At 36.7% G+C, this 52,401-nt stretch overlaps 1 protein-coding gene across 1 annotated transcript; it reads left to right on the top strand.

Annotated features, from left to right (window-relative positions):
* The first annotated feature begins 9,214 nt into the window (after window positions 1-9,214).
* LOC110291397 (60S ribosomal protein L31) lies at window positions 9,215-9,723 on the top strand. Its single transcript, XM_021158528.2, has one exon. It carries the CDS (start codon window positions 9,293-9,295, stop codon window positions 9,668-9,670), a length of 378 nt encoding a protein of 125 aa, XP_021014187.1. The 5' UTR covers window positions 9,215-9,292; the 3' UTR covers window positions 9,671-9,723.
* The last annotated feature ends 42,678 nt before the right edge of the window (window positions 9,724-52,401 follow it).

Below are 52,401 nucleotides of genomic sequence, written 5' to 3'. Positions count from 1 at the left end.
GCTGTCTGCCTCTGTGGTCCTCACTCTAACCTGTACAGACTAAGTTCGGCGGAGTCCCGGATCCCAGAAGCTGTCTGCCTCTGTGGTCCTCACTCTAACCTGTACAGACTAAGTTCGGCGGAGTCCCGGAGCCAAGATGGTGCTCCCTGCAGGGCAGTTCACTGTCCTCCGGCTGGGGAAGTCCACAAATTTTATGTCACTATTGTAGCAGCATATCCTGTAGGCAACTCAAACTTGTGGGTCAAAGGATTTGCTTGTTTGCATTTCTCCTCTGGTAGAATGAAGGATAGCTTCCACTATCATGAGCACAAGGAAGTAGGGGGTGCAGGCTCTAGGTAGGTACCAGCTCAACCTCTTCAGATTCAATGATATATCTGTGTATTATATTACTTTCAGCAATAGGGCCTTGCTCTCATTTTGTGGAAGGCATCCAATGACTTTGACAATAGACTGAGTTGCTTGGCGTTTTACATTAGGTCTCTGTGGCCAATAACTCAATTGGTATCTCATTCCTGGCACCGGAGGTTTTGTTTGTGGCAAAAGATGTCTAATTGGGGCCTTGTCTGTCCATTATTTGTTGATTTCATTCATAGATAGATAGATAGATAGATAGATAGATAGATAGATAGATAATTATCATGATGTTTCAACTTAGGTTATTCTATGTCCTCTCAGATGGCCCTTATATTTAGCTGTTCCTTTCAGTGTTCACTGAGTGTTCATCTTTTCCCCTCTCCATTTAATCCTCCCTTTCATCTAATCTATTTCTACTTCCTAATGAAAACCTTCTCTCCCCACTAGTCCCTTACTCTATTCATAACCGCAGTTGTCAGACAGATAGCAGCATATGTATAGAGGGTTTAAAGCTAATTTACTTGAGCATACCTTACTTGATTGGTTAGAGATACCCCAGAATTTTTGAGGATATTCTGAGTAGTATTGTTTCCCTGATTTCTTTCTCAGACCATTTGTTATTTTTACATAGGAAGGTAACTGATTTTTGTGTGTTTATTTTGTATCCTGCTATCTTAGTAATGGTGTTTTTCAGCTGTAAAAGTTGCAAGGCAAAGTTTTTACAGTCTTTGATGTATAAGATCATATCTTTTACAAATAATGATAATTTGAGTTCGTTTTTCTATTTCTATCACGTTGATCTCCTTCAGTTGTAATATTGATCTAGCTAACACTTCAACTTCTATATTGAATAGAAATGGAGAGAGTGGACAACCTTGCCTTGTTCCTAATTTTAGTCGAAATATTTTGGGTTTCTCTCCACTTAGGTTTATATTGGCTATGTGTTTACTGTAAGTCATAAAGTGTTAACTTTATTATGCTAAGGTATGTCCCTTGTATCTCCAGGGACTTTTATTATGAAGAAGTATTGGGTTTTCTCACAGGATCTTCCTGGAACTAATGAGATGAACATGTGCATTTTATCTTTAATCTGTGTGGCGGGTTACATTTATTGGTTTATATATATGAACCATCCCTGCTTCTCTGAGATGAAGCCTACTTTATCATGGTGGATGATCTCTTTGATGTGTTCTTAGTTTCAGTTTACAAGTATTTTATTGATATTTTTTAAACCTATATTCATAAAGGAAATTGGTCTGTAATCCTCCAAGATTGTTGGGTCTTTATGTAGTTTGGGTATCAGGGTAATAATGGCCTCATAAATAAATTGGGCAATGTTTCTTATATTTCTACTTTGTGAAACATTTTGAAGAGTATTGGTGTTAACCCTTCTTTGAAAGATTGGTAGAATTTTGTGCTAAAGCCATTTTTCTTGTTGTGAGAATCTTAATTCCTGCCTCTATTTCATTAGGGGTTATAGGTTTGTTTAAATTTCTTTACTGATCTTGATTTAATTTTAACTGTGTGTGTGTGTGTGTGTGTGTGAGAGAGAGAGAGAGAGAGAGAGAGAGAGAGAGAGAGAGAGAGAGAGAAGAGAGAAGTGGTTTTCCCATCATGAAATTTAGCAAAGCCATTACAGCCCAATACTAGTCCTAAGTGCTCTGCTGAATCAACTTTCTTAACTTTAAGAAATACGTTCTTTCTTAACTCTCTTGCAAACACAGTTTTACTGAGCCAGTGACCCACATATCAAAATCCTACCTCTCAGATATGCAATTCTCTAAGTATCCGCAAGACTTCCTTTGTTGTCTTCTTGGCTCTAACATCTATGGGGGTGTCAACTTATGGTTACTAAATGTCATTCATGGCTCTCATATGTTCAACAGGGACTGGTTTCCTCATGTCTTCTTAGATGATGGAGACTTCACTGCAGAGTTACATTTGCTTCTTTCCTTTACTGACAAGCAAATTGATCTCATTTGCCCCTTTGCCCAACATCCCCATGAGCCAGGATTTGAGGGGTTCTTGTACTCTGTGTTTTAAAATCTCTAATTCAAGCTGTTTGAAAGACAATATTCCTTAATTACCATAGTTTTCCTTACTGTGCAGTGCTTAAGGCCTTGTCTGTCTGCAATGCTGAGCCACAGGACTTTCCTTTCTGTGTATTAAAGGTCAGAAATAAGAAGTATGTTTTATCATTTCTACATTGTTTATGCCTTCCTCCCTGTTTGATATTTCCCACTGGTTCCAAGAGTTTGTTCTTTAACACAAATCTAACTTGTATTCTCTGTTTCCTCTGTGTTGTTCCAACTGTAAGAAAAAACAAACCAACAGCTCAGGCTCCTCTTTTCTTCCCCTTTCCTGTCTAGTCAGAGTCACATGCAGAAGACATCGTCTGTATGTCTTTTTCTTATTGTAATTTGTCCTTTCTATGAGGAGTTCTTTTCAGGAAAATAGCTGAGCTTCAGATATAAGTCTCATTACCCATAGCATAGCTGTAGCAAGGACTATACATCTGCCATAACAGACTGCTTACTGTCAGGTATTTAATATATTTTCTATTCCACAGTTGTTGGAATTGGTTCCAATGTTCTGAATTAATCTGACTTCCAAAATTAAGAATCTGCATGTCCAAGCTGAAGGTTCTTGTCCTCAACTGGGTTTTGATCAATCAATAAAGAACCAAAAGCCATTGGCTGGTCAGATAGACTTGGGCAGGACCTTTAGATTTGCACAGGCTAGGAACTAGGAGAAAGGAATATGGATAATCACTGTGACTAGGGGGAGAAGGATGAGATGTAAGAGCTGCAAGAGAAAAGGCCAAGAAACTATGTAAGAATTTGGGTAAGTAGTCACTGTCCACTTCCTTGATTGGGCCTTGGATAATGGGAAGGATTAGGAGCATACAGTCTTTGAGCTAGTCACAGCATGTCTGAAATTATCTTGTGTGTGTGTGTGTGTGTGTGTGTGTGTGTGTGTGTTTCATTTGCAAATCTAGATTGCTCCTGGATGGGTGCTCATCTGTGACCTGCTAGGAGCCAAAGTGGTGTAGCCAACTACAGTGAGGAGACAACTCTATACACATGTAGTGGACTCCTCTCACCAAAGAAAGATGACACCATATATACATAAAGGAAAATATCAACCTGGGGTTTCCCATTAGAACACACTATGCCTTTAAATGCTCATCCATGGTAGAGTGTATTATCACCGATTGCAAGGAAATTTAGCTGTCACTATAGCATTGAAACAAAACACCTTGCACTGTGTGGACAATGATAAATATACTTTGGGTTTTGATTGAAGAAATATATTAAGTATATGTGAAGCAAGAGTAAAAGAATAAATACAAAGTACTAATAGAAAGAAGCATCAGAAAGATAACAAAATATTAAATCTGATTTTCATAACAGCTTCCTGGGCCCTCAAACTGTAACCAAAAATAAACTATCCCTACCTTTATTTGCCTCCTGCCAGTTATTCATGCACAGTATAAAAGTAACTAACCAAGGAAGACAGTGGAAAATTGTGCCTTTAATGGGATGGGTGGTATATGTCTTTAATTCCAGCACTCATTGTACAAAGAAGTGGACTGTGACTTCAAGCTTAACTGGAACCTGGCATTGCAAGCTCCTCGCTCCAAAGTAAGACTAAGGATAGCTCAGAAATACAATGCTTGCTTACCAAGCCAAAAAACACACAACAACAAAAACCAAACAAGCAAACCAAACTACCCTGAAAATAAAAAGAAAGAGAGCAACAATAAAGAAAACTCAAACTATAACTACAATTTTGTATTAATTGAAGACTTGTAGAATTTATACCAGATTTTCACAATCATCTTGTCTCAATAAGTACTTTTATTTAAAACATGTCTCACATCCTACCATTTAAGTTCTGACTATGCATTAATCCATTGCATATTACAATTTTATTTTTAAATGTGTGTTTAAATGACAAAGAGAGTTATCTGTTTTTATTATGTGATGAAGCCATGCCTCCACAGAAAAACTGGGTCAGTTAAAACAACAATAGCATGGCTCATGGTCACAGTGGCTTGATTTCCTAAGAGCAAAATCTTGTGGGAAATTTGGAATGTTCCTACGAAATGGCCAAATTTTTTCCAACAAATCAATATACACTTCAGTTTTATTTTACACAAATATGCAACATGCTTTGAGGATTTATAGAGCCCAGCTCATGAGGCCTCATCCAAGAAAAGAAGTACAAAATATATTTTTAAATTATTTACTAATAAGTCTGTCTTAATTCTTCTGTCTGACTTTTATCTGGAGACTGCAGAAAGAAAGGTGGGGAAATTTAAACATAGATCATTATCAGAATAATGGAATAGTTTTAAAAGGTATCCATGAATCTCTTCACATTTAGAGTGATGTGAATAATAATGGACCAAGCAGATTTATATATTTGAATGTTTCTTCTCCAGTTGGTGGACCTGTTTAGGAAGGGTTTGAAAGTATGACGTTATTGTAAGGGTATATCTTTGGGATTGGGCTTTAAGGTTTTAAAAAGTCTATGCCAGTCCAAATTCTCTCTCTCTCCTTCTCTCTCTCTCTCTCTCTCTCTCTCTCTCTCTCTCTCTCTCTCTCTCTCTCTCTCTCACTCTCACTCTCACTCTCGTTCTCTGCCTCCTTCGGGTAGATCAGATGTAAACTCTCAGCTACTCTTTCAACAACATGCCTGTCTTCCTGCCATATTCCATGATGGCCATGAACTCTAACCTTTTGAAACTGTAAACCATTATTAAATACATTCTTCTATAAGTTGCCCTGGCCATGGTACTTTGTCTTGGGAATTAAAAAGTAAGGCAACATGGAAGCTAATTTAGCTTGAATATTCCATAATAACTAAGCTCTTGTGAGTGAAAATATAATATTGTCTTTTTTCCCTTGATGTATTTTTGTAGGCCACTGTGAATTATAATATTTAATGAGTAATTTGGTGGCCATATTGAGTGTATTATTAGTTATACCACTTCTACTCCACCTATACAGCAACAGCAACACCCACAAACAAGGATCCCAATGGAAGGTGAATGTAAGGGAGAGATTGGGATACATATGATCAAAATGGTTTGAAACTCTTAAAGAATAATACAAATTATACTTTAAAAGATCTATGTAAAATAGAAACAAAAAGGAAAACTTTGGAAAAAAGGATAGGTACAATGGTCTTCAAATGCAAAAGAGGCAATGTGGCCTAATAATTTAATAACTTTTTTTTAGCTTACATATAAAGTAGAAAAGGAAATATCAACTCTGCTTGAGGCTATAGTTTATTATGAGACTCCTTGGTCATCTAAAAAGGCTTGAAATTGTCAAAGAATTAAATAAATAAGTAAATTAATATACAAAATTCATGAAAACATCATTTGAAAACCTATGAAAATGCAAAACATTGAATTCAAAAGAATTCATTACTTAAAGATATGATGAAAGAAAACAACATGAGTAAAGATTTTAAGAGAAGCTTTGTTTTATGAAATTTTTAAATGAAATAGACATGTTTACTTTTTGATAATTGAAATTATTTGATTCTATTTTGTGATTAAAACACATGTTTCTCATGATTCCTATTGAAAAAACAGTTTTTTGTTTTGTGGACAGCAAGGAAATGTAAATAAGAAGTAAATGCCCAATATATCCCCTGCCTTTTTCTGACATAAAACATGCTCACTTATAATTTTGAAAATAGACTTCTAAGTCCCAGAAAGTTTTTACAATTATCAGCCAGGAAACAGTCTACATGTTGAAGGACATCAGGGAACAGACAGTAGTAGTAGGATACTTCCTGGTGGATATTCCATGGCAATGGGGAAAGATAAATAAACTAGATTAGTATAAGTCTGATAGAAATGGCACTGGCTATGAAGAAAATCCAAGAAGAGTTTCAGGCTAAGTTGCAATTTAAATAAAACAAATCAAACACAAGCCCTAATGCATTATAAAAGTACTTTCATATTAAAGATTTGAGACAAGCATTAATGCGGACATGGGCACCTCTGTGTTTGACACACAGCTGATGGAGAGCACAGCAGAGGCCTCAAATGATATCCTTGTCAGTGGACTGGAAATGGGAAAAGAGGAAGAAGAGGAAGGAGATGGGTGCAGGAACTATGCAGAGCCTTAGAGAAGGTTCAAGGGTCCATATATTTTTATGAATTAGATGTGAACCCTTCTGAGAATTTTTTTGATATGATCTGACAGTTGTAAAAGATGTACTCTGGCTTTCATGAAGTTCCAGTAAAGAAAGAAAGAGTTCAGACATATAAATGGAAAGCTCTTGTAGTGATCTAGCAGATGATGGTGCCCTACAGTCCTGGCAAATTAGCATTTGGAAGTACTTTCTGTTAATGTGTTAATAGTCCTGGGAACTGTGGAAAGTTAAAGCCCGCCCTATATTTGTTTTTGAAGCAACATGAGGCAAATGAAATAAAAGGGGCACCCTAACAGAGACACACATGATTCTGGCATGTGCAAATTTTAATGTTATTGCTGTAGGTATATGAGTTTGCATATTAATGGTTTGGCCACAAAAGGGCTGAATGACAAACAAGCAGCAACCTTCTTCCTTAATTAAATGTTTATAGAGGTTTGGAAAGTTTTTCCATGAGCCATGAAGAAAAACATGTACAAAAAAAAAAAGAACAAAATAAGGTTTTGAAATTTAGTTTAAGAACTAAATGAGGTTTTCTAACAATACTCTTTTTGGTCTTTTCCTCTTTATTTTTTTAATCTCTCTCTCTTTCTTTCTTTCTTTCTTTCTTTCTTTCTTTCTTTCTTTCTTTCTTTCTTTCTTTCTTTCCTTCTTTCTTTTTTTAATGTACTCATCTGTATCTAACAAGATATCCAGCACTATTTGTGTGCTTTTATGAGGTTGGCTACTTGGAAAAAGTTATAGGGCCTCTATAAAATGGAGAAAATGATCCCTTGTTGGCTAAAAGTGCATTCTACTGACCAAATAGTCTCACAACTTCTGAAAAGGCCTAAGGAAAATTTTGTAAGTGTTTGGGAGTTGCTACTTTTGAGCCAGAGATCAATTCTCTGTCTGCTTCCCTCCCGCCCTCTTGATTCCCCAATGCATCCATAAAAAACAAAACAAAACAAAAACAAAAACAACAAACAAACAAAAACCCAGCAGTGTCTTCAAGACAAGGCAGCTTCTATAAAATGTCATCATCTGTGAAACCCATATCAACTCCCTGCTGGATGACTTAGAACAAAACACAGTCATCTTTTAAATTTTTTCACTGAATGCACTAAACATATGGTATAATACGCATTGTGAATAATACTATCATCTGGTTTGGCTTATACCACTAACCCCTTAATTACAAAACAATTTCTAAATGAGCAATTTACTAAACAATGATTAAGGTTTATTTTGTGTTTTTTTAGAAGCTTAAAAATGTTGTTCCAATTATTGCAGAATATCTCAGAGTTGGCATTTTAAGAGGAATTCAGACGGCTAAGATTTGAATAAGCGACTATCATATCCAGATGATGGGCAATTGTTCCTGTCAGCTGCCCGAGGAGCTGCTAATCATGACTCCCACAGTGGGCTTGTGATTCCCATCAGCCTGCTACCCACATGCTGCCCAAGGCCAACAAATGAGATGTCTGCCCTGGATTAGGTTTCTAATCACAGTTTTAATAGACATAACGAGCTAAAATTCATGTATCTAAGTAATATATTGTGTCTAGTCTCATATAAACAGTATTCTACTACTAAAATGAAAATTTACCTGTCTGAGATAAATACCAGTAAATGATCAATAAATACATTTTATGAGGAATTTTAGTTCGTTAATATATAACCTCGGGAAATAATTTGCTCCTTTAAAAATGAAACTTGGGGCTGGAGAGATGGCTCAGAGGTTAAGAGCACTGACTGCTCTTCCAGAAGTCCTGAGTTCAATTCCCAGCAGCCACATGGTGGCTCACAACCATCTGTAATGGGATCCGATGCCTTCCTCTGGTATGTTGGAAGACAGCTACAGTGTACTCCCATACATAAAATAAATGAATAATTTTTAAAAATAATAAAAAAATAAAAATGAAACTTTTGAACATGTTAGTGATTGTTTTACAATATTATTGAAATGGAATAAGACTATAGTTTGAGTCATTCACACTTAAATTTTCAACAGATTTAGTTAAGGTTATTTTATTTTATGTCATATTTAAATGTTACCTCCTATTTCCTTTCTTTTTATATTATAGATTTTATTAACTTCAATTTTAAATTTTAGTTATATTAGCCTGAATTAGTGATATTAATTTGGTTCTATGGTACTGTGGGATAGCTAGGTTCAAACAGTGCACTTCAAACCGTTCCTATTTACATTTGGAACATATCTTTTCTTTCTTGCATTTAACAGCACCAATATGCATGGCAGTTATTACTTTAATGATCATTGGCTATCAAGCAACTGATTCCATACACTATTGTCTTAAATATTAATCCCACCTGAAGAGAGTAAGCCACTACCACAATTTTTGAGGAAAATTAGAAGCAAGCATTATTAAATATTAACCAGGATGCTGGACTGTGGCCAAGGCTACACCCAGGATTTCCAGACTGGTCTACAGAGTGAGTTCCAAGACAGCCATGGCTACACAGAGAAACCCTGTCTCTAATCCTCTTCAACCACCACCCCCCAAAAAGGCAAAATGAAAAGGCTCTGTACTTCCCACCTTTGTCAAATCAGGTACAAAAATACATGCTGAAGTACTTTCTGCTTATACACCTACATGTGATCAAGCACATATAGGTGTATAAGTGCAGTTGCGGCCACCAAGCTTCTTTTTTACAGAAACAAAAACATGGCCTCCCCGTGACCCGGAAGTTGTACGGCTACGCGACTTTCCTTCCCACAAACCCTCGCGCCCTTCCTTTCCTACTTGGGCCCTGCAGAATGGCTCCCGCAAAGAAGGGTGGCGAGAAGAAGAAGGGCCGTTCTGCCATCAACGAGGTGGTGACCCGAGAATACACCATCAACATTCACAAGCGCATCCATGGAGTGGGCTTCAAGAAGCGTGCTCCTCGGGCACTCAAAGAAATTCGGAAGTTTGCCATGAAGGAAATGGGGACACCAGATGTGCGCATTGACACCAGGCTCAATAAGGCCGTCTGGGCCAAGGGAATAAGGAACGTTCCATATCGCATCCGAGTGCGCTTGTCCAGAAAACGTAATGAGGATGAAGATTCCCCAAACAAGCTCTATACGCTGGTGACTTACGTGCCTGTTACCACATTCAAAAATCTACAGACGGTCAATGTGGATGAGAACTAACCTGCTCATGTCAAATAAAGTTGCACAACTGCAAAAAAAAAAAAAAAAAAAAAGAAACAAAAACATGTGGCTTGTTACCTTAGATGAACAGCTCCCAGTATTCCAGGAAGTTCTCTCTCCTTGGGCAAATATGTCTTTACAGTTTAGAGGAATATTTGATTTTAGTTTGTTTGTTTGTTTGTTTGGTTGGTTGGTTGGTTGGTTTTTACATATATTTATTCACATTACCTCCCAACTGATGTCCTTTTTCTTGGTTCCAACAACCACAATCCCTCTCCCCATTCCCCTAGCCCCTTCTCCTCTGAGAGGATAAAGAACTTCCCACTAAAGATCCCTCTACCCTAGCATATCAAGTCTCTGCAGGGCGAGACATATCCTCTCCCATTGAGGCCAATCAAGGCAGCCCAGTTAGGAGAAGGTATTCCACAGCTTTAGCTCTAGTTGTGGGGGCACCCACATGAAGACCAAGGTGGATATTTGCTTCATATTTCCAAGGGAGCCTAGGTCCAGCCTATATATGCACTTTGTTTGGTGGTTCAGTCTCTGAGATCCGCAAGGGTCCAGGTTAGTTAACTCTGATAGGCTTCCTGTGGAGTTCCTATTCCCTTTGGGGGCCCTCAATTCCTCTTCCAACTCTTTTATAAGAGTCCCTAAGCTCCATCCAATGTTTGGCTATGGGTCTCTGCATCTGTCTAAGTCAGCTGCTGTGTAGAGCCTCTCAGAGGACAGTCACGCTAGACTCCTGTCTGCAAACATAACAGAGTATCATTAATACTGTTAAGGACTGGCGCTTGCCCATGGGATAGGTTTCTAGTTGGGAAAGTTATTGCTTGGTAACTCCCTCAGTCTCTGCTCCATCCTTTGTTCCTTCATTTCTTGTAGACAATTTAAATTTGGTGTTGAAAGTTTTGTGGGCATATTGATGTTCCTATCACTACATTGGAGCTCCTACCTGGCTACAGAAGGTGGCTTCTTTAGGTTCCATAGCCCCAGTGTTGTGAATCTTAGCTAAGATCATCTCATTAATTCTTGGGAGCCTCTTCTATACAGGGACACTGGAATGTCCTCCTCCTCCTCCTCTTTCTCCTCCTCTCCCTCCTTTTCCTCTTTCTTCTTTTTTTCTAACCTGGAATTTCTATGCTAAAGATTTTACATTCAGTTCTACCTTACTCTTTTCCAGGAACAAATGTATATCAGTTGAAATGAAGCTCTATTTAACCACGAATTAATAATTAGACTTATTTTTAGTACACTTGGGACATAAAAACAAAATTCATTTTGCTACAAGATTATCTAACTTAATCGTCTCTAGAAATCATTGCTATTATTTCCTGACATATTTCTGGCTCTTAACTCACATCCACTAACAATTTTACAGGTGACTATGGTACACTTGACAAAACACCCTCAATGTGTAGGGTCTAATCAACAGAAATGATAGAAATAACTGTCACAAGCTTTCCTGTGGGGCAGTGAGCTATGCACATACAGCCTGGTCCCCAGTGGAGCACAGGCCTTGAACTCCAGTGATCCTAAGGGACAGCAGGTATTCAGCCACACCTCCTGGGCCCCTGGCTCCTTTTGCAGCTACAGCCAACCCCCCACAGCCCCTCGCAATGAGGTGTGTGACCATCAGTCATATAGGCAGTGCCCCAAACTCCAGGTATTCTGTCTGGACTTCACCCCCACAGGTACCTGGCAACAGTCAGGTATGCTCTGCCCCACAGTTACCTGGCAACAGCCAGGTAGCCCCAGCCCACTATAAAAGGGGCTGTTTGCCCCCTCCTCCCTCTCTTACCCTCTTGCTCTTACTGTCTTGCCCTCTTGCTTCTGTTCTCCCTGTCTTCTGTTCCCCCCTCTCTCCACGTGGTCATGGCCGGCCCCTACTTCTCTACTCTTCTCCCTCTCTCTGCCTTTCTACAATAAACACCTTAAAACAATAGGCTGCCTCTTCTCATTAGGATCCACCATGCTGGAGCAATGGAGCAGGACTTCCTCTAAAGAGCCACGTGTCTCCAGAGGCCCCTTTGCGCTCCAGACAAGGCCACCAGACAACCCAAGCTGCTGAGCAAGCCAAAGACTCTCCTCCCTGGCCTTGTCTCTTCAGCCCCAGGCCAGAATCACACTCCTTGCAGGCCTAGTGACTCTAAGCCAATTCCAGCAAGTTCCACGGGAACCTCAGACTGCGACTTCTCAACACCCAGAGCAGGATCCCGCGGCTTCTCACAGTCCAATGCCTACCCGGTGGCGTGGGGGTTCTCTCCCGCACCCCAGCAGCCCAATCCCTGGACTGGACATGAGATTCCATTTTTCACCCACACTTTCCAATACCCATTTGCTTATCAGCCAATGCTTATCTCAATCTTTTACTGTCACTAATAATGTTGTTGAAAGTTACAGGATTCAAATAATATTCCCAACCATGCAGCTTAAGAGACAGATGTCACTACCTGTGCTTGTTTCTCCTGTAATGTGACCTTTATATTCAGTTTGTTTGCCTATCTAAGTTACCTTCATGTTTACAAACCTTTGCCTTCTAAAGACACAAGTTCTGCAATCTTTAACAGTTCATACCTTCCCACATCCTTTTTCTATGTCTTTTATTTTCTTTAAACCTTTTAGTAAATTAAATTTTATAGACAAAATCCTCTCCAATTTCTTTGAAACATTTTTTCCAACCATTGATTTCATTCTAATTTATCACATCCAGTTTTGTTTTTGTTTTTAATACAGATAGTGGAATTGATTACTTCAAACTTTAATCCTCTTCTATGTCCTCATAAAATTATCTAATTCCTTTCTACATTCCACCTGAGTATATGAAGATACTATCAAATAAATAAAAACCCAAAGCAGTAAAATAAATAAATAAATAAATAAATAAAGTAGAATAAAATAAAACATTGAATATTATGCTATGCACAGCATTTAAGTTTTTCAACTTGAGCTAGAACTAAAGCAATATACTCACATCCAACTTCATTGTAATCCAGGACAAATATTTTTATTTCCAAACTCACTGTAGAAGGAACTCTCTTACCCCTTTGCTGCATCCAGAATTCTCATTTTGTTAAAAGAAAGAAGGAAGGAAATGAAATGATAAAAAGAAAAAGAAATGAAATGAAAAATTAAAACAAAACAAAACAAATAACAAAGAAAAGTTCACACTTTTCTATAGTCCTTTGCCAGTTTTAATTGCATAAGTTTGAGAATTTCATACATGAATACCATATATATATAATTTCCACGCCTCCCTCTTCAACTCTTCCGGTGCCCTCCTATGCTTAGTTAAGAGTTTGACATCTTCTATGATTATTATTGATACACATATATACACATACAACTCACATAGCCAATTTTTGTTTTGTAGTTCTGTTTTGAAACAGAGTATCATTATGTAGCCATTATTTGTCTGTGAGTCCCTGAGGAGACCTTGGTGACTTACCTTAAACTTCCAGTGCTGAAAATAAAATAATGCACCTGCCTGTCGTCTATGAACCTGCTAGAGCTGCCCTCATTCACCTGTCAGTGCTGCCCTCATGCACATATGCTTAGGGATAACCAGTGGGATTAGATGCTCTATCAAGATGCTTGTCTCTGAAGACGACTGAGCAATGTACACTAGTCTAAACTCATGCTCAAAGTGTGCCTCAATGTTCCTGTGGGAAGTTGAACTTCTTCCCTCTGGTCTTGAGCAGGACATACTGTGTTATTAAGTCTTTCTCTTACATTATTCCTTCCTTACAATGCATAGATGTGTTTCTTTTCTCCCATCTTAACAAGTGCAGCAAAACACTGCTTTTTATTTGTTTCTCTTTACTGCACACTTTCTCAGCATTCTCAACAAAACCTCATTGCATCCACACAGATTGTACTCTCTATAGTAAAAAAAAAAAAAAAATCCCACCTGGGATATTCAAAAGGCAATTAGATCTATTTATGATGTTTGACATTTGGACCATCTCACCTCATTCTTACTCTCTCAGTCTTTCCTTCCCTTCCTACATAATAGCATGTACATGTAAGTAGTGAAGTGTTTATATGATATGTTTATTACATCTCAAAATATATATTCTTTGTCCTGTCCCTAAACTAAGAGTCCTGTAAATTTTAATCCTGTATTTCATGTAGGGTTTGTAATGTTTGTCTTCCATCTAACTGTTTGCATATCCTAGTCCTAAATACTCTCTAAATGGCCTCTCAAATCTTTTATAGGTTATAGAATGAATTAATCTCTTTAATGTTTAATATTTCCTTTGAGGATATGGATTTCTACAGAAGCTTGCAATGAGGGAAAATGTCTTAAGGAGAATAACAGTAATTTGTCTTCTGTCACTCCTATTGCACTTTGAAATTGTAAAGAAGTATTCAAAATCATATAATATTCCTTAATTTCTATGTGCACAACCTCAGTTAAAAAATTGAAATCTTAGCCCAGGGCCATGTGACCTACATGCAGTCCTAGCGTCTGAAGACAAGGCTAGGAGAAGATAGAGTTCAGAGTTAGCAAGATCTTGTCTTCAAAACTCAAAATATTCAAACAACAAAACTTGGAAATCTTATATCCATTTAATCACCTTTCTCTAAACTTCTACTTTGTGAATAGAAATTGCTATAGAAAAATCACACTTATTTGATATCTGTGCCTCTTCAGTACACAATGACATACCCGAGCTACAGATGAGTCAATTTAATTACTCCAATGTTGTTTTTACAGTTCCAGTACATCTTTGAAATTATAGATGAAATTGGTCATTTTCTTGGAAAATAAAAAATAGCTAAATCACTTACAATAAAAATAGAGTATTAAATGACTTGTTTTTATAAATGGAAATTTTCCTTTATCTTTCCAAAACACAAGCTTATGTCAATATTTAATTTTAAAGACTACTTAATACAATTTATTTTTGTTTCTAGAGACTTCTATTCCATAGGAATGAAATGTAAAATTGAGTTCAGTACTTAATTGAAATTCCAAGAACAATACAGACAAACTAAATTTATGAATGTCGATGAGTATTTGATAATAAAATGACAACCATTATAAGATTATATGACCCAGTGGGTTTAATTACAGGAATACATGAACAGATAAATAATAATCATGGTGATAACTCAAAGGACAAAAATCCAGTTGGCCACCTCATAGATGTTACTGAGGCATTTGATAGAATCTAACAAGTATTTGTTTTTGCTAATCACATGAAATTGTTCTTAAAGGAATGTTCTATAAATGAAAACTACACATAGCTCTTTAAAATTTAACATTACGCTTTAATGGAAAATACTGGAGGCATCACCAGTAAAAAAGAAAAAAAAATGTATCTCTAAATGTCAGTAGAGCACTATCAGTAAGTGTTGTTATATGTTATTCATGAATATGAATTTCCAATGTAAACAGATGCCTTTACCATACAGGGTGTGTGTGTGTGTGTGTGTGTGTGTGTGTGTGTGTGTGTGTGTGTGTGTTTTAACACTTTGTGGCTTGAACTTTGTTTTTGATATCTACCTTACTATGTCAACTTATGCTTTAAATGTGTATTTTCTGGGTTTATTTTGTTAGTTGAAAAAGCTTTTTTCCTTAACACTCCTTTTTATGTCAACTGTAAAGTGAAGCCTTTATAAGTATTACAGTATCAGGTTTAAAAAAAATACAGAAATGGGCTGAGGATGTAACTCAGTTTCTGGAGTGTGTCTAAAACATGGAGACTGGAGCTCAGTTCCCAGCATAAGATAAACGAGCTGGAGCAGTGAATATGTGTAGTCCTTAGAACTGTAAGGTTGCTGCTGCAGGATCAGAAGCTCAGCACCATCGCCTGCTACTGAGTTCAAGGGCAGCTTGACATAAGACCTTGTCAAAGAAAAAATAAAGTAAGAAAATCTAGGAAAATGAAAACTGGAACAAGGAAACTGCACATCTAATAAACAGTTAGTATATGCTCTTCCTGAAGCACTGACATGGTCACATAAACCTGAACTTCTGAGAAAAACACAAGTAGCAATGCACATATGTCTGTCTATATAGTCTAAACAGAGGTATTCATTGAGATGTCAGAGGCAACCTCATCCTCTCAGATTACTACTATTTGTGAATGACCACAGCCTGAGCCTGGAGGTCAACCCTGAGACAATGTTGAGAGAACAGTTCCATGTTATCAGAGATACTCTGACTCACTACAAGAGGACAAGGACTTAGGTTATTGACCTTCGTCTCTCTGAACACTGGGGCATTTTAATAGAAGTGTCCTTTGTTCCCTTTCTACCCTGCAAGTTTCTTATAGTTAAACTCTAAGAACTATACTAACTATACAGAAGTATGATAGATTGGTCAGAAAATGTGGAATGGTGGAATGATCAAAATGGAGCCAGGGATAAATGATTAAACTGATATGTAATTTCTGAGGAAGTAGCTCACAAATAAAAAATAGCTTTAGTCTGCAGGAGAGAGCTATCTAGAGCAGATCACAGAGCTGTCAGCTTGCATCCATCACTGACTGTGAGTCATTCTTCCACTGCTCTCATTCACCCCTTCCTCCAGGACCCTCTCTCAACCTGATGCTGTCCTTGGTAGCCTTTATGTGAAGACTGGATTTGGCTTAAGAAGTGTGCTTTGGTGTAAAATTGACAAGAGCTGGGACTGAAATGCTTAATATAGATGGTGATTTTGATTGGATTCAGAGGTTCCTGGATTAACAAAGTTAATCTTGTATTATAAGTTAATTATGTTAATCTTGTATTAGAAGGCTTGTACATGGGGTGGTAATTCTAGAGGATTTGGTCATGGGTCTTTAACTTACTGAATGGTTTAATTCTTTAATTAAAGTAGACTGGTAAAAGGATAGAAGAGATCTGCTAGAAGCTGGTGAAAGTATAGAAAGGGGGGCCTTGCACAGGAAGGAGAACATGTGTATTGGAGGCAGATCTCTGTAGGGCGTACCTTGCCCTGGTTCTTTTGCCTTCATCCTATTTCTTGACTGCTATAAGGATAAGGGTTCTGCTTCAACTTATCACTCTGTCATGACTCTCTGACTCTCCACAGGCACAGAAACATGGAACCAACCTGCCATATACTAAAAATTGTGAAAATGTGGGCCAAAATAAAACGCCTTTCATTAAAAATGAATTAAAGCAAAAACCATTTTTTAAAATGCCTTAACTTGTCACTTATTGCAACAAGTGAAGGATATTTTGTATCCCTCAGACTTCTCTGGTAGCTGCAACGGAATATTGTGACTATGCACTATTTTCCCATAATCATTACCCTTTTAAAATTCATGATTACAAAGTAAAATAAGAAAAAATAACATTTCAGCCTCCAAACATGCAAGTGTTTCTAATTAATTTTGTTTTTTACATTATTAATCCATTTCTATAGTATTTCTTTCTATAGTCTAAATATGACATTGTACGGACACCTTTATAAATCTGTCTGGGATTTAAGATTTCATTCCTAAGTTTTATTTATTGACTAGGAAGTTCCTATCCATACAAACAAATGTTCTGAGTAAAAATATAATGAAAGGTGAGAAGTGAATATTTGATCAATTTATATATAGTTATATGAGTAAGATAACATGAAGAAATATACTCAAATGGTTAAATCTTAATGGTATTGTCTTGGTAATTAATATTACAAAACCTCAGCTTACCTTATGAAATAGATACCTATTTCTCTGCAATGCTAAGTAAATGAGCAAAACCTTCATAAATACCATGATACACCTAAAAGCTCAGCCTTCTGAATTGGAAGTCTGAATGGTACATACACTAAGCTGAGTTCTTAGTCAAGACAAGCAGGCTGTAGTTAATGCTGCCCCTATGAATAGTAACACTTGAAGCTCTTGAATATGTGTGTTGACTCTGGCAGCTGCCAGCATTTGCTTAACCACTAAACCTTCAGAGAAATTATGGGCAGGGTCACAGCTAAACATGCGGTACAGCACAGACTCATCCATAGTGCCTAAGAGAGCTTTACATTTGGGATACTTCACTGAAAGTGTTCATCATTTCTCATAAAATAATAACTGCTCAGGTTTTAAGCTATATATAATTCCGTTTTCAGAAGCATTATTTCGTGGTCATGGAAAGTAAGAAACTAAAAGAGAAAACTATGCATAAATTTAACATCCCACAGATGATTGAATGGAAAAGATAATCCTTTAAGTACTCACTTTAAAGCCAAGAGTAATACCCTTTACCCTACCAAATGTCTCAGAAGATGATAGCCTGCTGTTAGATAACATCATAAAGTAGCTGGTACATGTCTCAAGAGTTGACATATCATAGAGCACAAGAATTCTTAGAGTTACATCTTTTCATAAGCTAAAGCCCACAGTGAGATCAGGTCTAACTTAAGTTTTCAACAAAGTGTTTTCTGTGAAGATCTACTAAATAAACAAAAGATGTCCTCACACGGCCCCCAAATGCTAAAAAATGGAAATGGTTGGAGACTGCACTGTGGACTGGCTGGACCAGGCGCCTGATTAACTCCCAGACGAGGTCAGATGAGGTGGTGCTTCCTTGGAGGGGCAGTGTTACTGTGCACCCCACTGCTGCCATTCAAACAATCTGCAGTCACAGACATTCCCTGGAGGATGCTCCTGAAGGTTCAAAAGGGGATGCAAGCTTCGTGTGGTCCCCTCCCACAGATTCACTTGTTTGTGTAAAATAATTGCTCTGCCAACAGCTTTCCTCCAAAGATTCTGATTTCCATTTATAAACATGCCATTCAATTTTTAACTGCAAAATATTCATAATATCAGAAAAATATTTTAAGAAAGCAATACACCATTCAAATAAAAACTAAGCATCTAAATTTATATCCATTACTGCCACTTAATATGACTATGAATTAATGATTATGAACGTCTTATATCTCTTCAGTAAATTATGTAAAAAATAGATTATTGAAAGCACTAAAATGAAAACAAGACACAAAATACATTAACTGAAGAAATTATTCATAAACTAAAGTGTATTCAACTTAGGATTACGTAGAAGTCAGATATTATTCAAATACTCAGGAGGAATACATGCCTAGCAATCTTTTGTTCACATCTTGTGGTGAAGCCAAGTATGAATAAAATAGTTTGAATACCGAGGTCTTGAAGTTCATGCTGTAATAATCTGAATAACTCAATTATAAACAAATAAATGACTGATGGAAATTATCTGTGAATTCTATACGTTTATAGTCTTGGAACAATTAATAATTCACTTTCAAATCCTCAGACTTTATAACATACAATAATGAAACATAAGAAAGTAACAATTTTATTATCCAAATTAAATATACAAGGATCTACAAATATTTAGATTTACAAAGATTGGATCTGATTTCTAAATATTAAGCATCTGTTAAATTAGAAAATTATTCATTTCAGCTTTATACTCAACAGTATTCAACTAGAATAAAAGTACCTTGCTGTGTTTGTGTTTTAAAACACAGAAACCATTTTTCTTGTTCAAAAAGAGATTCCAGGTCTGTTAGAGAAATCAGTAAAATACTAAAGGCCTATGGAGTCATTTAAATTATAAGTACATAATATAATAATATTCAATAATATATAAATATAAATCTAGAATGGACATAAATTACTACTATATGAATCTGAGTCACTGTCTTGAAATGGTTTCTACTGCTTCAAGAACATACCATGACGAAAAAGCAAGCTGGGGAGGAAAGGGCTTATTCAGCTCACACTTTCACATTGCTGTTCATCACCAAATGAAGTGATGATAGGAAGGAACAAGTCAGGAACCTAGAAACAGGAGCTAATGCCTTTCTCCCTTCCTGTGGAAGGAGACATTCTGTCATTTCCCTTCTATCATTTCAACAGCATCTAAGCAGTTTCAATTAAGCTGGATCTCTAAGATCTCTCAAACACTGGACCACCAAACAGGCAGCATACACCATCTGATATGAGGTCCCTAATACATATACAGCAGAGGACTGTTGGGTCTGAGTTTAATCACAGAAGATGCACCTAACCCTAAAGAGACTGGAGGCCTCAAGGAGTTTAGAGGTCAGGTGGGGTGGAGAATGAGGGGTGGGGGCATCCTCATGTAGACACAGAATTGGGGAGGAGGTATGGGGTGTGGACCAGTCGGAGGGTGGACAGGGGCAGGGTAGAATAAAATCTGGAGTGAAAAAAAGAAAGAAAGAAGGGAAGAAAGAAAGAAAGAAAGAAAGAAAGAAAGAAAGATTTTAAAGAGAATCCTCAAACCACAACAACAACAAAAAAAATAAGTCAATGCATATCCTGAACATGCTTGAGTCAAGAAAATCTTCTCTCAAGGAAACACTATTATTTTCCAGAAAATATTCCAGTCATTTGTACTTTGGCTGTAACCACCATTTATAACAATTTTATCTATAACACAGAATACTCAAAACATTTTTTTTCAACTTTTGAGTCATTGAGTGTTAAAATCAACACTAAACAAGAGCCAGTGTTCCCAAGTTAAATGTCATCATCACGGAATGGATTTCTAGGAGAAAAAAATAACTTATACTAACCCAATTTTATTAGAAATTTATTATTACACACAAGATAAAATTTTAAATCTTATGAGATGGGGTGGGAGACAAAAGGATGGACCATCTAGAGACTGCCATATCCAGGGANCCATCCCATACTTAGCCTCCAAACGATGACACCATTGCATACTCTAGCAAGAGTTTGCTGAAAGGACCCTGATATAGCTGTCTCTTGTGAGACTAGACCGGGGCCTAGCAAACACATAAGTGGATGCTCACTGTCAGCTATTGGATGGATCACAGGGCCCCCAATGGAGGAGCTAGAGAAAGGACCCAAGGAGCTAAAGGGATCTGCAACCCTATAGGTGGAACAACAATATGAACTAACCAGTACCCCAGAGCTCTTGACTCTAGCTGCATATGTATCAAACGATGGCCTAATCGGCCATCACTGGAAAGAGATGCCCATTGTACATGCAAACTTTATATGCCCCAGTGCAGGGGAACGCCAGGGCCAAAAAATGGGAATGGGTGGGTAGGGAAGTGGGGGGGAGGGTATGGGGGACTTTTGGGATAGCATTGGAAATGTAATTGAGGAAAATACATAATAAAAAAATTAGAAAAAAAAAGTTTTAAATCTTGATATTGTAGTGACAAATTATTCCTGTTATGGGACATCAGCTATGCTAAATAGAAACTCAAGTTAAAAATGTGAGTTCAAGGAGCAAGATCATGTCTCGCTTGCCCTTCCAAAGGCACATATACCTGTTGATATACATAGAAGATATGTCAGATAACACAAGTGTAACAGTCATAAACTTTTTATTTCTCTTGAATAATCACAGGTTGGTGAAATGAAGTATACACTTTCCATTTCCCAGAAATGAACATCTTATGTCAAAGGCCAGTTTCGACAGGTCAGGGGAAACAGAGGTGAGGGTGTAAAGTGGGCTATTAATCATTCAGCAGACTCTTTTCTGAGGAAATAAAGTTGGATTCATTGGAGCTGGCACTCCCTGTGACTCTGAACTCTTTAGAGGGCAGTAAAAAGAAAAAGAGAAAAAAGAAATGGGAAAGACACACACACACAGAGAGAGAGAGAGAGAGAGAGAGAGAATAAATGAAGCAAGACAAACTCCAACAACCAGCCAGACAGTCAGACAGACACATTCAGTACATGTAGCAAAGCTCCACACACTTTACATATATACGCATGCACCCATATTTTTGGATGGAACAAAGTCCAATGAGCAGCCTTCAACTTTATTTTTTCTCCCATAGTTTATATATTCCAGCAAAATCTTTCAAGTGATATAGAATTAAAACTTGACTACATTCTATTTTTCTTCTAGTGAATGACTATGACAAAAGAGTGTGTTCCCTGATACTGTCACATGAAGAAAAAAGAAAAAAAAAGAAAACATAGCACAGGTAAAGACAACAAAGTATTCCCAAGAACCCACATACACTGGAAACTAAGCACCGTGTCAGATATTAACAGAGCATGAGCAAGCAAGGTGGTTTTCTCAGCCAGTTTCTTTTACTGGCAGGCAGCAATTTGATGTTACAAATAATGGATTGATTGTTTTATTATTGATCTTAACCAGCCACTGATTGAGACAGATGCAAATACTTACAGCCAACCACTGGACTGAGACCAGAGGCTCCTATGGAAGAGTTATGAGAAGGATTGAAGAAGCTGAAGGGGATGGCAACCCCATAGGAAGAACAACAGTATCAACTAATCAGGACCCCTGGAAGTTCCTACAGACTAAGCCACCGACCAAAGAACATACACAGACTTGCCTGTGGCCCCTGGCACATACATAGCAGAGGACTGACTTGTCTGGACTCAATGGAAGAAGATGTCCCTAATCCTGTAGAGAATTGATGCCCCCAGAAAATTGGGATGTGTGGGGGCAAGCTAAGGGTAGGTAGGTAAACAGAGTGGACAAGTGGGGCTTTAGGGGGAACACCCTCTCAGAAGCAAAGGGGAGGGCAAATGGGGTGAAGAATTCTGGGAGGGGGGACCTGGAAGGGAGAGCAACATTTGGAATGTAAACAAATGAAACAATTTTTAAAATCAATGTTATAAAATATCTTAAAAGAATCTCAAATCTAAACTTTTCTATTAGAAACATTCAGTCATTTCTACTTTAAATCCTCAGGGTGAACATCTACTCATTAACAATATTTTATTAAGTCACATCATGAATCCGAGGGTAAAACTGGGTACAAGAAATTTGTCATGTACAGCACTAGCTTCAGCAAGAGTCCCGTCAGCCAGTGCTTATTTGGGCTGCTACTGTTCTTGATCCTTGACCTTAAAAAAAAAAATCCCTAGTTCAAGTATTAAGAGTGTGCCTTTCCTAGCTTCAAATCATTCCTTTAGATTTTGTACATCAGAGCCACTAACAAAAACATCTTAACCTAATCTCACTAAGAATCTATTCTTCCAAATGCGTTCTAGGGGTGGTGGCCATTGCTAACAATCTACATTTCTAAGTTCTTTCCAAGGGCCGTGATTATATCATCAATCTTCTGGAGCAGCAATGCTTGAGAAAGACTGAGTGCTACTATTGTGAGTTTTCATACAATTCTTAGATTAAAAGGGATGTGAAGGCAACAAGCAAAGTAAAACCCACAACAGTACGAAGTCCTCAGGATACATAGTCCTCAGGGTATTCAGTCCCTAGGGCTCTGCCTCTCCTAATCAGACCCAGCTAGATGGTTGTGCTGACCAGTGAGCTAGATTCCATGAGTTCTAAAGTCAGTCATCTGTTGTTCCCCCTGCATGGCCCATCACAATCGTATTTCCTGGTAATGTTGCAGCTTCAGGATGAAATAGCACAGACTAAACTTCTGTGCATTGCTTGAAAAAAAAATAACTTTCCAAATTAATTTTAAATTCAGTCTTAAAAACTTATTTGAATATATATAATGATTAATTATGTAGAGAACTAACCACTTTTAGGGCCAGTGATATATTACTTGTTCTTCTAAAGTAACACAGAATCTCCAGGATAAGGTGTTTCTAAAGAAAATAATTAAATATAAATCTTAAGAAAAATTGCTTATTGAGAGCAGTGTTCGCATCAAAGACTATTGAAAACACCACTCTAAGTTTTAAAATGATACTACTGAAGCATGCAAAATCAACACAACTGAAATGCCCTCTACTCTCACAATCATCAATGAAGGATAATTAAGAACAGGCCCAACATGATTGTCTCAGGTAGCCCCTAAGTATCAAAATATTGACAAAAGAATCATGCTTCTAGCCTGATTCTCACCATCCTGGAACTAAAGAACTTTGAAAGACAGAGAATTATTTTGAAATGGGTCAGTTGACTCCAACGGATTCTGACTTCAAAAGAAAGATTAGTCTCCCTATTGCTGAGGTTTCTAGAACTTGTCTGGTGTTGATGGGTCTTAAATTCTTCACACTAGTCACCAATATTCTCTCAATAAATTCTACTTTACTCTTGGACTTGTGGTACAGTTACCTGAAGTGTACAGATTTTATATTTCCATTGGCCCTTTAGCCCTCACATTTTAATACTGGTGTAGCATTAAGTCAGATTTTTAAGTTATTAAAATTCTTATAATCACTGTGATATTTTAAAATGTTATGTATTAATACATAAATTGTATAAAATGTCTTAAATATTTTTAACTTGAAAAATTTTGTGCACTGTTTAGATTAGTAGAAATGATAACACTCTAGGAAAATCAAACAGTAAATATTATTATAAAACTTTGTAATAAATCCTTTATAAATGTGTGACATTTTTATATACATCTGACCAGAAATAGCATGTTTATATATGAGATGATCTGTGATTTTTTTTCTTTGTTTGTTTATATAGTGGGTTATGTTGACAGATTTTCGCATATTAAATCATCCCTGAATCCCAATCAGCCTACTTGATTGAGGTGAATGATGGTTTTGATGTGTTCTTGGATTCAGGTTGTGAGAATTTTATTGAATATTTTTGTATCAATATTTATAAGCGAAAATGGTCCTGGGATTCTCTTTCTTTCTTGGGTCATGGTGTAGTTTAGGTATCAGAGTAACTCTGACTTCATAGAATGAATTAGGTGGTTTTCCTTCAGTTTCTGTTTCTTGGAATAATTTGAGAAGTGTTGGTATTAGCTCTTCTTTGAAGGTCTGGTAGAGTTCTGCACTAAAACCATCTGTCTCTGGGCTTTTTGTGGTTGGGAGGTTTTTAATGACTTCTATTTCCTTAGGGGGTATGGGCCTGTTTAAATTGTATACCTGGTCTTGATTTAACTTTAGTATGTGGTATCTGCCTCACATGGCTGTCTTCTGAGAGGCCCAATAAGCAGCTCACTAAGACAGACACAGATACTTAAACCCAACCAATGGACTGAAGCACCCTCTCAGTAGCAAAGGCAAGGGATTTGGGGTGAAGAACTTTGTCAGGGGGCACCAAAAGTGGGGCTACATTTGGAATGTAAATAAATAAAATAATTTTTAAAAGAATGCTTCAATATATTCTCAATCAAACTAATTTATCAATAGAAACTGTCTTGATTTCTAGCAGTTTGCTCTCAAAGAAAATATTTATTTTTTTTGATTATGAGAAATAAAGAAAAATATTGTTTTAAAAGTGTAAGGAAATATTTCTGCTGTATTTCAAATGTGGTGGTTTTTTATTATGGCCGATGCTAAGAAGGGTATCAAGTGAAAAAACATGACATCATCATTGATTCTGGTTCTTTACCTTTTTTTTTTTTTAGTTAGAATATACTTTATTAAAAATAGCAGAGAACTTAAGAAATGAAAATATTAAGGAATTAAGTTCAAAAGAAGCAAAATTCAAGAAAAAGATGCTAAGCTGATGGAAGAGATACTAAAAAAGAATTGAAAAGGTTGATAAACTGCTTTAAATATCTTAGATATAAGTAGGAGGCATTACAGTTGTTTATGGGTTTAGTTTGTTTTATTTACCTTGTCTTTGTGTTGGTATTGGCTTGATTTGTCATAATTATAGCTTATTTAAAATGAAAAATGCATTAGTCTTATGGACATATAAAAACAGGCTAGAGATTTAGGACAGAACTTTACCTGTAACCAAATTTCATGTGTGCTTCTCCATTCTTTATATTGTGATTATTTTCTTGATTTAACTCTATGGAGAAAAGTTGAAAACAAAAATATTTGATTGCCTCTTGGGATAGTTATAACTCGGGATAGTTCATTATAAAGATTTTAATGTCTAAAATGTGATAGTTTCTTTTTTTTTAATTTTTAATATTTTTATTACATATGTTCCTCAATTACATTTCCAATGTTATCCCAAAAGTCCCCCTTAAAGACAGGTTGTAACAGATAAAACATCAATAAAACAGACAAAAGCCAGAGTGGATACACCAAAATCAGATGAAATAGACCTTAAACTAACAAATATAATAATATTTTAACTGTGTTTGCAGTGACACCATTTTATGGGTCAAAAAGATAGCTCAATGGGTAAAGTGGTTTATAAGTAAGCATGAAGAACCAGCTTCAAATTCTGACAACACGTGTAAAAAGCCAGACATGTAGCATAGCATCTGTAGTTCCAGTATACCTAACGATACAGGAAATGAAGATAGGAGAATCCACAAACGCTCTGAGCCTTTGGAACACACCAATCAACAACAAAGAGACATTGTCTTAAAATTGTCTCTGACCTCCACACATGAGTTGTGTGTTCACAATCACACACAAGTGTACAAACATACATTCAAACATATTATATATGGTTCTTTACCCTTTTTATGCAGTTTTATTTTCTACTTATTGTTATATAAGCATCTTAAAATGTATTAAAATTTTTAAGTTTATGAAAATTACAAAGAATTCATCAATTTCAGTAAAAAAAAAAAGTTCTTTAAGTATAATACAAAGAGACTCATGTTTAATCACCACATCAGTTTTTGAAGATCAGAATTCATTATCTAAACAGTTATTAATCTCAAACAAATCATTGTTACATTTATATATGTTTATATTACAGTTGAATTTTACAGCAAGCTCCTTAGGTTCTTAAAGTTTGCATGTAAATAAGAATAATTTTAATTGTCTAATAGAATGGAGAAAAATCTTTACTATGTATTTTTATGAAATATTGGAAGGAACAATTTGTCACAATTAAGTTATCCTAAGGAGGAGTTCCAGTTACACAGTCACTTTCACATTATACATGTTTATTAGTCTATGTAATAAAGAAAAATGTCTCCAAATTATGTTACAAGCCTTCAGCATTAAAATACAAAAGGCTATATTTTCTCAATACTATTAGTGAAAAAGTCATAAGTGAATATTAAAATAAAAAAACAGTTAAACTCAAGAGGACTTATCCCAGATATGACAAAACTAAAAATGCTCACTGCTCTATTAATTACAAATTATGTATTCTGAGAATAAATAAGAATCTTACAGCACAATAAAAGCACTAAAAATTAAGCAGTCACTTGTAAATTTTGAGTCAGAAAACTATATTTAAATATGTAACCTGGCAAACATTTGTATTAAAATTTTGTGTAGGGGGCTGGAGAGATGGCTCAGCAGTTAAGAGCACTTGACGCTCTTGCAGAGGACTAGCGTTTGATTGCCATTCAGTATTCATATGAAGGCTCAGAACCATCCGTGACTCCAGTTCTAAAGTATCTGTTGCCTTCTTCTGGACTCTGAGTACCACCCATGAATGTGGTACACAGACAAGCATACGGGCAAAAACAAAATCAATCAATTGATCAAGCATAAACATTTTAAAGAAGGGAGTAGGATATTTGTCACCACCTAGGATTTAAGAGAGTAGTTAATTCAATTCGATGACAACAAACAAATACAGAAGTCATGCTTTCTATTAGTTTCCATGAAAGATTGAATATTCAAAAATGAAATAAAGTGATAATTTTAATATATGCATACAATTGAGAAAATCATAATTAACAATATAGATTAATAATAAAATCTTAGAAAGCATGATAAATGAAACAATTGTGTGCAAATATTTATATTATAGAAGTCAATGAATGTAGAAATCAGTAAAGAACCCCTTGTTGAACTATGACGTCCATGTCATGATAAATCTATCATGATTCAGAAGTTTTTCTAACGCACTTAACCTGTTAAACATAGCAGAGCACTAGTCTCTGGATATTGCTTTGAATATATTTATTATTATCTAACAGAAATATTATCTAGTATAAAGTCTCTTTAATGATAAACAAATATGTCATGTAGTTTTTTGACTGTTGCACTGAAAATAAAAAAGACATTGTTCTGTTAGTATACTTTATATCTTTACACAATCTGGCAGTCAGACTATCATGTGTCTGGAACATTCACTAATTCTTATGAGGAATAATTTGGATGAATGAAAATAAACTGAAAATTGTATTTTTATATTGCTACATCCACTACCATATATTCAGTGCATCAAAATTAGAACATAAAATTAATATATTGTCAGTATAAAGATAAGCATATACTTCACCATTCTTGCTATAATTTCTTTGGTAAGGGTTTCTAACCTAGGAACTCACACATCCTAATTAATTGTTCTATAATTGAGATACTCTGATTTTTGAGATGAGTTTCCCTATGCAACCCAGGCTGACCTCAACCTCTCAGTCCTCCATTTCTAATCTTACTCTAAATACAAGGATTATAGGATGTTCTACATACACTGCTCTTGCTCCAGTTCTATATTTAAAGGAAGATTTTTTAAAACAAATCTAATGGTGATTAAGAAAAAAACTGGCATGTAAAATATACAAATAATCTATTTTCAGTGCATGATAAATGCAGGCTCATCTGTAAATTGTTAAATAAATCATTGCAGCAGACGCACTGTCATACAAACTAAAAGTTGTCCCTTAAATGCCTCTTCCTTTGTCACAGGCTCAAACCTAGAAGCTTTCATTTCTGTTTGCATGGTATTATGAACAACCTGGATGAAATGCCTACCTTCATACTAGTAAAGAATGTTTCTTTTAAATCTTGTGCCACTGGTGTAGAAATGCTCTTGTTGTTTCTGTAGGTGAACTGTGTCTTCTGTCTTCCCTCAAGATCAGACTCCTCAGAGGAGTCTTCAATTCTGTATTATGGCCAAAAACATAACAAATAGCTGACTGAAGAGGTTTCTCAGATACTGGGTATTGGCCCATAGAAGGTTGCAAAGCAGCAGTCAAGCCTTCGGTTTGTAAGTGTTCTAGCTGGCAGACTATAAAGGTGGGTCTCTTTCATGCCTCCACCAGAGTGGAGGGATTCCTCCACCCTGGAGTGAATAAGTATTTTCCTCTCATTTCCTTCCCTAATGAGTTTTTCAAGTTGGGAACAGTTGTAGGGAGTGGCTCCATTTCTAAGAGGCTGGGTTCACATGGCATAGTTTATTTAGTGCGGCTCCTCCCTGTTTCTGTCCATACTGGACATGAGTCATGCTCCCTAGGTCTGCGGCTCTTCTGGCCAATACTAAGGCCTTGGAGTCAATGGTGAAACATTTCAGTTGGGCCTCTGGGTGATATTTAAAAAACTGACCTGAACTGAAGCTTATTCTAAATTTCTCAATCAGCCAGAGCAATGAACAATTTTGAGACTCTAGTAGTAGTATGCTCAAGACTAATAATTTTCACCAATGTTAATGTTATGTGACCCCAGATAGCTTCCATTGTTTGAGTATTGAATTCTTTCCAAATGTTTAAATGATGCAGGATGATCTACCTTGTGGAACTTTATCACATGTTTTTTACAGCAATGCATACTTCCCTGTGGTTTGCCATAAAATTTCAGCCCACATCTAAAAATCCTTTACACATCCAAAGCAGCTGAAAGTTTTCATAGAATAGGTAGATGTCTTAAACTTATATAAACTGAATTTTAGGAATATGGGCTACATTGTTATATATTACACAGATTTGTATTCTGCAACTAATACATTTATAAAAACAGTATAGGTTCTTAATATATATGATAAAATTTTAACTTTTACTTTGTTGTATTATACTCCATTTCTACTTTTAAAAGTACATGTAATTTTCATACTAATATGTCATTTATTAACAAGGCCCTAAGGAGAACAAGAAACGCACTCAAAACACTGGCAAAAGTGTGTTCTTCTATTCAGTACAAAGGATTAAAGCATTTTGGAAAGTCAAAGTCTGAGACAGAGATCTTAAATGTTCCTTTGCAGCCTCTGCATTTCTAGATGATCTTAGAAACAAGAGAGAAATTCAATTGGAAAGTTAAGAATCTATTTTGCTGTCAAAATTTTTCTGAATCACTGTATATTTGTTTACAGTTCATAAAGCACATTTTATCTTTCATACTAAATTTAACAGTCTACTGCATTTCCCCAAATCTATGAAGACTTTTGAAAGTTCCTGTTAGCCATTAATTCTCCACAATAGCAACAGTCATTGTCTCAAAATTACGCATAATTCTATGTATATCAAGTCATTTTTCTTACAAGTACATGTTGCCAGGAGTTCTAGCCAGTACCCTCAGAACTCCCAGAGACTAAACCACCAATCAAAAGCACACATGGTGGGACGCACAGCTCCAGCCACATATGTAGCAGTGGATGGCCTAGTCAGACATTAACTGAAGGAGACGCGCTTTTTCCTATCAAGGCTCTATGCCCCAGTGTGGGGAATGCCAGGTCCAGGAATGCCCTGTGTCTGCGTGGAACGGGGTCTCTCGAAGTGGGTGGGCAAAGCGTGGATGAGCGAGTGACAGACACACACACACAGGAGAGTTCGTGTGTAGAATCTGAATGTCATTTTGCAAATCAAGCATCAGAGTTTTTATGCAGAGGACAATAAAGAAGTTGGGTGACATATTCGCAAGGTACAATTGAGGTAACTGGAATCTTACATAAAACAGAGGAATGCAAACACAAAAGGTCTAACGGGAACCACCTGGGATAAAATTCATTGATAACAGCTGGGATCAACAAGGGCTCCACCTAAGATTAGAAGCTCCACTAANCTTAGAAGCCAGGGTCAAGGGCTTCGAGTCCTTGCCATAGTTCCTATTTTAGTCTCTTGTATAGTCCACCTTCCCCTTAGGCCATTGTAAATACGAGTGTATGGGTGTAACTCTGCTATAGTATCTATTCTGGTTTCTCCTTTGGTCTGAAACTTCCTTCTTCCTTAGTGATGGTAAATTCCTGTGTAAGGGAGCGACTTAGCTTTTACAATCTTGCTAAATTCTAAGCCCATGATCTTGCTCAAGGACATTTCTAGGACTGTTGGAACACTGGTGGAAGGCTTAGGCCATGTCAGAATTCTATTTTAAAAAGAACTTATAATAGGAAAATACTGGAAGAGAGCACATGGATCCATACACTAGACTAACGTGGGAATGGAACGAGGGAATGAAAAATTACTGTATGGGTAGGGAACGCTAGACTCCAGGAGGAGAGCTTCTTTGAAACTCTTTTGCCTCATGAGTGACTTTTAAGCCTCTCGGCTTGTCCAGTTGACTCGACCGGGGCGTAGCACAGGAAGCAGGAGTGGGTGGGTTGGTGAGCAGGGGGAAGTGGTGAGGGGATATGGGGAGAGTGTTTTTTGGAGGGGAAAACAAGAAAGGGGATAACATTTGAAATGTAAATAAAGAAAATATCCAATTAAAAATCAATTAAAGATACTTTCAAATTATTTTACATACAACTGGTATTAATTCTATTTTATAATATTCAAGCCTGTGAAATTTCATGTTCATTGATCTGAAACACTATCCTCTAAGATCCCATGTAACTTACAAACAGTAAACATTGTAGAGCCACTACTGAGTGAGACTCTATGATAGAACATAAATGGAATTCTCTTTCATCTGGTTGAAGAACTGCTCATTGTTGTTTCCTTGTTACTATTGCCCTTTCACTTCACTCGGTCTCAGGAGAGCAGTGGTGTTCACTGCTGTCAAGTACTACTTCTCAAAGTGTAAGCAAACCCAGAAATCAGTTCTCTCCACTGACTTTCATCTTACAGCCCAATGCAATTCTTAGATGCACTTCCAATGTTGGCTATTTATATCAGTTGGATACAGGTTTAGACAGAAAGATAAAATTGCAACATCTTAGTAAGTCTCAGGCAAATTCAACTTCCCGCACTAGCTACATTTTCCAGACCCAGTGAGTACTCACTTTCATTGTTTAGTACTCTGGAATAATTCAGCTTTAAAAATTTGCTCTTTCCCCTCTTGTATGCATGGCTTATTTATGGGAACTCAGATTGTTTAAAAAATGCAATGAGTTTTTTTGGAGAGGGAGTTGGGGGGTGGGTAGACTCTGTATGACGAGAGATATTTTTTTCTTCCTTCCCCCTCCTCCCACATGAACAGCAAAAAAACAGTATTAGATTTGGGGGAGGGGGGAGAAAGGACAGAAAGGACATTAAAGGAAGAAAATTTGTTGCCAAATTCATTATAAGACTTTAACATAGCCTTATTTGAACCAAACTTCATGGCACACTCTGATAATATCAGCCCTCTGAAGCTTGAAGAAATCCTGTTTCAGATTGTAAGGTTGTGAATTAAGATAGCCTGGGTCACCAAAATTAATTAATTAATTAATTAATTAATGATAGATAGATAGATAGATAGATAAATAAATAAATATCCTTCTTTTGAGTAGAGACTTGACCAGGAAATGCAGAAAAGATATCCCTTGGAAAAATTCAGAGTATTTTCTCTTCAAGAAAAATAATCATAAAATATTTTATATTATTAACATAAATATAAAATATTTTATATTTCATTAAATAATTGTGTTTGAGAATTAATTAAACTTAATATTCTATTGAATAAATACAAGTTTGAAAATAATTATTTAGAACAATATATTTCTTTCAGGAAAAGATTTTAAACTTTTGCCTTACCACTAAAAGACAGCTTCTTTAGTTTTGGAAGATATACAGATGTTTGAAATGTAGTTTCATCTCTATCTACAAGACTTTTAAAAATGACACCTGTCATGAAAGTACATCCTTTAATCCCCATATTCAGAAGGTAGAAGCAAATTGATCTCTGTAGGCTTGAAGGCAGACTTATATACCTAGAGTTCCAAGCCAGCCAGGGCCACAAGTTAGGATGCTTTCTAAACAAACAAAAACTTCAGGAGTGAGCTTGGTCGAGATTTAGCCAAATACAACACTAACAGAAAGGCAACAAGACAATGAGTACAAGTGAGGATTATCTAGAGGAGCAAAACTGATAAAATGAAAGCATATACACAAAAAAGATGATATATTAGCCCTCTATGGATGTAGGATTGATAAAGATCTTTTCCCAATCTGTAGGATGCCATTTTGTCCTATTGACAGTGTCCATTGCCTTAAAAAAAACTTTGCAATTTTATGAGGTCCCATTTGTCAATTCTTGATCTTAGAGCACAAGCTATTAGTGTAGTTAGACTTCAGAGAAACAACCCTACTAAATATTTGGGTACAGAGCTAAACAAAGAATTCTCAACTGAGGAATACCAAATGGCTGAGAAGCACCTAAAGAAATGTTCAACATCCTTAGTCATCAGGGAAATGCAAATCAAAACCACCCTGAGATTCCACCTCACACCAATCAGAATGGCTAAGATCAAAAACTCAAGTGACAGAAGATGCTGGTGAAGATGTGGAGAAAGAGGAACACTCCTTCATTGCTGGTACAACCACTCTGGAAATCAGTTTGGCAGTTTCTCCGAAAATTGGACATAGTATTACCTGAGGATGCAGCTATACCACCCCTGGGCATATATCCAGAAGATGTTCTAACATGTAATAAGGACACGTGCTCCACTATGTTCATTGCAGCCTTATTTATAATAGCCAGAGCTGGAAAAAACCCAGATGTCCCTCAAGAAAGGAACGGACACAGAAAATGTGGTACAATTACACAATGGAGTACTACCAGCTATGAAAAACGATGAATTCATGAAATTCTTAGGCAAATGGATGAAACTAGAAAATATCATCCTGAGTGAGGTAACCCAACTACAAAAGAACACACATGGTATGCACTTAATGATAAGTGGATATTAGCCCAGACACTCAGAATACCCAAGAAATAATTCACAGACCACGTGAATATCAAGAAGAAGGAAGACCAAAGTTGGATACTTTGGTCCTTCTTAGAAGGGGAAAGATACCCAAGGGGGGAGATACAGAGACAAACTGTGCAGCAGAGACTGAAGGAAAGGTCATCCAGAGACTGCCCCACCTGGGGATCCATCCCATATGCAGTCACCAAATCCAGACACTATTGTGAATGGCAAGAAGTGCTTGCTGAAAGGAGTCTGGTATAGCTGTCTCCTGAGAGGCTCTGCCAGTGCCCAACAAATACAGAAGTGGATGTTCTCAGCCAACCTTTGGACTGCGCACAGGGTCCCCAATGGGGGACCTAGAGAAAGGACCCAAGGAGCTGAAGGGATTTGCAGTCCCATAGGAGGAAAAAATATGAACCAACCAGTACCTCCAGAGCTCCCAGAGACTAAACCACCAACCAAAGAATACACATGGAGGTACTCATGGCTCCAGATGCATATGTAGCAAAGGATGGTGTTTTTGGTCATCAATAGGAGGAGAGGCCCTTGGTCCTGTGAAAGCTCGATGCCCCAGTGTAGGGGAATGCCAGGATAGAGAAGCGGGAGTGGGTAGGTTGGTGAGCAGGAAGAGAGGATATGGGATAGGAGGATTTTGGAGGGGAAACCGGGAAAGGAGATAACATTTGAAATGCAAATAGAAAATAATGTAAAAGAAAATAATTTAAAAAAAAAGATTAGAGTCATTTGAATGGCTTACAGACTGTGATATAGCTCGTTCAACAATAGCCATCTTCCAGTGAAAAGTCCAAGAACAAATGTAATTGTTTAGCTCATGAGGCTGGGTGTCTTAGCTAATCTTTAGTTCAACTTCCTGAATAAGTAGAACATTAGAGTTAGATATTTAAATTGAGAGTGAAGGCTAGCAGGGAGAGAGCAAAAGCTTCCTTCTTCCATGCCATTTATGTAGGCTGCCACCAGAAAGTGAGGCCCAGAGTATAAAAGGACATCTTTCCATCGAAGAGATCCCAATTAAATTTGAGTCTTCCTACTTCAAATGATTTAATTAAGAATACTCTCTGACAGCTGTACACAGATGCTTGGAATTTAGTTAATTCTAGATGTAGTGAAGTTACAGTTAAGAATAGCCATCACACAATGACTCCTGAGTTCTCATCATGTCAAGCAAAACCACCCTTCCTAATCCAAAGACAGAAGTCATCATTTGGACCTAGGTAAGCAGCAAGTCCCATCTTTTAAGTGGCCATAAATATGATTTGTGACATCTTGAATAATGGAGAAAATACTAGATAATCAGATTCTAGAAAAAAAATTACTGCTTTCCTTCCCCAGACATGAGCTTGCATTCTTTGATTAGATTCATTACTATTATTCCTACCACTAGTATGGTATTGAGAAGGATTAAGTATAGTGGTTATGCTAATTTTCACTCATTTCACTGAATACGAGAGAGAAATAGAACACTGAAAACACAGAAAACCAAAAGAATTAGAAGATTTTGCCTGCTATAGCAATTCCAATGATTTAATTAATTCCATTTACATTTTTAGTGGGTTTCTTTCATTGTTTGAGGTTAATTTTGCAGTTAGTGTTTTATTTTTCTTTTTATGTTTCTATTTCAGCTTAATTATTCTCAATATTCATAAATGTCAGTTCTAAAGTTATTAAAACATGTTTGGGGCTGGAAAGAGGGCTCAATGGTTAAGACCAGAGGTCCTGAGTTGACTTCCCAGCAACAACATGGTGACACACAGCCACCTGTAATAGGATCTGATCTTCTAGAGTTTCTAAAGACAGCTACCGTGTACTCATACAAAATAAATAAATAAATAAATAAATAAATAGACAAATAAATAAAGTTGGTCTTCCTACTTCAACAAACATATAGATGACAAATGTCTATGCATATATACATAAATACACACATACACATTAAAAGAACAAATGCAAGAAAGAAAACTGAAGGGAAACTATTAGAGTTAGGATGTATATCAAGAGGCCAATTTTTATACTGTAATTTTTAAAAATTATAATAGTTTTGCTAATATTTTTTGTTAAATTATTTTCAGTATTAAGCAAGACTGATGTCAATGTAGGACATCTTACTCACAGAGGGTTAATTCTGTTCATGCTGCTTCACAGTATAACTATAGCTTTTTTAACATTGTCTTCATTTCAAAATTCAACATAACATCAAAGCCCCAGACATTTTCTGAAGGCAAAAGAGGACAGCCATGTCAGAGCCAGGCAATACTGGAAAGGATTCCCTTCAGCTCTGTTATACATTACTTTTAGTCACATTACATTGGTCAGAGCTACTTCTAACCCATGCTGTGAATGGACATGAATCGGAAGTGCAGTCTTCTCTTGTGAATGCCCTTGTACAACTTATAGCAATGGGCAGCAGGACATTGAAATGCTCTTTTGGAGGGGATTAATTAAGAATAACAATATCCTGCATAGCTTTGTCAGTATGTTTTGTTGTTGTTGTTGTTGTTGTTGTTTATTTGTTTGTTTTGGGATTCTTTCTCCAAACTCTATTATAAATACAATACAAGTGACTTAAAGGGGTCTAATTGGAGTTGTAGTTCAAAAAAAGAGTAGAAAGAAAGGAGTAAAGGAAGGGAGGAAGGAAAGAAAAAATAAGGAAGGGAAAAAAGATGAGTATTTAAGTTTTAGTTAAGAAACTTTCATTTATAAGCAATACATTATTCCCCATTCTATTTTATTGAATAAAATCTAAGTTATATACACAGATGAACAAGCAAAGCAAAAAGAAATTCCTTGGAAAAATTGCTTTTCTTTCCTTCCCAATTAGCTGTAATGTGTTTATTGGAAAAACTAGAGATCACAGACATTAATCCAAATGAGGCTTTGAGTACCAGTATCTCCTCAGTACACATCATTCAGCATCATTCAAAACCTCTGAGGAGGACTGATTCATCCTCATCAGTAACACTGATGCTTTCACCTGCACCAAGGAACACATGTGCTATGCCTGCCTTACTATCTGCCGAGCAACAATCTTTCTCTTCTGGTAGGGACCCTAAAACTACACTTCTAATTCCATTTACACTCACTGATCACCTGTGGCCCATATTCCTAAACAGGGAGCCTCATCCAGACTGCTTTCTTTGAAAAAACCTAAAATTCAAGATGCAAGAACATGAAGCATGAATAAAACAACAGAATGTAAATAACTTTCTTTCCTCGATAAGCAATTATTCCAATATTGTAGAAGGCCATATGCTAAATCCAAACTTCAATACTTTGTCTAGACCTTCTCATGTAAGTCTGAGTATCTCTAATAGCAGAGGAAAATAAATACAAATTACTTAATGTTCTTAAACTGCTGTTGAAAGCTACCTGCTATGTCATACTATCCTAAAATTTTTGGGAAAAGATAAATGCTAAAAAATTAATATAGCCCAGGCCCAGATGGGTTTAGTGCAGATTTCAGACCTTCAAAGAAGACCTAATACCAATGTTCTTCAAACTATTCCACAAACAAGAAACAGAAGGAATACTACCTAATTTATTTTATGAAGCCACAATTATGCTCAAAACACCCAAACACCCAACAAAGAAAGAGAACTTCAGACCAATTTCCCTTATGAATATCAATGCAAAAATACTAAAAAAAAAAAAAACAAAACAAAACAAAAAAAAAACCCTCTCAAACCAAATCCAAGAAGACATCAAAACAATCATCTATCATGATGAAGTAGGCTTCATCCCCATCTGAAAAAAGGTTCAGCATCCTTAATCATCAGAAAAATGCAAATCAAAACAACCCTGAGATTCCATCTCACACCAGTCAGAATGGCTAAGATCAAAAATTCAGGTGACAGCAGATGCTGGCGAGGATGTGGAGAAAGAGTAACACTCCTCCATTGTTGGTGGGATTGCAAGCTTGTACAACCACACTGGAAATTAGTCTGGCGGTTCCTCAGAAAATTGGACATAGTACTACCGGAAGATCCCACAATACCTCTCCTGGGCATATATCCAGAAGATGTTCCAACTGGTAAGAAGGACACATGCTCCACTATGTTCATAGCAGCCTTATTTATAATAGCCAGAAGCTGGAAAGAACCCAGATGCCCCTCAACAGAGGAATGGATACAAAAAAATGTGGTACATTTACACAATGGAGTATACTCAGCTATTAAAAAGAATGAATTTGTGAAATTTCTAGGCAAATGGTTGGACCTGGAGGACATCATCCTGAGTGAGGTAACACAATCACAAAAGAACTCAAATGATATGTACTCACTGATAAGTGGATATTAGCCCAGAAACTTAGTATACCCGAGATATAAGATACAATTTGCAAAACACATGAAACTCAAGAAGAATCCAGACCAAAGTGTGGACACTGTGCCCCTTCTTAGAATTGGGAACAAAACACCCATGGAAGGAGTTACAGAGACAAAGTTTGGAGCTGAGACAAAAGGATGGACCATCTAGAGACTGCCATATCCAGGGATGCATCCCATAATCAGCCTCCAAACAATGACACCATTGCATTCACTAGCAAGAGTTTGCTGAAAGGACCCTGATATAGCTGTCTCTTGTGAGACTATGCTGGGGCCTAGCAAACACATAAGTGGATGCTCACAGTCAGCTGTTGGATGGATCACAGGGCCCCCAATGGAGGAGCTAGAGAAAGTACCCAAGGAGCTAAAGGGACCTGCAACCCTATAGGTGCAACAACTAACCAGTACCCCGGAGCTGCATATATATCAAAAGATGGCCTAATCGGCCATCCCTGGAAAGAGAGGGCCATTGGACATGCAAACTTTATATGCCCCAGTACAGGGGAATGCCAGGGCCAAAAAGTGGGAGTGGGTGGGTAGGGGAGTGGGGGGGAGGGTATGGGGGACTTTTGGGATAGCACTGGAAATGTAATTGAGGAAAATACCTAATAAAAAATATTTTCAAAATATTTTTTAAAAAGTAGACTTCATCCCAGGGATGTAGGAATGGTCAATATACATAAATCCATCAACATAATCTACTATATAAACAAATTCAAAGAAAAAAAAGACATGATAATTTAATTAGACACTTAGAAAGCATTTGAAAAGTCCAACGTGCCTTCATGATAAAAGTCTTGGAAAGATCAGGAACTCAAGGTCCATACCTAAACATAGTAAAGCAATATAGAGAAAAACCATTAGACAACATCAAACTAAATGTAGAGAAACTTGAAGCAATCCCACTAAAATCAGAGACTAGACTCTGATGCCCACTCTCTCCCTCCCTCCCTGTTGAAGATAATACTCGAAGTCCTAGCCAGAACAATTAGAAAACAAAAGGAAGTCAAAGGGATAAAAATTGGAAAGGAAGAAGTCAAAATATCACTATTTGAAGATGATATGATAATATACTTAAGTGACTCCAAAAATTCCACCAGAGAATTCCTAAACCTGATAAACAACTTCAGTAAAGTAACTGGATCTAAAATTAATTCAAACAAATCAGTGCCCTTCCTCTACACAAAGAATAAACATACTGAGAAAGAAATTAAGGAAACAACACCCTTTACAATAGTCACAAATAATATAAAATACCTTAGTGTGACTCTAACTAAACAAGTCAAAGATCTGTATGACAAGAACTTCAAATCTCTGAAGAAATAAATTGAAGAAGATCACAGAAGATGGAAAGATCTCCTATGCTCATGGATTGGTAGTATTAATATAGTAAAATTTGCCATCTTGCTGAAAGCAACCTACAGATTCAATGCAGTCCCTATCAAAATTCCAATAGAATTCTTCATAGAATTAGAAAAAGCAATTTCCAAATTCATCTGGAATAACAAAAAACCCAAGATAGCAAAAACAATTCTCAACAATAAAAGAACTTCTGGGGGAAATCACCATCCCTGACCTCAAACTGTACTACAGAGCAATAGCGATAAACACTGCATGGTATTGGTACATTGGTAGGCAGGTAGATCAATGGAATAGAACTGAAGACCCAGAAATGAACCCACACACCTATGGTCACTTGATCTTTGACAAAAGGAGCTAAAACCATCCAGTAGAAAAAAAAAAAAAAAGACAGCATTTTCAACAAGTGGTGCTGGTTCAACTGGAGGTCAGCATGTAGAAGAATGAAAATCAATTCATTCTTATCTCCTTGTACAAAGCTCAAGTCCAGGTGGATCAAGGACCTCCATATAAAACCAGATGCACTGAAACTGATAGAAAAGAAAGTGGGGAAGAGCCTCAAGCGCATTGGCACAGGGGAAAATTTCCTGAACAGAACAACAACAGCTTAAGATCAAGAAATGACAAATTCCTCATAAAATTGCAAAGCTTCTATAAGACAAAGGATATTGTCAACTAAGACAAAATAGCAACCAATAGATTGGGAGAAGATCTTTACAATCCTACATCTGATAGAGGGTTAATATCCAATATATACAAAGAACTCAAGAAGTTAGACTCCAGACAATCAAATAACCCTATTAATAATGGGGTAGAGAGCTAAACAAAGAATTCTCAGCTGAGGAATATCGAATGGCTGAGAAGCACCTAAAGAATTGTTCAACATCTTTAGTCATAAGTGAAATGCAAATCAAAACAACCCTGAGATTCCACCTCACACCAATCAGAATGGCTAAGATCAAAAACTCAGGTAACAGCAGATGCTGGTGAGGATGTGGGGAAAGAGGAACACTCCTTCATTTATGGTGACATTGCAATCTTGTATAACCACTCTGGAAATCAGTTTGGCAGTTTCTCAGAAAACTGGACATAGTATTACCTGAGGATGCAGCTATACTACTTTTGGGCATATACCCATAAGATGCTCCAACATATAACAAGAACATATGCTCCACTATGTTCATAGTAGCTTTATTTATAATAGCCAGAAGCTGGAAAGGACCCAGATGTCCTTCAACAGAGGAATAGATACAGAAAATTTAGACCATGGAGTACTACTCAGCTATTAAAAACAATGACTTCATGGAATCCTTAGGCAAATGGATAGAATTACAAAATATCCCCCTGAGTTAGGTAACCCGGTCATGAAAAAATCCCACAGGCATAAGTGGATATTATTCCAAAAGCTCAGAATGCCCAAGATACAATACACAGACCATATGAAGCTCAAGAAGAAGGAAGACCAAAGTGTGGATGTTTCAGTCCTTCTTAGAAGGGGGGACAAAATACTCAAGGTAGGAAGTATAGAGACAAAGTGTGGAGCAGAGACTGAAAGAGGCCATTCAGAGTCTGCCTTGTCTGGAGACCCATCCCATGTACAGACACTAAACCCCAACATGGCTGATGACAAGAAGTGTTTGCTGTCAGGAGCCTGATATAACTGTCTCCTAAGAGGCACTGCCAGAGCCTGATAAATACAGAGGTGGATGCTCACAGCCAACTATTATACTGAGCAAGGGGTCCCCAATGGAGGACTTAGAAAAAGGACTGAAATAGCTGAAGGAGTTTGCAACACATAGGAAGAACAACAGTATCAACCAACCAGACTCCCTGAGCCCCCAGGGACTAAACCACCAAGCAAAGAATACACAGGAGGGACCTATGGCTCCAGCTGCATAATTAGCAGAAAACAGCCCTGTCAGACATCAATGGGCAAGCCTTTAGACCTGGGAAGGCTCGATGCCCCAGTGTAGGGAATGCCAGGGCTGGATGGCTGGAATAGTAGGGTGGGGGCACATCCTTATAGAAGCAGAGAGAGGGAGGATGGGATAGGGTGTTTACAGAAGGGAAACTGGAAAAGGACATAATATTTGAAATTTAAATAAATAAAATATCCAATAAAAAAGAAAATTAATATAGAATATTATTATTACTTTGTGAAAATATCAAGCCTTTGCCAGGATAGGGGCATAGTTCAGTGGTAGAGCATTGCTGAACATTCACTAGGTCTGGGTCTGATTCCAAGCATTGATAAAACTGACAAAATGATTCCCAATGATATTCTGCTAGACTCATAGATTAGTGACTTATTAAGTCATCATTCAAGAGGCTTTCTCCAGCAGCAGATGAGATCACATTCAGAGTCACAAAGCCAGATATCTCATAAAAGGAGTGTCTAAATGGGAGGTTTTAATCAAATCCCTCCTCTCAGAGCTCAAGGAATCCCACAGAAGGGGAGGCAGAAAGATTTTTAAATGTCAGAAAGGAGGGAGAACACTGGGAAAATATTACCCCCTTAATCAACTAAACAAGTCGCATATGAGCTCTCAGAGACAGAAGTCATAAGCACTTGGCTTATATCAGGTCCTCTGCATATATATTATAGCTATTAGCTTGATATTTTGTATGGGACTTCTGACTGTGAGGGTCTCTGATTCTTTTGCTTGCTCCTGGAATCTTTTTCCTCCTGTTGGACTGGTAAGTCTAACTTCAATATGAAATTTTTTGTTTCATCTTGTCATATTTTGCCATATTTTGGTTGTTATCTCATAGAGGCCTGTTCTTTTCTAATGAGAGCTGGAAAGGGAACAGATCTGGAGGAGAGTAGAGTGGGGAGGACCTAAAAGGAATGGAGGGAGAGTAAACTATAATAAGGATATATTGTGTGAGAAAGGGATTAATAAAAAAGCTAATAACTTCTGCATAAATATTAATGTGATATTGGAATTGCATAAATATATTCTATATTTTCCCTGTGGTATAACCACAGGCCACAAAGCACCTTTCAGGAGCATACACATCACTGTCCCAGAGCATAATATAGTTGAGGTAGCAAGTGACATTTCCTACCTTCTCAAACAAGATGAAAATGCAGGTTTAAAAAGATGTAAATGAAAACAATTCCTTAATTCCTCAGATATTACTTTTTGGCAAAGAACTACCGTATTCGATCTTTACATTAGCCTGTGATTCTATGGCAAAGACTGTACACTCCTGTTCATTTAAAAATAAATGAGGAAACTAAGACTTAGGGAATGCAAATTGCACAGGTAGTTAGCATCCATGCCAAGAAAGGAACATATTTTCTGCCTGAATCCAGTGCCAATTCTATGATCCTTAGTCACCTTGAGCAAAAAAATAGTAGAAAGCCAATTTATCTTGGATCACATTCGAGGGAATTTAGTTGTACTCACATTAAAGAGAAAATACATTTATAGGTTTTCTAACATGCATGCCAAGGATAGTATTACATAAAGTTGCTACTGTTTCTAGCTTTCACATATTAAATATATGAAACATTATCTGTCTCTGACACAGGTATATTTTATTAGTGATGAAGTATAATCTAGTTATTATTAAAATAATGGAATTTATTTGTCCAAAATTTTAGGAGAAAAAGAAGTGAAATGAAACAAAATAAAAGAACAAAAGTTCATTACATTTCACTCAAAATGCTGATCTGCCAGGAAGACATTTTATGCAAATTACCTGAGGGTTCTTACTGATACTGGCTTATTTCTTGGGATGTGAGTGACCAGTTTCACTGCTTTGACTAGAATGGAATGCTTAAGTCTATTCTTGCCTTCAAGGTTTACACTCCTGTGGGCATTATCAGACACTAAAAGGTTGTAGTTTTACCATCCTTGTTCACACAAACTGCTGGCTCTTCCACTGTGTCTGCCAGCCCAAAGCTGTTCAGAAGGAGGTATTATATTTTTTGGTATTGTTTTTTAAACACACTTACCTCTTTGAGTAGAGCCAGAAGCTTTGAAGGTAGTTGTCGATAACAAAACTAGACCTGATGGGCAAATGAACACTTGACTACATTTTCCAGTTGGACTTCCCCAAAAGAATTATCATACTCGTCTCTGGTTCCAATGAAGGTGAACTTTCTGCAGTATTCAGAATGGGAATCTCTTGGCCTACTAGGCACAGAAAATCCTGCCAAATTAGACCTGGATGGCACAACTTCTGGTTTGTACTAACAGAGTAGCATATTGGATATCTATGCCCTTCTTTCATATCCATTGACAGCAGAAGTTGCTTGTTTTCCTCTGATCTTATCACATAGATTTCTTTGGAAAAAGAAACAGAAAGGGAGAAGAAACATGATAATAAGACAATGAGATAAGTAGGCTGACTTTGAAAACAGATCCCAAGCGAATAAACAGGAATTTTGGCTTAGAAATCTTTTTTTTTTTTTTCGGGAATTGACTGCATTTGACTATTTCTTTGGTGTTTCTTGATATTCAGGTTGACCAAAATTAGGAAGATGGGAATATAATCTTTATTCTTAGAGAAAAGCATAGACTTATCCATATCAGCTTGTTTTATTTCACATAATTCTAGCTCATGGGATTTTACTCATTAGAAAGCCAATAGCTATGTTTAATTCTCTGGAAGTGTTTATGAAGTCCTTCCTCAGTCTCTCTAAGTAACACCCATGAGAAAATGCCAAAGTGTGATAATGGTACCTCATAAACATGTATGACAATGACTGGCAATTAATTCGGTCACAATTACAAAGGTTTGTAGGATTGAAAACTAACTCTTTTCTAATCAGGATGGATGCAATTAATAAAGACTTCTAGAAAACAGTCTGGTAGAAACCAAACTCTTCAGGAACCCGATATTCTGAGTTAATACTTTATCTAACATGTATCCAGCAACTCAATGGCCCTCTACAAATCCCCACATTTTTCCCTATAAAGAAAATTAATGCTCAGTAATAATTTGTGAGTCTAACACAATGTGGAACTACAAGCAGGCCTAGAGAGATGGTTCTGTGGTCTAGAGAACCAGCTGCTCTTTCAGAGGTCCTGAGTTCAATTCCCAGCAACCACATGGTGGCTTAAAACCATCTATAATGAGTTCTGATGTCCTCTTCTGGCATGCAAATGTACACACATATAGAGCATTCATACATAAAATAAATAAATAAATCTAAAAAAAAAAAAAGCCTACAGGTAACCAAAGACATCTGAGAGAGTGAGAATTAATTGTCCCAAGAGTTGAACTTCTAATTGGTTGTTCAATTCCAAGTAGTCAGCCCTGAAATCATATACATACTAGCAACACTAAAAGACTCAACATGTTGTATTTATATATTTAATCTATATATGTGTATATGTGTAGTATATACATATATGTTATAGTAAGTTATAGATATGTTATATCTGTAGAAAGCACTTATAGGAAATGATGCCATAAATTTGAGATGGATCAAAGGGGGGCATGAGAGGGGTGTAAGAAGGAAAGGGGAGAGAGAAACTGTACAATTATACGTTAATTTAAAAAACAAAAGGCATACTCCTCAAGAATGGCATCGACATTCTTTTTAGCAGGGAGCTGGAACAACTGCTTCTGCCTCGTAACCAAGTCCCAGTCTTCCACCAGCCACTGTTTTAATTCTTCAGGGATCTTCACCTTCACCTCCATCCTACTCTTGAAGGCCTCCTCGCTCTCCACAGTGGAGTCAGCCCGTGCCCTTTTCTTCCGAGGGGGCTGGGGTACTTCACTGGTACTGCCACCTTCTCCGTTGCCAGGATGTTCTTTAAAACTGTCAGTGTAAAACAGGGCTTATGTTTCAGTTTGTTTTCCTGTTCTGTTGTAGACAGAAAATAAAAGGAGTGCCCAGCTCCTTTCCTCATTTCAAAGTTGCTCCAGTGTATGCAGTAATTAGACAAAGAAGAAATTCAGTAGATCATTTTATTGCCTAGTTGACAACATTGCTTGAATGCTGGTGGTTCTATCCCTTTGACACTACACAGTTTGCTAATGTGTGTTAATGCTACATGACAAGATGCCCTGGTTCCTAGTGCCAAAGGTTCAACTTAATGTATATACCTGGAAACCCATGCATTTGTGTTTTTTTTTTTTTTAATGGTGCTTGACGTCCATAAACAGCCCATCCTCTGCAAGTCCATCTTTGTTGTTCCTTAGGCATTCATTCTATCTTTGCTCAAATTGTTGAAGGATGGTGATTAGTTTCCTAGTTTTTGTATTTGAGTCTAATGCATGTTCTAACATGATAGAGGCAATGCATTATTGTGTAGCCACAGTTTTCTGAAAAGTTGATATGTTAGGAATTGTATTTCAGATCTTAAAACTTGTTTCTAAATTTCAAAGCAAAAAAAAATTAATTAATTTAAAAAATAAATAAAAGGATAGGGCTGTTGAGATGGTTCAGGGGGTAAGAGCACCAACTCCTCTACAAAAAAAAAAAAACAATAATGCTCAGTAATAATTTGTGAGCCTAACACAATGTAAACAAAATATATATGTAAATTATTATGTTCAGTTTAAAGTAACATATTAATATGAGACTATTTATTTATACACATTAACATTTATTTTAAAAAACAATAGGATATAGAGTTCAAATAAGGTAAGATATATGAATGTGCTTCAGACAGAATTTACACTTATAAAAAAAATGTACACTTATTTGAATATAACATACTATGAATACTAAATTTGACAGGCCTTTCTAGAGAAATATTCAAAGAAGTACAAAATTAATGTTTAATTATGATGGTAAGTGTAGCACTGTTTTATATTATATCATGGATCTTGACTTCACCTTTTTCCCCAAAATCTATCATGCTCTGATTTAAACATAGTAAGTACAAGAACAGACAAATTCTCAGGGATTTAAATTTCCTTTTCCCCCCATTTAACTCTGAACTCCAGTTAGAACTAGGAAAACATATCTCAGATTCCAGTGGCGTCCAAGACTGGGCATCTGAGCAAGTGGCATGATGTGAGAAATATCAAGAAGCCCCACCTGCAAAATATATATTTCCTAAGGGACATTCCTGAAATTCCCATCAGTGAGGACAAACAGAGAGCCCTTTGAACACGCACAGAGATGCTAATATAGCATTCGCCTATGTAACAGTTTGGATAGAAGATTTTTAAAAATTGGATATAACCTCAAGGTGGAAAAAGAAGTAATTATACTTTATCTTTGCTCTGGCAAAAATGGTTTTGAATCCCACACCAAAAGAAAAATTCTGTTTAATATTTGCCAGCTTCCATATAGCCTGAAGCCATCTAGAACATACATTATGTGCTTATAACTTCATCATCAAATTTCTATCATACCATATATGGTTTTACAAAAGAAACTTCAACAGAATTAAAAAAAAAAAAAAAAAACCCCTTCCAGGACCTGAGAAAACATGAGTTGATTCAGGGAGCTCCTTTCTCAGGAGAAGTAAAGCTATCAGATATTAACCTAGAAATAAAAAAGTTCACAAATAGCAAACAAAATTCTCAAGCAGTAAGCATGTGATATTATTTGGAATTTCAATTCCAAAATGGAGGAGACACTTAGTAGGGAAACTAATTTGATGTCATGGAAAATCTTCTAAAAATCATGACTTCTCGTGAATGCTGGGAACGACTTTTTGCTAGCTCTCCTCTGATAATCCTAAGAAACACAACTAAAGTTATGTGCCCACACTGTTAGCTCCTGACTGACCTTCACCTCAAAGTACTTGTCTCTGAAACTCCCTCAGAAGAATCATCTTATCCATCTAAAAGAATTTTTATTTCTACTGGAATCTTATATATAGTATTCTTTGTCTCAGCACAGCCTCCTGTGACTTTTAACTGTCTCTGAAGTCACATTTAATCACACTTCACTGCTACTGTGACTAATATTACCATATTCATCAAATTCCTTTTAACCTCCCATAGCTCTTATCACCAAACTCAAGCATGTGGCATTTCTCTAATGATAGGTGTATGTATATATACAGTGGAGCATTATTAAAGAAGTAAACTTTTTTTCTTTTAAACATTTAGAATGCATTATACATTACATTGAGTGAGTTGTTCAAGGAGCAGGGCAAATCATTTAACCACCAGATTCTTGGGATGAGAAAGTCAGAGGTACTCAAAATGTTTCTGGCTGATTGGAGCTTTTATAAATTCAGAATAAGAAAATCATAAGTTGGGGATAGAGAGGTATCTCCAAGGTTAAGAGCACTTGATGCTTTCGCAGTAGACCTGAATTCCATCCCCAGCACCCATACAGTAGCTCAGAATCATCCAGTTCTAGGTGTTCTGATGTGCTCCTCTGACCTCAGGCCCAAAGCAGGCCTGTGGTACCCAGATGGACATACAGGAAAAACTGTCATAAACATAAAATATGGTAGAATAACAAAGATAGTCATGTGTTAGTCCCACAAAACTGTAATGTGAGATATAGTTTCAGTTTGACAGGATATGGGCATGGAAAATAATGGACTATGGATTCAAATATGATTTGACTTATAAATCTTTTTTTTTAAGATTTATTTATTTATTATATGTAAGTACACTGTAGCTGTCTTCAGACACTCCAGAAGAGGGTGCCAGATCTCATTACAGATGGTTGTGAGCCACCATGTGGTTGCTGGGATTTGAACTCTGGACCTTCGGAAGAGCAGTCGGGTGCTCTTACCCACTGAGCCATCTCACCAGCCTGGACTTATAAATCTTAAGTTTGTCTTGTCAGATGAAACAAAACCTAGAATTAGCAAGCGATACTTTTAAAAAACATTTTAAATATTTTTATTGGTAGTATGTGCCATTCATGCAATGATTATTTTAATTTTGACATTTTCATGCGTATGTATATTTATCCTCCATTACCCATTATATTATCCATCCTCCTCCTTCTGATAATACTTTTTAACCTCCCAATAATCCTCTTTTTACTCTTACATGTTATTTTATTAAGTCTAGATTTCACATGTGAGAAAATATGTAATATTTGTAATTTTGAATATGATTTAATTTGCTTGACATGATGATCTCTGTTTGTATCCATTTTCCAGGAAGTCACATGTGTTTATTATTCTTTATAGCAGAATAATACTCTATTGTATATATGAATCATATTTTCATCAGTTTCATTAAGCAAAACAGGGATATATAGTAGAATAGCTTGAAGTATGATGCAGCCATAGACCTGAGTCAACTATGCCCTTATTACTACTGATGCTTTATTGTGATCCACAAGTCATGGTGGTTAAACAGCTTTGTAAGTATATTATAATCCATTCATTAGTACATACTAAATAAATGAATTTTACAGAGAGAAAAAGCATGCTTTTGTTGGCAAATTATTTTAAAGTCATGTACGGAACTAGAAATAGTTCAGTGTTGTGAAATATCTATTTATGAGTCAAATATATTAACTAAACCACTGAATGAAAAACTAATAAAAGGATGTTAAACAGTACCTGTAAATATTTTTTGAAGTAAATATACAAATGAATACATTCTGTCTTAAAGGAGTAAGATACATATACAGGCACTATGTTGTGGTTCATATAGAACTTCACTATTGAGATTAAAAGTTAGCCTCCACAGTCAGTCCCACAACACACAGAGGAGTCTCCACTCCACTCGCAGGCACTCCAACACGCTCAGGATCATAGGATCAGAGGTGAGGAGGACACAACATCTGTTCCAACACCACTGGGAGTAACTGGGACCAGCAGAATCCAGGGACACAAAACCCCATCTGACCAGTCTCACAACATCCACAGGAGGCTCCACTTCCAGGTGCTCTAACATGCCCAGGACCCCAGGTGCTTGGTCACACCAGAATCTAAGATTCCAAGAGTCAGCTTGACTCCCAGGAACTCTGATACACCCAGGATCTCTGAACCACAGGACCCCAAGAATCACAGGACCACAGAGACAACTGGACTCTGAGGAGTTCTGACACAACCAGAATCACAGGAAGGACAGGGTCCAGTCAGATATAGCAAGGGCAAGGAGCACTAGAGATGATCAGATAGTGGGATGCAAGCATAAGAACATAAGCAACAGAAACCAAGGTTACTTGGCATCATAAGAACCGAATTCTTCCACCATAGCCAGTCCTGGATACACCATCACACCAGGAAAGAAGATTCAGATTTAAAATCACTTCTCATGACAATGATAGAAGACTTTAACAAGGACATAAATAACTAACTACCTTAAAGAAATACAGGAGAACACAGGTAAACAGCTAGAAGCCCTTAAAGAGGAAACACAAAAATAACTTAAAGAATTGCAGGAATACACAAACAAACAGGCAAAGGAAATAAACAAAACCATCCAAGATCTAAAGAATGGAAAAAGAAACATTAAAGAAATCACAAAGGGAGACAACCCTGGAGTTAGAAAACCTAGGAAAGAGATCAGGAGTCATAGATGCAAGCATCACCAACAGAATACAAGAGATAGAATAAAGAATCCCAGGTGCAGAAGATACCATAGAAAACATTGATACAACAGTCAAAGAAAATGCAATATGGAAAAAGCTCCTAACCCAAAACATCCAGGAAATCCAGGACATAATGAGAAAAGGAAACCTAAGGATAATAGGTATAGAAGAGATCAAAGATTCCCAACTTAAAGGGCCAGTAAATATCTTCAACAAAATTATAGACGAAAACTTCCCTGGCCTAAAGAAAGAGATGCCCATGATCATACAAGAAGCCTACAGAACTCCAAATAGACTGGACCAGAAAAGAAATTACTCCTGTCAAATAATAATCAAAACATCAAATGCATTAAACAAAGAATATTAAAAGCAGTAAGGGAAAAAGGTCAAGTAACATATAAAGGCAGACCTATCTGAATTACACAGGCTTCTCACCAGAGACTATGAAAGCTAGAAGATCCTGAGCAGCCGTCATACAGACCCTAAGAGAACATAAATGCCAGCCCAGGCTACTATACCCCAGCAAAACTCTCAATTACCTTAGATAGAGAAAATAAAATACTCCATGACAAAACCAAATTTATACAATATCTTTCCATAAATCCAGCCCTACAAAAGATAATAGATGGAAAACACCAACACAAGGGGGGAAACTACACTCTAGAAAAAGCAAGAAAGTAACTTTTCAACAAACCCAAAAGAAGATAGCCACACAAACGTAATTCCACCTCTAACAACAAAAATAACAGGGAGTAACAATCACTTTTCTTTAATATCTCTTAACATCAATGGACTCAGATCCCCAATAAAAAGACATAGACTAACAGACTGGATACATAAACAGGACCCAGCATTTTGCTGCATACTAGAAATGCACCTCAGTGACAAAGTCAGATATTACCTCAGAGTAAAAGGTTGGAAAACAAATTTTCAAGCAAACAGTACCAAGAATCAAGCTGTAGTAACCATTCTAATATTGAATAAAATCAACTTTCAACCTAAAGTTATCAAAAATGATAAGGAAGGGCACTTCAAACAGGTCAAAGGAAAAACCTACCAAGATGAACTCTCAATTCTGAACATCTGTGCACCAAATACAAAGGCACTCACATTCATAAAAGAAACTTTACTAAAGCTGAAAGTACACATCACACCCCACACAATAATAGTGGGAGACTTCAACACTGAACTTTCAGCAATGGACAGATCATGGAAACAGAAACTAAACAGAAACACTGTGAAACTAGCAGAAGTTATGAACCCAATGGATCTAACAGATATTTATAGAACATTCCATCCTAAAGCAAAAGAATATACCTTCTTCTCAGCACCTCATGGTACCTTCTTCAAAATTGACTGTATACTTGGTCACAAAATGGGCCTCAACAGATACAAGAAGATTGAAATAATCCCATGCACCCTATCAGATCATGTCAAACTAAGACTGGTCTTAAATTCCAACAAAAACAACAGAAAACACACATACACATGGAAGCTAAAAAATGCTCTACTCAATGGTAAGTTGGTCAAGGAAAAAATAAAGAAAGAAATTAAAGACTTTTTAGAATTTAATGAAAATGAAGACACATCATACCAAAACTTATGGGACACAGTGAAAGTAGTGGTAAGAGGAAAACACATAGCTCTGAGTGCCTCCAAAAAGAAACTGGAGAAAGCTTACACTATCAGCTTGACAGCACACCTGAAAGCTCTAGAACAAAAAGAAGCAAATACACCCCAAAGGAGTAGATGGCAGAAATGCTAGGGTACTGAGGCAGGAGTGGGTGAATGGGTGGGGGAGCACCCTCATAAGGGCAGGGGAGGAAGCAGGAAGAGGGGATGGGGGCTTATAGAGGGGAAACTGGGAAGGGGGACCAATAAACAATTTAGCCACTGAAATCATTATATTTTTCCTTCAGAATGGATGGAATAATAATGTATAGATGTCATATTTCTCTCTTTTGATATTATGAAGATATAGATAAGCAATTTTATATTGTAGGCTCATATGGCAATACAATAAATTTGGTGACATCTCTATGAATGATATATATATTTTTTTTCTTTTCAAGACTATGATCCAAGATCTTCAGTAGATCCCTGAAATCTCAGATATTACCAAATATTACATGCATTATATTTTGTCTCCTACACAGATACTATCAAAAAGTTTAGTTTATTGATACAATAAGAGATGTGTAATAATGTTTAATAATAAAATAGAATAGCTATACAAATATACTGTAGTAAATTGCTAGCATTGTTACTTTTATATTTTTTGAATTACAAGCATATAAATGGACACAAGAAGATAGAAATTGTAAAATATAATAACAGAGATTGTCAGGTAAGCAGTAGGATGTGAGTGTAGGCCATAGGGATACACTGGACAAAGAGATGATTCATGTCCTAAGAGAGACTGTCAGATTTTATCACATTGCTCAGAATAAACAGACATGAGTTATTTCTGTAACTTTCCACTTAATAGTATTAGACTATAGATATCTATAAATAAATAAAACCATACAAAGTTAAAGCATAAATATGGGGTAAGTTCTATAATAGTCACAGGTATGTAAGTAAACATATATGTATCATCCTGCTGTGTCGGGTTAAAGGAACAAAAGTGACACTTCCAATATTGAGCATATCTAGGGTCCACACAGGATATCTCAATACAATTATCGTCCATGCAAGAAAATTGGGATACTTTAAGAAGTGGATGGTTCTGAAATTAAAAAAAAATATATGCAAGATAAACCAAGAGCATCTCATATCAGCAAGCAGTAATATATATCTATGTAGATATAGATATAGATGTAGATGTAGATATAGATATATCACCATAGTGAGTGGAAAGTATGTCAATGAGTTATGGCAGAAAATTGAAGAAGTCTCTAGGGGGTAGCTAGGGCGCAGGGTCGGCTGACACTCACCAGCTACCCACAACACCCGCCACAGGATATTAAGACTTTTGGTGAGTGGAACACAGCTTCTGCTCCAATCCAATTGCGCGCGGGACCTGAGACTGCATTAGTTAGGGAAGCAGAAAACCGGCCTGAGTAGAGCCA

Source organism: Mus caroli, chromosome 3 (genome assembly GCF_900094665.2).
Source record: "Mus caroli chromosome 3, CAROLI_EIJ_v1.1, whole genome shotgun sequence".
Taxonomy (NCBI): Eukaryota; Metazoa; Chordata; class Mammalia; order Rodentia; family Muridae; genus Mus; species Mus caroli.
The sequence above is the reverse complement of the archived record's forward strand: the minus strand, read 5'-3'. Positions and strand labels throughout refer to the sequence as shown.

Excerpts from the sequence above, each read along its gene's own strand:
- LOC110291397 (XM_021158528.2), top strand. The coding sequence starts at position 9,293 with ATGGCTCCCGCAAAGAAGGGTGGCGAGAAGAAGAAGGGCCGTTCTGCC.